The sequence below is a fragment of the Procambarus clarkii genome, chromosome 26 (assembly GCF_040958095.1).
Source record: "Procambarus clarkii isolate CNS0578487 chromosome 26, FALCON_Pclarkii_2.0, whole genome shotgun sequence".
Classification (NCBI taxonomy): Eukaryota; Metazoa; Arthropoda; class Malacostraca; order Decapoda; family Cambaridae; genus Procambarus; species Procambarus clarkii.
In genome coordinates this window covers 32209273-32281361 of record NC_091175.1, presented here as the reverse complement: position 1 = coordinate 32281361, position 72089 = coordinate 32209273, and positions in this window count along the sequence as shown.

Here is a 72089-nt window from a genome sequence, read left to right as displayed (position 1 = left end):
CTATCCCAAGATTACCATCCGAGTGCCGGCGGTGAAGTGGTTCAAAGAGCTTTGGCTATCACTTCCTTATGTCCGGTCGTGATGGTCAAGCAAATAAGGCGTCCTGTAGATACCAGTTGCGTTGCTCCTGGCAGTATGGGTTCGAGTCACTTCTGGGGTGTGAGTTTTCAGTCGCATATAGTCCTGGGGACCATTCAGGCTTGTTCGCATTTGTGTTCCTCACGTGTGCCCGAAAGAATGAGGTGACTTGATAAAATGCTATGCACAAGATTACCATCCGAGTGCCAGTGGGGAAGTGGTTCATATAGCTTCAGCTATCACTTCCGTATGTCCGGTCATGATGGTCAAGCGGATTAAGGCGTCCTGTAGATATCAGTTGCGTTGCTCATGTCAGTATGGTTTCGATTCACTTCTGGGGTGTGAGTTTTCAGTCGCATATAGTCCTGGGGACCATTCAGGCTTGTTCGCATTTGTGTTCCTCACTTGTGCCCCAAAGAATGAGGTGATTTGACAAAATGCAATGCCCTAGATTACCATCCGAGTGCCGGCAGGAAAGTGGTTCAAATAGCTTCGGCTATCACTTCCTTATGTCCGGTCATGATGGTCAATCGGATTAAGGCGTCCTGTGGATACCAGTTGCGTTGCTGCTGGCAGTATGGGTTCGAGTCACTTCTGGGGTGTGAGTTTTCAGTCGCATATAGTCCTGGGGACCATTCAGGCTTGTTCGCATTTGTGTTCCTCACGTGTGCCCAAAAAGAATGAGGTGATTTGATAGAATGCTATGCCCAAGATTACCATCCGGGTGCCGGCGGGGAAGCGGTTCAAATAGCTTCGGCTATCACTTCCTTATGTCCGGTCATGATGGTCAAGCGGATTAAGGCATCTTGTAGATACCATTTGCGTTGATCCTGGCAGTATGGGTTCGAGTCACTTCTGGGGAGTGAGTTTTCAGTCGCATTTAGTACTGGAGAAGCCTGAACGGCTTCCTCGCATTTGTGTTCCTCACGTTTGCCCCAAAGAATGAGGTAATTTGATAAAAAGCCATGCACAAGATTACCATCCGAGCGCCGGCGGGGAAGTGGTTCATATAGCTTCGGCTATCACTTCCGTATGTCCGGTAGTGATGGTCAAGCAGATTAAGGCGTCCTGTAGATACCAATTGCGTTGCTCCTTGGAGTATGGGTTCGAGTCACTTCTGGGGTGTGAGTTTTCAGTCGCATATAGTCCTGGGGACCATTCAGGCTTGTTCGCATTTGTGTTCCTCACGTGTGCCCCAAAGAATGAGGTGATTTGATAAAATGCTATGACCAAGATTACCATCCGAGTGCCAGCGGTGAAGTGGTTCAAAGAGCTTTGGCTATCACTTCCTTATGTCCGGTCGTGATGGTCAAGCAAATAAGGCATCCTGTAGATACCAGTTGTGTTGCTCCTGGCAGTATGGGTTCGATTCACTTCTGGGGAGTGAGTTTTCAGTCGCATATAGTCCTGGGGACCATTCAGGCATGTTTGCATTTGTGTTTCCCACGTGTGCCCCAAAGAATGAGGTGATTTGATAAAATGCTATCCCAAGATTACCATCCGAGTGCCAGCGGTGAAGTGGTTCAAAGAGCTTTGGCTATCACTTCCTTATGTCCGGTCGTGATGGTCAAGCAAATAAGGCGTCCTGTAGATACCAGTTGCGTTGCTCCTGGCAGTATGGGTTCGAGTCACTTCTGGGGTGTGAGTTTTCAGTTGCATATAGTCCTGGGGACCATTCAGGCTTGTTCGCATTTGTGTTCCTCACGTGTGCCCGAAAGAATGAAGTGACTTGATAAAATGCTATGCACAAGATTACCATCCGAGTGCCAGTGGGGAAGTGGTTCATATAGCTTCAGCTATCACTTCTGTATGTCCGGTCATGATGGTCAAGCGGATTAAGGCGTCCTGTAGATACCAGTTGCGTTGCTCATGTTAGTATGGGTTCGAGTCACTTCTGGGGTGTGAGCTTTCAGTCGCATATAGTCCTGGGGACCATTCAGGCTTGTTCGCATTTGTGTTCCTCACGTGTGCCCTAAAAGAATGAGGTGATTTGACAAAATGCTATGCCCAAGATTACCATCCGAGTGCCGGCATGGAAGTGGTTCAAATAGCTTCGGCTATCACTTCCTTATGTCCGGTCGTGATGGTCAATCGGATTAAGGCGTCCTGTAGATTCCAGTTGCGTTGCTGCTGGCAGTATGGGTTCGAGTCACTTCTGGGGTGTGAGTTTTCAGTTGCATATAGTCCTGGGGACCATTCAAGCTTGTTCGCATTTGTGTTCCTCACGTGTGCCCCCAAAGAATAAGGTGATTTGATAAAATGCTTTGCCCAAGATTACCATGCGAGTGCCGGCGATGAAGTGGTTCAAATAGCTTTGGCTATCACTTACTTATGTCCGGTCGTGATGGTCAAGCGATTAAGGCGTCCTGTAGATACCAGTTGCGTTGCTCCTGGCAGTATGGGTTCGAGTCACTTCTGGGGTGTAAGTTTTCAGTCGCATATAGTCCTGGGGACCATTCAGGCTTGTTTGCATTTGTGTTCCTCACGTGTGCCCCAAAGAATGAGGTGATTTCATTAAATGCTATGCCCAAGATTACCATCCGGGTGCCGGCGGGGAAGCGGTTCAAATAGCTTCGGCTATCACTTCCTTATGTCCGGTCATGATGGTCAAGCGGATTAAGGCATCTTGTAGATACCATTTGCGTTGATCCTGGCAGTATGGGTTCGAGTCACTTCTGGGGTGTGAGTTTTCAGTCGCATTTAGTCCTGGGGACCGTTCAGGATTCTTCGCATTTGTGTTCCTCACGTTTGCCCCCATGAATGAGGTAATTTGATAAAAAGCTATGCACAAGATTACCATCCGAGCGCCGGCGGGGAAGTGGTTCATATAGCTTCGGCTATCACTTCCGTATGTCCGGTAGTGATGGTCAAGCGGATTAAGACGTCCTGTAGATACCAATTGCGTTGCTCCTTGGAGTATGGGTTCGAGTCACTTCTGGGGTGAGAGTTTTTAGTCGCATATAATCCTGGGGACCATTCAGGCTTGTTCGCATTTGTGTTCCTCACGTGTGCCCCAAAGAATGAGGTGACTTGATAAAATGCTATGCACAAGATTACCATTCGAGTGCCATCGGGGAAGTGCTTCATATAGCTTTGGCTATCACTTCCGTATGTCCGGTCGTGATGGTCAAGCGGATTAAGGCATCCTGTAGATACCAGATGCGTTGCTCCTGGCAGTATGGGTTCGAGTCACTTCTGGGGTGGTAGTTTTCTGATGCATATAGTCCTGGGGACCATTCAGGCTTGTTCGCATTTGTGTTCCTCACGTGTGCCCCAAAGAATGAGGTGATTTGATAAAATGCTATGACCAAGATTACCATCCGAGTGCCGGCGGTGAAGTGGTTCAAAGAGCTTTGGCTATCACTTCCTTATGTCCGGTCGTGATGGTCAAGCAAATAAGGCATCCTGTAGATACCAGTTGCGTTGCTCCTGGCAGTATGGGTTCGAGTCACTTCTGGGGAGTGAGTTTTCAGTCGCATATAGTCCTAGGGACCATTCAGGCATGTTTGCATTTGTGTTTCCCACGTGTGCCCCAAAGAATGAGGTGATTTGATAAAATGCTATCCCAAGATTACCATCCGAGTCCCGGCGGTGAAGTGGTTCAAAGACCTTTGGCTATCACTTCCTTATGTCCAGTCGTGATGGTCAAGCAAATAAGGCATCCTGTAGATACCAGTTGCGTTGCTCCTGGCAGTATGGGTTCGAGTCACTTCTGGGGTGTGAATTTTCAGTTGCATATAGTCTTGGGGACCATTCAGGCTTGTTCGCATTTGTGTTCCTCATGTGTGCCCCAAAGAATGAGGTGATTTGATAAAATGCTATGACCAAGATTACCATCTGAATGCAGGCAGGGAAGTGGTTCAAATAGTCTCAGCTATCACTTCCTTATGTCCAGTCGTGATGGTCAAGCGGATTAAGGCGTCCTGTAGATATCAGTTGCGTTGCTCATGTCAGTATGGTTTCGATTCACTTCTGGGGTGTGAGTTTTCAGTCGCATATAGTCCTGGGGACCATTCAGGCTTGTTCGCATTTGTGTTCCTCACTTGTGCCCCAAAGAATGAGGTGATTTGACAAAATGCAATGCCCTAGATTACCATCCGAGTGCCGGCAGGAAAGTGGTTCAAATAGCTTCGGCTATCACTTCCTTATGTCCGGTCATGATGGTCAATCGGATTAAGGCGTCCTGTGGATACCAGTTGCGTTGCTGCTGGCAGTATGGGTTCGAGTCACTTCTGGGGTGTGAGTTTTCAGTCGCATATAGTCCTGGGGATCATTCAGGCTTGTTCGCATTTGTGTTCCTCACGTGTGCCCCAAAGAATGAGGTGATTTGATAGAATGCTATGCCCAAGATTACCATCCGGGTGCCAGCGGGGAAGCGGTTCAAATAGCTTCGGCTATCACTTCCTTATGTCCGGTCATGATGGTCAAGCGGATTAAGGCATCTTGTAGATACCATTTGCGTTGATCCTGGCAGTATGGGTTCGAGTCACTTCTGGGGTGTGAGTTTTCAGTCGCATTTAGTACTGGAGAAGCCTGAACGGCTTCCTCGCATTTGTGTTCCTCACGTTTGCCCCAAAGAATGAGGTAATTTGATAAAAAGCCATGCACAAGATTACCATCCGAGCGCCGGCGGGGAAGTGGTTCATATAGCTTCGGCTATCACTTCCGTATGTCCGGTAGTGATGGTCAAGCAGATTAAGGCGTCCTGTAGATACCAATTGCGTTGCTCCTTGGAGTATGGGTTCGAGTCACTTCTGGGGTGTGAGTTTTCAGTCGCATATAGTCCTGGGGACCATTCAGGCTTGTTCGCATTTGTGTTCCTCACGTGTGCCCCAAAGAATGAGGTGATTTGATAAAATGCTATGACCAAGATTACCATCCGAGTGCCAGCGGTGAAGTGGTTCAAAGAGCTTTGGCTATCACTTCCTTATGTCCGGTCGTGATGGTCAAGCAAATAAGGCATCCTGTAGATACCAGTTGTGTTGCTCCTGGCAGTATGGGTTCGATTCACTTCTGGGGAGTGAGTTTTCAGTCGCATATAGTCCTGGGGACCATTCAGGCATGTTTGCATTTGTGTTTCCCACGTGTGCCCCAAAGAATGAGGTGATTTGATAAAATGCTATCCCAAGATTACCATCCGAGTGCCGGCGGTGAAGTGGTTCAAAGAGCTTTGGCTATCACTTCCTTATGTCCGGTCGTGATGGTCAAGCAAATAAGGCGTCCTGTAGATACCAGTTGCGTTGCTCCTGGCAGTATGGGTTCGAGTCACTTCTGGGGTGTGAGTTTTCAGTCGCATATAGTCCTGGGGACCATTCAGGCTTGTTCGCATTTGTGTTCCTCACGTGTGCCCGAAAGAATGAGGTGACTTGATAAAATGCTATGCACAAGATTACCATCCGAGTGCCAGTGGGGAAGTGGTTCATATAGCTTCAGCTATCACTTCCGTATGTCCGGTCATGATGGTCAAGCGGATTAAGGCGTCCTGTAGATACCAGTTGCGTTGCTCATGTTAGTATGGGTTCGAGTCACTTCTGGGGTGTGAGTTTTCAGTCGCATATAGTCCTGGGGACCATTCAGGCTTGTTCGCATTTGTGTTCCTCACGTGGGCCCTAAAAGAATGAGGTGATTTGACAAAATGCTATGCCCAAGATTACCATCCGAGTGCCGGCATGGAAGTGGTTCAAATAGCTTCGGCTATCACTTCCTTATGTCCGGTCGTGATGGTCAATCGGATTAAGGCGTCCTGTAGATTCCAGTTGCGTTGCTGCTGGCAGTATGGGTTCGAGTCACTTCTGGGGTGTGAGTTTTCAGTTGCATATAGTCCTGGGGACCATTCAAGCTTGTTCGCATTTGTGTTCCTCACGTGTGCCCCCAAAGAATAAGGTGATTTGATAAAATGCTTTGCCCAAGATTACCATGCGAGTGCCGGCGATGAAGTGGTTCAAATAGCTTTGGCTATCACTTACTTATGTCCGGTCGTGATGGTCAAGCGATTAAGGCGTCCTGTAGATACCAGTTGCGTTGCTCCTGGCAGTATGGGTTCGAGTCACTTCTGGGGTGTAAGTTTTCAGTCGCATATAGTCCTGGGGACCATTCAGGCTTGTTTGCATTTGTGTTCCTCACGTGTGCCCCAAAGAATGAGGTGATTTCATTAAATGCTATGCCCAAGATTACCATCCGGGTGCCGGCGGGGAAGCGGTTCAAATAGCTTCGGCTATCACTTCCTTATGTCCGGTCATGATGGTCAAGCGGATTAAGGCATCTTGTAGATACCATTTGCGTTGATCCTGGCAGTATGGGTTCGAGTCACTTCTGGGGTGTGAGTTTTCAGTCGCATTTAGTCCTGGGGACCGTTCAGGATTCTTCGCATTTGTGTTCCTCACGTTTGCCCCAAAGAATGAGGTAATTTGATAAAAAGCTATGCACAAGATTACCATCCGAGCGCCGGCGGGGAAGTGGTTCATATAGCTTCGGCTATCACTTCCGTATGTCCGGTAGTGATGGTCAAGCGGATTAAGGCGTCCTGTAGATACCAATTGCGTTGCTCCTTGGAGTATGGGTTCGAGTCACTTCTGGGGTGAGAGTTTTTAGTCGCATATAATCCTGGGAACCATTCAGGCTTGTTCGCATTTGTGTTCCTCACGTGTGCCCCAAAGAATGAGGTGACTTGATAAAATGCTATGCACAAGATTACCATTCGAGTGCCATCGGGGAAGTGCTTCATATAGCTTTGGCTATCACTTCCATATGTCCGGTCGTGATGGTCAAGCGGATTAAGGCATCCTGTAGATACCAGATGCGTTGCTCCTGGCAGTATGGGTTCGAGTCACTTCTGGGGTGGTAGTTTTCTGATGCATATAGTCCTGGGGACCATTCAGGCTTGTTCGCATTTGTGTTCCTCACGTGTGCCCCAAAGAATGAGGTGATTTGATAAAATGCTATGACCAAGATTACCATCCGAGTGCCGGCGGTGAAGTGGTTCAAAGAGCTTTGGCTATCACTTCCTTATGTCCGGTCGTGATGGTCAAGCAAATAAGGCATCCTGTAGATACCAGTTGCGTTGCTCCTGGCAGTATGGGTTCGAGTCACTTCTGGGGAGTGAGTTTTCAGTCGCATATAGTCCTGGGGACCATTCAGGCATGTTTGCATTTGTGTTTCCCACGTGTGCCCCAAAGAATGAGGTGATTTGATAAAATGCTATCCCAAGATTACCATCCGAGTCCCGGCGGTGAAGTGGTTCAAAGACCTTTGGCTATCACTTCCTTATGTCCAGTCGTGATGGTCAAGCAAATAAGGCGTCCTGTAGATACCAGTTGCGTTGCTCCTGGCAGTATGGGTTCGAGTCACTTCTGGGGTGTGAATTTTCAGTTGCATATAGTCTTGGGGACCATTCAGGCTTGTTCGCATTTGTGTTCCTCATGTGTGCCCCAAAGAATGAGGTGATTTGATAAAATGCTATGACCAAGATTACCATCTGAATGCAGGCAGGGAAGTGGTTCAAATAGTCTCAGCTATCACTTCCTTATGTCCAGTCGTGATGGTCAAGCGGATTAAGGCGTCCTGTAGATATCAGTTGCGTTGCTCATGTCAGTATGGTTTCGATTCACTTCTGGGGTGTAAGTTTTCAGTCGCATATAGTCCTGGGGACCATTCAGGCTTGTTCGCATTTGTGTTCCTCACTCGTGCCCCAAAGAATGAGGTGATTTGACAAAATGCAATGCCCTAGATTACCATCCGAGTGCCGGCAGGAAAGTGGTTCAAATAGCTTCGGCTATCACTTCCTTATGTCCGGTCATGATGGTCAATCGGATTAAGGCGTCCTGTGGATACCAGTTGCGTTGCTGCTGGCAGTATGGGTTCGAGTCACTTCTGGGGTGTGAGTTTTCAGTCGCATATAGTCCTGGGGACCATTCAGGCTTGTTCGCATTTGTGTTCCTCACGTGTGCCCCAAAGAATGAGGTGATTTGATAAAATGCTATGACCAAGATTACCATCCGAGTGCCAGCGGTGAAGTGGTTCAAAGAGCTTTGGCTATCACTTCCTTATGTCCGGTCGTGATGGTCAAGCAAATAAGGCATCCTGTAGATACCAGTTGTGTTGCTCCTGGCAGTATGGGTTCGATTCACTTCTGGGGAGTGAGTTTTCAGTCGCATATAGTCCTGGGGACCATTCAGGCATGTTTGCATTTGTGTTTCCCACGTGTGCCCCAAAGAATGAGGTGATTTGATAAAATGCTATCCCAAGATTACCATCCGAGTGCCGGCGGTGAAGTGGTTCAAAGAGCTTTGGCTATCACTTCCTTATGTCCGGTCGTGATGGTCAAGCAAATAAGGCGTCCTGTAGATACCAGTTGCGTTGCTCCTGGCAGTATGGGTTCGAGTCACTTCTGGGGTGTGAGTTTTCAGTCGCATATAGTCCTGGGGACCATTCAGGCTTGTTCGCATTTGTGTTTCTCACGTGTGCCCGAAAGAATGAGGTGATTTGACAAAATGCTATGCCCAAGATTACCATCCGAGTGCCGGCATGGAAGTGGTTCAAATAGCTTCGGCTATCACTTCCTTATGTCCGGTCGTGATGGTCAATCGGTTTAAGGCGTCCTGTAGATTCCAGTTGCGTTGCTGCTGGCAGTATGGGTTCGAGTCACTTCTGGGGTGTGAGTTTTCAGTTGCATATAGTCCTGGGGACCATTCAAGCTTGTTCGCATTTGTGTTCCTCACGTGTGCCCCCAAAGAATAAGGTGATTTGATAAAATGCTTTGCCCAAGATTACCATGCGAGTGCCGGCGATGAAGTGGTTCAAATAGCTTTGGCTATCACTTACTTATGTCCGGTCGTGATGGTCAAGCGATTAAGGCGTCCTGTAGATACCAGTTGCGTTGCTCCTGGCAGTATGGGTTCGAGTCACTTCTGGGGTGTAAGTTTTCAGTCGCATATAGTCCTGGGGACCATTCAGGCTTGTTTGCATTTGTGTTCCTCACGTGTGCCCCAAAGAATGAGGTGATTTCATTAAATGCTATGCCCAAGATTACCATCCGGGTGCCGGCGGGGAAGCGGTTCAAATAGCTTCGGCTATCACTTCCTTATGTCCGGTCATGATGGTCAAGCGGATTAAGGCATCTTGTAGATACCATTTGCGTTGATCCTGGCAGTATGGGTTCGAGTCACTTCTGGGGTGTGAGTTTTCAGTCGCATTTAGTCCTGGGGACCGTTCAGGATTCTTCGCATTTGTGTTCCTCACGTTTGCCCCAAAGAATGAGGTAATTTGATAAAAAGCTATGCACAAGATTACCATCCGAGCGCCGGCGGGGAAGTGGTTCATATAGCTTCGGCTATCACTTCCGTATGTCCGGTAGTGATGGTCAAGCGGATTAAGGCGTCCTGTAGATACCAATTGCGTTGCTCCTTGGAGTATGGGTTCGAGTCACTTCTGGGGTGAGAGTTTTTAGTCGCATATAATCCTGGGGACCATTCAGGCTTGTTCGCATTTGTGTTCCTCACGTGTGCCCCAAAGAATGAGGTGACTTGATAAAATGCTATGCACAAGATTACCATTCGAGTGCCATCGGGGAAGTGCTTCATATAGCTTTGGCTATCACTTCCGTATGTCCGGTCGTGATGGTCAAGCGGATTAAGGCATCCTGTAGATACCAGATGCGTTGCTCCTGGCAGTATGGGTTCGAGTCACTTCTGGGGTGGTAGTTTTCTGATGCATATAGTCCTGGGGACCATTCAGGCTTGTTCGCATTTGTGTTCCTCACGTGTGCCCCAAAGAATGAGGTGATTTGATAAAATGCTATGACCAAGATTACCATCCGAGTGCCGGCGGTGAAGTGGTTCAAAGAGCTTTGGCTATCACTTCCTTATGTCCGGTCGTGATGGTCAAGCAAATAAGGCATCCTGTAGATACCAGTTGCGTTGCTCCTGGCAGTATGGGTTCGAGTCACTTCTGGGGAGTGAGTTTTCAGTCGCATATAGTCCTGGGGACCATTCAGGCATGTTTGCATTTGTGTTTCCCACGTGTGCCCCAAAGAATGAGGTGATTTGATAAAATGCTATCCCAAGATTACCATCCGAGTCCCGGCGGTGAAGTGGTTCAAAGACCTTTGGCTATCACTTCCTTATGTCCAGTCGTGATGGTCAAGCAAATAAGGCGTCCTGTAGATACCAGTTGCGTTGCTCCTGGCAGTATGGGTTCGAGTCACTTCTGGGGTGTGAATTTTCAGTTGCATATAGTCTTGGGGACCATTCAGGCTTGTTCACATTTGTGTTCCTCATGTGTGCCCCAAAGAATGAGGTGATTTGATAAAATGCTATGACCAAGATTACCATCTGAATGCAGGCAGGGAAGTGGTTCAAATAGTCTCAGCTATCACTTCCTTATGTCCAGTTGTGATGGTCAAGCGGATTAAGGCGTCCTGTAGATACCAGTTGCGTTGCTCCTGGCAGTATGGGTTCGAGTCACTTCTGGGGTGTGAGTTTTCAGTCGCATATAATCCTGGGGACCATTCAGGCTTGTTCGCATTTGTGTTCCTCACGTGTGCCCGAAAGAATGAGGTGACTTGATAAAATGCTATGCTCAAGATTACCATCCGAGTGCCAGTGGGGAAGTGGTTCATATAGCTTCAGCTATCACTTCCGTATGTCCGGTCATGATGGTCAAGCGGATTAAGGCGTCCTGTAGATACCAGTTGCGTTGCACATGTCAGTATGGGTTCGAGTCACTTCTGGGGTGTGAGTTTTCAGTTGCATATAGTCCTGGGGACCATTCAAGCTTGTTCACATTTGTGTTCCTCACGTGTGCCCCCAAAGAATAAGGTTATTTTATAAAATGCTTTGCCCAAGATTACCATGCGAGTGCCGGCGGTGAAGTGGTTCAAAGAGCTTTGGCTATCACTTACTTATGTCCGGTCGTGATGGTCAAGCGATTAAGGCGTCCTTTAGATACCAGATGCGTTGCTCCTGGCAGTATGGGTTCGAGTCACTTCTGGGGTGTGAGTTTTCAGTCGCAAATAGTCCTGGGGACCATTCAGGCTTGTTCGCATTTGTGTTCCTCACGTGTGCCCTAAAAGAATGAGGTGATTTGATAAAATTCTATGCACAAGATTACCATCCGAGTGTCGGCGGGGAAGTAGTTCAAATAGCTTCGGCTATCACTTCCTCATGTCCGGTCGTGATGGTCAATCGGATTAAGGCGTCCTGTGGATACCAGTTGCGTTGCTGCTGGCAGTATGGGTTCGAGTCACTTCTGGGGTGTGAGTTTTCAGTCGCATATAGTCCTGGGGACCATTCAGGCTTGTTCGCATTTGTGTTCCTCACGTGTGCCCTAAAAGAATGAGGTGATTTGACAAAATGCTATGCCCAAGATTACCATCCGAGTGCCGGCATGGAAGTGGTTCAAATAGCTTCGGCTATCACTTCCTTATGTCCGGTCGTGATGGTCAATCGGTTTAAGGCGTCCTGTAGATTCCAGTTGCGTTGCTGCTGGCAGTATGGGTTCGAGTCACTTCTGGGGTGTGAGTTTTCAGTTGCATATAGTCCTGGGGACCATTCAAGCTTGTTCGCATTTGTGTTCCTCACGTGTGCCCCCAAAGAATAAGGTGATTTGATAAAATGCTTTGCCCAAGATTACCATGCGAGTGCCGGCGATGAAGTGGTTCAAATAGCTTTGGCTATCACTTACTTATGTCCGGTCGTGATGGTCAAGCGATTAAGGCGTCCTGTAGATACCAGTTGCGTTGCTCCTGGCAGTATGGGTTCGAGTCACTTCTGGGGTGTAAGTTTTCAGTCGCATATAGTCCTGGGGACCATTCAGGCTTGTTTGCATTTGTGTTCCTCACGTGTGCCCCAAAGAATGAGGTGATTTCATTAAATGCTATGCCCAAGATTACCATCCGGGTGCCGGCGGGGAAGCGGTTCAAATAGCTTCGGCTATCACTTCCTTATGTCCGGTCATGATGGTCAAGCGGATTAAGGCATCTTGTAGATACCATTTGCGTTGATCCTGGCAGTATGGGTTCGAGTCACTTCTGGGGTGTGAGTTTTCAGTCGCATTTAGTCCTGGGGACCGTTCAGGATTCTTCGCATTTGTGTTCCTCACGTTTGCCCCAAAGAATGAGGTAATTTGATAAAAAGCTATGCACAAGATTACCATCCGAGCGCCGGCGGGGAAGTGGTTCATATAGCTTCGGCTATCACTTCCGTATGTCCGGTAGTGATGGTCAAGCGGATTAAGGCGTCCTGTAGATACCAATTGCGTTGCTCCTTGGAGTATGGGTTCGAGTCACTTCTGGGGTGAGAGTTTTTAGTCGCATATAATCCTGGGGACCATTCAGGCTTGTTCGCATTTGTGTTCCTCACGTGTGCCCCAAAGAATGAGGTGACTTGATAAAATGCTATGCACAAGATTACCATTCGAGTGCCATCGGGGAAGTGCTTCATATAGCTTTGGCTATCACTTCCGTATGTCCGGTCGTGATGGTCAAGCGGATTAAGGCATCCTGTAGATACCAGATGCGTTGCTCCTGGCAGTATGGGTTCGAGTCACTTCTGGGGTGGTAGTTTTCTGATGCATATAGTCCTGGGGACCATTCAGGCTTGTTCGCATTTGTGTTCCTCACGTGTGCCCCAAAGAATGAGGTGATTTGATAAAATGCTATGACCAAGATTACCATCCGAGTGCCGGCGGTGAAGTGGTTCAAAGAGCTTTGGCTATCACTTCCTTATGTCCGGTCGTGATGGTCAAGCAAATAAGGCATCCTGTAGATACCAGTTGCGTTGCTCCTGGCAGTATGGGTTCGAGTCACTTCTGGGGAGTGAGTTTTCAGTCGCATATAGTCCTGGGGACCATTCAGGCATGTTTGCATTTGTGTTTCCCACGTGTGCCCCAAAGAATGAGGTGATTTGATAAAATGCTATCCCAAGATTACCATCCGAGTCCCGGCGGTGAAGTGGTTCAAAGACCTTTGGCTATCACTTCCTTATGTCCAGTCGTGATGGTCAAGCAAATAAGGCGTCCTGTAGATACCAGTTGCGTTGCTCCTGGCAGTATGGGTTCGAGTCACTTCTGGGGTGTGAATTTTCAGTTGCATATAGTCTTGGGGACCATTCAGGCTTGTTCACATTTGTGTTCCTCATGTGTGCCCCAAAGAATGAGGTGATTTGATAAAATGCTATGACCAAGATTACCATCTGAATGCAGGCAGGGAAGTGGTTCAAATAGTCTCAGCTATCACTTCCTTATGTCCAGTTGTGATGGTCAAGCGGATTAAGGCGTCCTGTAGATACCAGTTGCGTTGCTCCTGGCAGTATGGGTTCGAGTCACTTCTGGGGTGTGAGTTTTCAGTCGCATATAATCCTGGGGACCATTCAGGCTTGTTCGCATTTGTGTTCCTCACGTGTGCCCGAAAGAATGAGGTGACTTGATAAAATGCTATGCTCAAGATTACCATCCGAGTGCCAGTGGGGAAGTGGTTCATATAGCTTCAGCTATCACTTCCGTATGTCCGGTCATGATGGTCAAGCGGATTAAGGCGTCCTGTAGATACCAGTTGCGTTGCTCATGTCAGTATGGGTTCGAGTCACTTCTGGGGTGTGAGTTTTCAGTTGCATATAGTCCTGGGGACCATTCAAGCTTGTTCACATTTGTGTTCCTCACGTGTGCCCCCAAAGAATAAGGTTATTTTATAAAATGCTTTGCCCAAGATTACCATGCGAGTGCCGGCGGTGAAGTGGTTCAAAGAGCTTTGGCTATCACTTACTTATGTCCGGTCGTGATGGTCAAGCGATTAAGGCGTCCTTTAGATACCAGATGCGTTGCTCCTGGCAGTATGGGTTCGAGTCACTTCTGGGGTGTGAGTTTTCAGTCGCAAATAGTCCTGGGGACCATTCAGGCTTGTTCGCATTTGTGTTCCTCACGTGTGCCCTAAAAGAATGAGGTGATTTGATAAAATTCTATGCACAAGATTACCATCCGAGTGTCGGCGGGGAAGTAGTTCAAATAGCTTCGGCTATCACTTCCTCATGTCCGGTCGTGATGGTCAATCGGATTAAGGCGTCCTGTGGATACCAGTTGCGTTGCTGCTGGCAGTATGGGTTCGAGTCACTTCTGGGGTGTGAGTTTTCAGTCGCATATAGTCCTGGGGACCATTCAGGCTTGTTCGCATTTGTGTTCCTCACGTGTGCCCCAAAGAATGAGGTGATTTGATAGAATGCTATGCCCAAGATTACCATCCGGGTGCCGGCGGGGAAGCGGTTCAAATAGCTTCGGCTATCACTTCCTTATGTCTGGTCATGATGGTCAAGCGGATTAAGGCATCTTGTAGATACCATTTGCGTTGATCCTGGCAGTATGGGTTCGAGTCACTTCTGGGGTGTGAGTTTTCAGTCGCATTTAGTACTGGAGAAGCCTGAACGGCTTCCTCGCATTTGTGTTCCTCACGTTTGCCCCAAAGAATGAGGTAATTTGATAAAAAGCCATGCACAAGATTACCATCCGAGCGCCGGCGGGGAAGTGGTTCATATAGCTTCGGCTATCACTTCCGTATGTCCGGTAGTGATGGTCAAGCAGATTAAGGCGTCCTGTAGATACCAATTGCGTTGCTCCTTGGAGTATGGGTTCGAGTCACTTCTGGGGTGTGAGTTTTCAGTCGCATATAGTCCTGGGGACCATTCAGGCTTGTTCGCATTTGTGTTCCTCACGTGTGCCCCAAAGAATGAGGTGATTTGATAAAATGCTATGACCAAGATTACCATCCGAGTGCCAGCGGTGAAGTGGTTCAAAGAGCTTTGGCTATCACTTCCTTATGTCCGGTCGTGATGGTCAAGCAAATAAGGCATCCTGTAGATACCAGTTGTGTTGCTCCTGGCAGTATGGGTTCGATTCACCTCTGGGGAGTGAGTTTTCAGTCGCATATAGTCCTGGGGACCATTCAGGCATGTTTGCATTTGTGTTTCCCACGTGTGCCCCAAAGAATGAGGTGATTTGATAAAATGCTATCCCAAGATTACCATCCGAGTGCCGGCGGTGAAGTGGTTCAAAGAGCTTTGGCTATCACTTCCTTATGTCCGGTCGTGATGGTCAAGCAAATAAGGCGTCCTGTAGATACCAGTTGCGTTGCTCCTGGCAGTATGGGTTCGAGTCACTTCTGGGGTGTGAGTTTTCAGTCCCATATAGTCCCGGGGACCATTCAGGCTTGTTCGCATTTGTGTTCCTCACGTGTGCCCGAAAGAATGAGGTGACTTGATAAAATGCTATGCACAAGATTACCATCCGAGTGCCAGTGGGGAAGTGGTTCATATAGCTTCAGCTATCTTTTCCGTATGTCCGGTCATGATGGTCAAGCGGATTAAGGCGTCCTGTAGATACCAGTTGCGTTGCTCATGTTAGTATGGGTTCGAGTCACTTCTGGGGTGTGAGTTTTCAGTCGCATATAGTCCTGGGGACCATTCAGGCTTGTTCGCATTTGTGTTCCTCACGTGTGCCCTAAAAGAATGAGGTGATTTGACAAAATGCTATGCCCAAGATTACCATCCGAGTGCCGGCATGGAAGTGGTTCAAATAGCTTCGGCTATCACTTCCTTATGTCCGGTCGTGATGGTCAATCGGATTAAGGCGTCCTGTAGATTCCAGTTGCGTTGCTGCTGGCAGTATGGGTTCGAGTCACTTCTGGGGTGTGAGTTTTCAGTTGCATATAGTCCTGGGGACCATTCAAGCTTGTTCGCATTTGTGTTCCTCACGTGTGCCCCCAAAGAATAAGGTGATTTGATAAAATGCTTTGCCCAAGATTACCATGCGAGTGCCGGCGATGAAGTGGTTCAAATAGCTTTGGCTATCACTTACTTATGTCCGGTCGTGATGGTCAAGCGATTAAGGCGTCCTGTAGATACCAGTTGCGTTGCTCCTGGCAGTATGGGTTCGAGTCACTTCTGGGGTGTAAGTTTTCAGTCGCATATAGTCCTGGGGACCATTCAGGCTTGTTTGCATTTGTGTTCCTCACGTGTGCCCCAAAGAATGAGGTGATTTCATTAAATGCTATGCCCAAGATTACCATCCGGGTGCCGGCGGGGAAGCGGTTCAAATAGCTTCGGCTATCACTTCCTTATGTCCGGTCATGATGGTCAAGCGGATTAAGGCATCTTGTAGATACCATTTGCGTTGATCCTGGCAGTATGGGTTCGAGTCACTTCTGGGGTGTGAGTTTTCAGTCGCATTTAGTCCTGGGGACCGTTCAGGATTCTTCGCATTTGTGTTCCTCACGTGTGCCCCAAAGAATGAGGTGACTTGATAAAATGCTATGCACAAGATTACCATTCGAGTGCCATCGGGGAAGTGCTTCATATAGCTTTGGCTATCACTTCCGTATGTCCGGTCGTGATGGTCAAGCGGATTAAGGCATCCTGTAGATACCAGATGCGTTGCTCCTGGCAGTATGGGTTCGAGTCACTTCTGGGGTGGTAGTTTTCTGATGCATATAGTCCTGGGGACCATTCAGGCTTGTTCGCATTTGTGTTCCTCACGTGTGCCCCAAAGAATGAGGTGATTTGATAAAATGCTATGACCAAGATTACCATCCGAGTGCCGGCGGTGAAGTGGTTCAAAGAGCTTTGGCTATCACTTCCTTATGTCCGGTCGTGATGGTCAAGCAAATAAGGCATCCTGTAGATACCAGTTGCGTTGCTCCTGGCAGTATGGGTTCGAGTCACTTCTGGGGAGTGAGTTTTCAGTCGCATATAGTCCTGGGGACCATTCAGGCATGTTTGCATTTGTGTTTCCCACGTGTGCCCCAAAGAATGAGGTGATTTGATAAAATGCTATCCCAAGATTACCATCCGAGTCCCGGCGGTGAAGTGGTTCAAAGACCTTTGGCTATCACTTCCTTATGTCCAGTCGTGATGGTCAAGCAAATAAGGCGTCCTGTAGATACCAGTTGCGTTGCTCCTGGCAGTATGGGTTCGAGTCACTTCTGGGGTGTGAATTTTCAGTTGCATATAGTCTTGGGGACCATTCAGGCTTGTTCACATTTGTGTTCCTCATGTGTGCCCCAAAGAATGAGGTGATTTGATAAAATGCTATGACCAAGATTACCATCTGAATGCAGGCAGGGAAGTGGTTCAAATAGTCTCAGCTATCACTTCCTTATGTCCAGTTGTGATGGTCAAGCGGATTAAGGCGTCCTGTAGATACCAGTTGCGTTGCTCCTGGCAGTATGGGTTCGAGTCACTTCTGGGGTGTGAGTTTTCAGTCGCATATAATCCTGGGGACCATTCAGGCTTGTTCGCATTTGTGTTCCTCACGTGTGCCCGAAAGAATGAGGTGACTTGATAAAATGCTATGCTCAAGATTACCATCCGAGTGCCAGTGGGGAAGTGGTTCATATAGCTTCAGCTATCACTTCCGTATGTCCGGTCATGATGGTCAAGCGGATTAAGGCGTCCTGTAGATACCAGTTGCGTTGCTCATGTCAGTATGGGTTCGAGTCACTTCTGGGGTGTGAGTTTTCAGTTGCATATAGTCCTGGGGACCATTCAAGCTTGTTCACATTTGTGTTCCTCACGTGTGCCCCCAAAGAATAAGGTTATTTTATAAAATGCTTTGCCCAAGATTACCATGCGAGTGCCGGCGGTGAAGTGGTTCAAAGAGCTTTGGCTATCACTTACTTATGTCCGGTCGTGATGGTCAAGCGATTAAGGCGTCCTTTAGATACCAGATGCGTTGCTCCTGGCAGTATGGGTTCGAGTCACTTCTGGGGTGTGAGTTTTCAGTCGCAAATAGTCCTGGGGACCATTCAGGCTTGTTCGCATTTGTGTTCCTCACGTGTGCCCTAAAAGAATGAGGTGATTTGATAAAATTCTATGCACAAGATTACCATCCGAGTGTCGGCGGGGAAGTAGTTCAAATAGCTTCGGCTATCACTTCCTCATGTCCGGTCGTGATGGTCAATCGGATTAAGGCGTCCTGTGGATACCAGTTGCGTTGCTGCTGGCAGTATGGGTTCGAGTCACTTCTGGGGTGTGAGTTTTCAGTCGCATATAGTCCTGGGGACCATTCAGGCTTGTTCGCATTTGTGTTCCTCACGTGTGCCCCAAAGAATGAGGTGATTTGATAGAATGCTATGCCCAAGATTACCATCCGGGTGCCGGCGGGGAAGCGGTTCAAATAGCTTCGGCTATCACTTCCTTATGTCTGGTCATGATGGTCAAGCGGATTAAGGCATCTTGTAGATACCATTTGCGTTGATCCTGGCAGTATGGGTTCGAGTCACTTCTGGGGTGTGAGTTTTCAGTCGCATTTAGTACTGGAGAAGCCTGAACGGCTTCCTCGCATTTGTGTTCCTCACGTTTGCCCCAAAGAATGAGGTAATTTGATAAAAAGCCATGCACAAGATTACCATCCGAGCGCCGGCGGGGAAGTGGTTCATATAGCTTCGGCTATCACTTCCGTATGTCCGGTAGTGATGGTCAAGCAGATTAAGGCGTCCTGTAGATACCAATTGCGTTGCTCCTTGGAGTATGGGTTCGAGTCACTTCTGGGGTGTGAGTTTTCAGTCGCATATAGTCCTGGGGACCATTCAGGCTTGTTCGCATTTGTGTTCCTCACGTGTGCCCCAAAGAATGAGGTGATTTGATAAAATGCTATGACCAAGATTACCATCCGAGTGCCAGCGGTGAAGTGGTTCAAAGAGCTTTGGCTATCACTTCCTTATGTCCGGTCGTGATGGTCAAGCAAATAAGGCATCCTGTAGATACCAGTTGTGTTGCTCCTGGCAGTATGGGTTCGATTCACCTCTGGGGAGTGAGTTTTCAGTCGCATATAGTCCTGGGGACCATTCAGGCATGTTTGCATTTGTGTTTCCCACGTGTGCCCCAAAGAATGAGGTGATTTGATAAAATGCTATCCCAAGATTACCATCCGAGTGCCGGCGGTGAAGTGGTTCAAAGAGCTTTGGCTATCACTTCCTTATGTCCGGTCGTGATGGTCAAGCAAATAAGGCGTCCTGTAGATACCAGTTGCGTTGCTCCTGGCAGTATGGGTTCGAGTCACTTCTGGGGTGTGAGTTTTCAGTCCCATATAGTCCCGGGGACCATTCAGGCTTGTTCGCATTTGTGTTCCTCACGTGTGCCCGAAAGAATGAGGTGACTTGATAAAATGCTATGCACAAGATTACCATCCGAGTGCCAGTGGGGAAGTGGTTCATATAGCTTCAGCTATCTTTTCCGTATGTCCGGTCATGATGGTCAAGCGGATTAAGGCGTCCTGTAGATACCAGTTGCGTTGCTCATGTTAGTATGGGTTCGAGTCACTTCTGGGGTGTGAGTTTTCAGTCGCATATAGTCCTGGGGACCATTCAGGCTTGTTCGCATTTGTGTTCCTCACGTGTGCCCTAAAAGAATGAGGTGATTTGACAAAATGCTATGCCCAAGATTACCATCCGAGTGCCGGCATGGAAGTGGTTCAAATAGCTTCGGCTATCACTTCCTTATGTCCGGTCGTGATGGTCAATCGGATTAAGGCGTCCTGTAGATTCCAGTTGCGTTGCTGCTGGCAGTATGGGTTCGAGTCACTTCTGGGGTGTGAGTTTTCAGTTGCATATAGTCCTGGGGACCATTCAAGCTTGTTCGCATTTGTGTTCCTCACGTGTGCCCCCAAAGAATAAGGTGATTTGATAAAATGCTTTGCCCAAGATTACCATGCGAGTGCCGGCGATGAAGTGGTTCAAATAGCTTTGGCTATCACTTACTTATGTCCGGTCGTGATGGTCAAGCGATTAAGGCGTCCTGTAGATACCAGTTGCGTTGCTCCTGGCAGTATGGGTTCGAGTCACTTCTGGGGTGTAAGTTTTCAGTCGCATATAGTCCTGGGGACCATTCAGGCTTGTTTGCATTTGTGTTCCTCACGTGTGCCCCAAAGAATGAGGTGATTTCATTAAATGCTATGCCCAAGATTACCATCCGGGTGCCGGCGGGGAAGCGGTTCAAATAGCTTCGGCTATCACTTCCTTATGTCCGGTCATGATGGTCAAGCGGATTAAGGCATCTTGTAGATACCATTTGCGTTGATCCTGGCAGTATGGGTTCGAGTCACTTCTGGGGTGTGAGTTTTCAGTCGCATTTAGTCCTGGGGACCGTTCAGGATTCTTCGCATTTGTGTTCCTCACGTGTGCCCCAAAGAATGAGGTGACTTGATAAAATGCTATGCACAAGATTACCATTCGAGTGCCATCGGGGAAGTGCTTCATATAGCTTTGGCTATCACTTCCGTATGTCCGGTCGTGATGGTCAAGCGGATTAAGGCATCCTGTAGATACCAGATGCGTTGCTCCTGGCAGTATGGGTTCGAGTCACTTCTGGGGTGGTAGTTTTCTGATGCATATAGTCCTGGGGACCATTCAGGCTTGTTCGCATTTGTGTTCCTCACGTGTGCCCCAAAGAATGAGGTGATTTGATAAAATGCTATGACCAAGATTACCATCCGAGTGCCGGCGGTGAAGTGGTTCAAAGAGCTTTGGCTATCACTTCCTTATGTCCGGTCGTGATGGTCAAGCAAATAAGGCATCCTGTAGATACCAGTTGCGTTGCTCCTGGCAGTATGGGTTCGAGTCACTTCTGGGGAGTGAGTTTTCAGTCGCATATAGTCCTGGGGACCATTCAGGCTTGTTCGCATTTGTGTTCCTCACGTGTGCCCGAAAGAATGAGGTGACTTGATAAAATGATATGCACAAGATTACCATCTGAGTTCCAGTGGGGAAGTGGTTCGTATAGCTTCAGCTATCACTTCCGTATGTCCGGTCATGATGGTCAAGCGGATTAAGACGTCCTGTAGATACCAGTTGCGTTGCTCATGTCAGTATGGGTTCGATTCACTTCTGGGGTGTGAGTTTTCAGTCGCATATAGTCCTGGGGACCATTCAGGCTTGTTCGCATTTTTGTTCCTCACTTGTGCCCCAAAGAATGAGGTGATTTGACAAAATGCTATGCCCTAGATTACCATCCGAGTGCCGGCAGGGAAGTGGTTCAAATAGCTTCAGCTATCACTTCCTTACGTCCGGTCATGATGGTCAATCGGATTAAGGCGTCCTGTAGATACCAGTTGCGTTGCTGCTGGCAGTATGGGTTCGAGTCACTTCTGGGGTGTGAGTTTTCAGTTGCATATAGTCCTGGGGACCATTCAGGCATGTTTGCATTTGTGTTTCCCACGTGTGCCCCAAAGAATGAGGTGATTTGATAAAATGCTATCCCAAGATTACCATCCGAGTGCCGGCAGTGAAGTGGTTCAAAGAGCTTTGGCTATCACTTCCTTATGTCCGGTCGTGATGGTCAAGCAAATAAGGCGTCCTGTAGATACCAGTTGCGTTGCTCCTGGCAGTATGGGTTCGAGTCACTTCTGGGGTGTGAGTTTTCAGTCGCATATAGTCCTGGGGACCATTCAGGCTTGTTCGCATTTGTGTTCCTCACGTGTGCCCTAAAAGAATGAGGTGATTTGACAAAATGCTATGCCCAAGATTACCATCCGAGTGCCGGCATGGAAGTGGTTCAAATAGCTTCGGCTATCACTTCCTTATGTCCGGTCGTGATGGTCAATCGGATTAAGGCGTCCTGTAGATTCCAGTTGCGTTGCTGCTGGCAGTATGGGTTCGAGTCACTTCTGGGGTGTGAGTTTTCAGTTGCATATAGTCCTGGGGACCATTCAAGCTTGTTCGCATTTGTGTTCCTCACGTGTGCCCCCAAAGAATAAGGTGATTTGATAAAATGCTTTGCCCAAGATTACCATGCGAGTGCCGGCGATGAAGTGGTTCAAATAGCTTTGGCTATCACTTACTTATGTCCGGTCGTGATGGTCAAGCGATTAAGGCGTCCTGTAGATACCAGTTGCGTTGCTCCTGGCAGTATGGGTTCGAGTCACTTCTGGGGTGTAAGTTTTCAGTCGCATATAGTCCTGGGGACCATTCAGGCTTGTTTGCATTTGTGTTCCTCACGTGTGCCCCAAAGAATGAGGTGATTTCATTAAATGCTATGCCCAAGATTACCATCCGGGTGCCGGCGGGGAAGCGGTTCAAATAGCTTCGGCTATCACTTCCTTATGTCCGGTCATGATGGTCAAGCGGATTAAGGCATCTTGTAGATACCATTTGCGTTGATCCTGACAGTATGGGTTCGAGTCACTTCTGGGGTGTGAGTTTTCAGTCGCATTTAGTCCTGGGGACCGTTCAGGATTCTTCGCATTTGTGTTCCTCACGTTTGCCTCAAAGAATGAGGTAATTTGATAAAAAGCTATGCACAAGATTACCATCCGAGCGCCGGCGGGGAAGTGGTTCATATAGCTTCGGCTATCACTTCCGTATGTCCGGTAGTGATGGTCAAGCGGATTAAGGCGTCCTGTAGATACCAATTGCATTGCTCCTTGGAGTATGGGTTCGAGTCACTTCTGGGGTGAGAGTTTTTAGTCGCATATAATCCTGGGGACCATTCAGGCTTGTTCGCATTTGTGTTCCTCACGTGTGCCCCAAAGAATGAGGTGACTTGATAAAATGCTATGCACAAGATTACCATTCGAGTGCCATCGGGGAAGTGCTTCATATAGCTTTGGCTATCACTTCCGTATGTCCGGTCGTGATGGTCAAGCGGATTAAGGCATCCTGTAGATACCAGATGCGTTGCTCCTGGCAGTATGGGTTCGAGTCACTTCTGGGGTGGTAGTTTTCTGATGCATATAGTCCTGGGGACCATTCAGGCTTGTTCGCATTTGTGTTCCTCACGTGTGCCCCAAAGAATGAGGTGATTTGATAAAATGCTATGACCAAGATTACCATCCGAGTGCCGGCGGTGAAGTGGTTCAAAGAGCTTTGGCTATCACTTCCTTATGTCATGTCGTGATGGTCAAGCAAATAAGGCATCTTGTAGATACCAGTTGCGTTGCTCCTGGCAGTATGGGTTCGAGTCACTTCTGGGGAGTGAGTTTTCAGTCGCATATAGTCCTGGGGACCATTCAGGCATGTTTGCATTTGTGTTTCCCACGTGTGCCCGAAAGAATGAGGTGACTTGATAAAATGCTATGCACAAGATTACCATCCGAGTGCCAGTAGGGAAGTGGTTCATATAGCTTCAGCTATCACTTCCGTATGTCCGGTCATGATGGTCAAGCGGATTAAGGCGTCCTGTAGATATCAGTTGCGTTGCTCATGTCAGTATGGTTTCGATTCACTTCTGGGGTGTGAGTTTTCAGTCGCATATAGTCCTGGGGACCATTCAGGCTTGTTCGCATTTGTGTTCCTCACGTGTGCCCCAAAGAATGAGGTGATTTGATAGAATGCTATGCCCAAGATTACCATCCGGGTGCCGGCGGAGAAGCGGTTCAAATAGTTTCGGCTATCACTTCCTTATGTCCGGTCATGATGGTCAAGCGGATTAAGGCATCTTGTAGATACCATTTGCGTTGATCCTGGCAGTATGGGTTCGAGTCACTTCTGGGGTGTGAGTTTTCAGTCGCATTTAGTACTGGAGAAGCCTGAACGGCTTCTTCGCATTTGTGTTCCTCACGTTTGCCCCAAAGAATGAGGTAATTTGATAAAAAGCCATGCACAAGATTACCATCCGAGCGCCGGCGGGGAAGTGGTTCATATAGCTTCGGCTATCACTTCCGTATGTCCAGGAGTGATGGTCAAGCAGATTAAGGCGTCCTGTAGATACCAATTGCGTTGCTCCTTGGAGTATGGGTTCGAGTCACTTCTGGGGTGTGAGTTTTCAGTCGCATATAGTCCTGGGGACCATTCAGGCTTGTTCGCATTTGTGTTCCTCACGTGTGCCCCAAAGAATGAGGTGACTTGATAAAATGCTATGCACAAGATTACCATTCGAGTGCCGTCGGGGAAGTGGTTCATATAGCTTCGGCTATCACTTCCGTATGTCCGGTCGTTATGGTCAAGCGGATTAAGGCGTCCTGTAGATACCAGTTGCGTTGCTCCTGGCAGTATGGGTTTGAGTCACTTCTGGGGTGTGGGTTTTCAGTCGCATATAGTCCTGGGGACCATTCAGGCTTGTTCACATTTGTGTTCCTCACGTGTGCCCCAAAGAATGAGGTGATTTGATAAAATGCTATGACCAAGATTACCATCCGAGTGCCAGCGGTGAAGTGGTTCAAAGAGCTTTGGCTATCACTTCCTTATGTCCGGTCGTGATGGTCAAGCAAATAAGGCATCCTGTAGATACCAGTTGTGTTGCTCCTGGCAGTATGGGTTCGATTCACTTCTGGGGAGTGAGTTTTCAGTCGCATATAGTCCTGGGGACCATTCAGGCATGTTTGCATTTGTGTTTCCCACGTTTGCCCCAAAGAATGAGGTGATTTGATAAAATGCTATCCCAAGATTACCATCCGAGTGCCCGCGGTGAAGTGGTTCAAAGAGCTTTGGCTATCACTTCCTTATGTCCGGTCGTGATGGTCAAGCAAATAAGGCGTCCTGTAGATACCAGTTGCGTTGCTCCTGGCAGTATGGGTTCGAGTCACTTCTGGTGTGTGAGTTTTCAGTCGCATATAGTCCTGGGGACCATTCAGGCTTGTTCGCATTTGTGTTCCTCACGTGTGCCCGAAAGAATGAGGTGACTTGATAAAATGCTATGCACAAGATTACCATCCGAGTGCCAGTGGGGAAGTGGTTCATATAGCTTCAGCTATCACTTCCGTATGTCCGGTCATGATGGTCAAGCGGATTAAGGCGTCCTGTAGATACCAGTTGCGTTGCTCATGTCAGTATGGTTTCGATTCACTTCTGGGGTGTGAGTTTTCAGTCGCATATAGTCCTGGGGACCATTCAGGCTTGTTCGCATTTGTGTTCCTCACTTGTGCCCCAAAGAATGAGGTGATTTGACAAAATGCTATGCTCTAGATTACCATCCGATTGCCGGCAGGGAAGTGGTTCAAATAGCTTCGGCTATCACTTCCTTATGTCCGGTCGTGATGGTCAATCGGATTAAGGCGTCCTGTGGATACCAGTTGCGTTGCTGCTGGCAGTATGGGTTCGAGTCACTTCTGGGGTGTGTGTTTTCAGTTGCATATAGTCCTGGGGACCATTCAAGCTTGTTCGCATTTGTGTTCCTCACGTGTGCCTCCAAAGAATAAGGTGATTTGATAAAATGCTTGGCCCAAGATTACCATGCAAGTGCCAGCGGTGAAGTGGTTCAAAGAGCTTTTGCTATCACTTACTTATGTCCGGTCGTGATGGTCAAGCGATTAAGGCGTCCTGTAGATACCAGTTGCGTTGCTCCTGGCAGTATGGGTTCGAGTCACTTCTGGGGTGTGAGTTTTCAGTCGCATATAGTCCTGGGGACCATTCAGGCTTGTTCGCATTTGTGTTCCTCACGTGTGCCCTAAAAGAATAAGGTGATTTGATAGAATGCTATGCCCAAGATTACCATCCAGGTGCCGGCGGGGAAGTGGATCAAATAGCTTCGGCTATCACTTCCTTATGTCCGGTCATGATGGTCAAGCGGATTAAGGCATCTTGTAGATACCATTTGCGTTGATCCTGGCAGTATGGGTCCGAGTCACTTCTGGGGTGTGAGTTTTCAGTCGCATTTAGTCCTGGGGACCGTTCAGGCTTCTTCGCATTTGTGTTCCTCACGTTTGCCCCAAAGAATGAGGTAATTTGATAAAAAGCTATGCACAAGATTACCCTCCGAGCGCCGGCGGGGAAGTGGTTCATATAGCTTCGGCTATCACTTCTATATGTCCGGTAGTGATGGTCAAGCGGATTAAGGCGTCCGGTAGATAACAATTGCGTTGCTCCTTGGAGTATGGATTCGAATCACTTCTGGGGTGTGAGTTTTCAGTCGCATTTAGTCCTGGGGATCATTCAGGCTTGTTCGCATTTGTGTTCCTCACGTGTGCCCCAAAGAATGTGGTGATTTGACAAAATGCTATGCACAAGATTACCATCCGAGTGCCGGCGGGGAAGTGGTTCATATAGCTTCGGCTATCACTTCCGTATGTCCGGTTGTGATGGTCAAGCGGATTAAGGCGTCCTGTAGATACCAGATGCGTTGCTCCTGGCAGTATGGGTTCGAGTCGCTTCTGGGGTGGTAGTTTTCAGTTGCATATAGTCCTGGGGACCATTCAAGCTTGTTTGCATTTGTGTTCCTCACGTGTGCCCCAAAGAATGAGGTGATTTGATAAAATGCTATGCCCAAGATTACCATCCGAGTGCCGGCGGTGAAGTGGATCAAAGAGCTTTGGCTATCACTTCCTTATGTCCGGTTGTAATGGTCAAGCGATTAAGGCGTCCTATAGATACCAGTTGCGTTGCTCCTGGCAGTATGGGTTTGAGTCACTTCTGGGGTGTGGGTTTTCAGTCACATATAGTCCTGGGGACCATTCAGGCTTGTTGACATTTGTGTTCCTCACGTGTGCCCCAAAGAATGAGGTGATTGGATAAAATGCTATGACCAAGATTACCATCCGAGTGCCGCCGGTGAAGTGATTCAAAGAGCTTTGGCTATCACTTCCTTATGTCCGGTCGTGATGGTCAAGCAAATAAGGCATCCTGTAGATACCAGTTGCGTTGCTCCTGGCAGTATGGGTTCGAGTCACTTCTGGGGAGTGAGTTTTCAGTCGCATATAGTCCTGGGGACCATTCAGGCTTGTTCGCATTTGTGTTCCTCACGTGTGCCCGAAAGAATGAGGTGACTTGATAAAATGATATGCACAAGATTACCATCCGAGTGCCAGTGGGGAAGTGGTTCGTATAGCTTCAGCTATCACTTCCGTATGTCTGGTCATGATGGTCAAGCGGATTAAGGCGTCCTGTAGATACCAGTTGCATTGCTCATGTCAGTATGGGTTCGATTCACTTCTGGGGTGTGAGTTTTCAGTCGCATATAGTCCTGGGGACCATTCAGGCTTGTTCGCATTTGTGTTCCTCACTTGTGCCCCAAAGAATGAGGTGATTTGACAAAATGCTATGCCCTAGATTACCATCCGAGTGCCGGCAGGGAAGTGGTTCAAATAGCTTCAGCTATCACTTCCTTACGTCCGGTCATGATGGTCAATCGGATTAAGGCGTCCTGTAGATACCAGTTGCGTTGCTTCTGGCAGTATGGGTTCGAGTCACTTCTGGGGTGTGAGTTTTCAGTTGCATATAGTCCTGGGGACCATTCAAGCTTGTTCGCATTTGTGTTCCTCACGTGTGCCTCCAAAGAATAAGATGATTTGATAAAATGTTTTGGCCAAGATTACCATGGGAGTGCCGGCGGTGAAGTGGTTCAAAGAGCTTTGGCTATCACTTATTTATGTCCGGTCGTGATGGTCAAGCGATTAAGGCGTCCTTTAGATACCAGTTGCGTTGCTCCTGGCAGTATGGGTTCGAGTCACTTCTGGGGTGTGAGTTTTCAGTCGCATATTGTCCTGGGGACCATTCAGGCTTGTTCGCATTTGTGTTCCTCACGTGTGCCCTAAAAGAATGAGGTGATTTGATAAAATGCTATGCACAAGATTACCATCCGAGTGTCGGCGGGGAAGTGGTTCAAATAGCTTCGGCTATTACTTCCTCATGTCCAGTCGTGATGGTCAAGCGGATTAAGGCGTCCTGTAGATACCAGTTGAGTTACTCCTGGCAGAATGGGTTCGAGTCACTTTTGGGGTGTGAGTTTTCAGTCGCATATAGTCCTGGGGACCATTCAGGCTTGTTCGCATTTGTGTTTCTCACGTGTGCCCCAAAGAATGAGGTGATTTGATAGAATGCTATGCCCAAGATTACCATCCGGGTGCCGGCGGGGAAGCGGTTCAAATTGCTTTGGCTATCACTTTCTTATGACCGGTCATGATGGTCAAGCGGATTAAGGCATCTTGTAGATACCATTTGCGTTGATCCTGGCAGTATGGGTCCGAGTCACTTCTGGGGTGTGAGTTTTCAGTCGCATTTAGTCCTGGGGACCGTTCAGGCTTCTTCGCGTTTGTGTTCCTCACGTTTACCCCAAAGAATGAGGTAATTTGATAAAAAGCTATGCACAACATTACCATCTGAGCGCCGGCGGGGAAGTGGTTCATATAGCTTCGGCTATCACTACCGTATGTCCGGTAGTGATGGTCAAGCGGATTAAGGCGTCCTGTAGATACCAATTGCGTTGCTCCTTGGAGTATGGATTCGAATCACTTCTGGGGTGTGAGTTTTCAGTCGCATTTAGTCCTGGAGATCATTCAGGCTTGTTCGCATTTGTGTTCCTCACGTGTGCCCCAAAGAATGAGGTGATTTGACAAAATGCTATGCACAAGATTACCATCCGAGTGCCGGCGAGGAAGTGGTTCATATAGCTTCGGCTATCACTTCTGTATGTCCGGTCGTGATCGTCAAGCGGTTTAAGGCGTCCTGTAGATACCAGGTGCGTTGCTCCTGGCAGTATGGGTTCGAGTCACTTCTGGGGTGTGAGTTTCAGTATATATATATATATATATATATATATATATATATATATATATATATATATATATATATATATATGTCGTACCTAGTAGCCAGAACGCACTTCTCAGCCTACTATGCAAGGCCCGATTTGCCTAATAAGCCAAGTTTTCATGAATTAATTGTTTTTCGGTTACCTAACCTACCTAACCTAACCTAACTTAACTTTTTCGGCTACCTAACCTAACCTAACCTATAAAGATAGGTTAGGTTAGGTTAGGTAGGGTTGGTTAGGTTCTGTCATATATCTACGTTAATTTTAACTCCAATAAAAAAAAATTGACCTCATACATAATGAAATGGATAGCTTTTTCATTTCATAAGAAGAAAATTTGAGAAAATACATTAATTCAGGATAACTCGGCTTATTAGGCAAATCGGGCCTTGCATAGTAGGCTGAGAAGTGCATTCTGGCTACTAGGTACGACATATATATATATATATATATATATATATATATATATATATATATATATATATATATATATATATATATATATATATATATATATATATATATATATATATATATGTCGTACCTAATAGCCAGAACGCACTTCTATGCCTACTATTCAAGGCCCGATTTGCCTAATAAGCCAAGTTTTCATGAATTAATATATTTTCTCTAATTTTTTTCTTATGAAATGATAAAGCTACCCATTTCATTATGTATGAGGTCAATTTTTTTTTATTGGAGTTAAAAATAACGTAGATATATGACCGAACCTAACCAACCCTACCTAACCTAACCTAACCTATCTTTATAGGTTAGGTTAGGTTAGGTAGCCGAAAAAGTTAGGTTAGGTTAGGTTAGGTAGGTTAGGTAGTCGAAAAACAATTAATTCATGAAAACTTGGCTTATTAGGCAAATCGGGCCTTGAATAGTAGGCATAGAAGTGCGTTCTGGCTATTAGGTACGACATATATATATATATATATATATATATATATATATATATATATATATATATATATATATATATATATATATATATATATATATATATGTCGTACCTAGTAGCCAGAACGCACTTCTCGGCCTACTATTCAAGGCCCGATTTGCCTAATAAGCCAAGTTTTCCTGAATTAATATATTTTCTCTAATTTTTTTCTTATGAAATGATAAAGCTACCCATTTCATTATGTGTGAGGGCAATTTTTTTTTATTGGAGTTAAAATTAACGTAGATATATGACCGAACCTAACCAACCCTACCTAACCTAACCTAACCTATCGTTATAGGTTAGGTTAGGTTAGGTAGCAGAAAAAGTTAGGTTAGGTTAGGTTAGGTAGGTTAGGTTGCCGAAAAAAAATTACTTCATGAAAACTTGGCTTATTAGGCAAATCAGGCCTTGCATAGTAGGCTGAGAAGTGCGTTCTGGCTACTAGGTACGACATATATATATATATATGTCGTACCTAATAGCCAGAACGCACTTCTCAGCCAACTATGCATGGCCCAATTTGCCTAATAAGCCAAGTTTTCATGAATTAATGTTTTTTCGACTACCTAACCTACCTAACCCAACCTAACCAAACTTTTTCTGCTACCTAACCTAACCTAACCGATAGAGATAGGTTAGGTTAGGTTAGGTAGTGTTGGTTAGGTTCGGTCATATATCTACGTTAATTTTAACTCCAATAAAAAAAAATTGACCTCATACATAATGAAATGGGTAGCTTTATCATTTCATAAGAAAAAAATTAGGAAAAATATATTAATTCAGGAAAACTTGGCTTATTAGGCAAATCGGGCTTTGCATAGTAGGCTGAGAAGTGCGTTCTGGCTATTAGGTACGACATATATATATATATATATATATATATATATATATATATATATATATATATATATATATATATATATATATATATATATATATATATATATATATATATATATATATATGCGAACAAGCCTGAATGGTCCCCAGGACTATATGCGAATGAAAACTCACACCCCAGAAGTGACTCGAACCCATACTCCCAGAAGCAACGCAACTGGTAACTACAGGGCGCCTTAATCCGCTTGACCATCACGGCCGTCAAAAGGAAGTGATAGCCGAGGCTATTTGCGCCACTTCCCCGACGGCAACTCGGATGGTAATCTTGGGCAATAGCATTTCACCAAATCACCTCATTCTTTGGGGCACACGTGAGGAACACAAATGCGAACAAGCCTGAATGGTCCCCAGGACTATATGCGAATGAAAACTCACACCCCAGAAGTGACTCGAACCCATACTCCCAGAAGCAACGCAACTGGTAACTACAGGGCGCCTTAATCCGCTTGACCATCACGGCCGTCAAAAGGAAGTGATAGCCGAGGCTATTTGAGCCACTTCCCCGACGGCAACTCGGATGGTAATCTTGGGCATAGCATTTCACCAAATCACCTCATTCTTTGGGGCACACGTGAGGAACACAAATGCGAACAAGCCTGAATGGTCCCCAGGACTATATGCGAATGAAAACTCACACCCCAGAAGTGACTCGAACCCATACTCCCAGAAGCAACGCAACTGGTAACTACAGGGCGCCTTAATCCGTGATGGTCAAGCGGATTAAGGCGCCCTGTAGTTACCAGTTGCGTTGCTTCTGGGAGTATGGGTTCGAGTCACTTCTGGGGTGTGAGTTTTCATTCGCATATAGTCCTGGGGACCATTCAGGCTTGTTCGCATTTGTGTTCCTCACGTGTGCCCCAAAGAATGAGGTGATTTGGTGAAATGCTATGCCCAAGATTACCATCCGAGTTGCCGTCGGGGAAGTGGCTCAAATAGCCTCGGCTATCACTTCCTTTTGACGGCCGTGATGGTCAAGCGGATTAAGGCGCCCTGTAGTTACCAGTTGCGTTGCTTCTGGGAGTATGGGTTCGAGTCACTTCTGGGGTGTGAGTTTTCATTCGCATATAGTCCTGGGGACCATTCAGGCTTGTTCGCATTTGTGTTCCTCACGTGTGCCCCAAAGAATGAGGTGATTTGGTGAAATGCTATGCCCAAGATTACCATCCGAGTTGCCGTCGGGGAAGTGGCTCAAATAGCCTCGGCTATCACTTCCTTTTGACGGCCGTTATGGTCAAGCGGATTAAGGCGCCCTGTAGTTACCAGTTGCGTTGCTTCTGGGAGTATGGGTTCGAGTCACTTCTGGGGTGTGAGTTTTCATTATTCATATATATATATATATGTATGTTTTACTTAGTAGCCTGAACGCAGTACTCGGCCTACTATTTAAGGCCCGACTTGCCTAATAAGCAAGTTTTCCTGAATTTATATGTTTTTCACATTTTTTTCTGATGAAATGCTAAAGCTATCCATTTCATGATGTATGAGTTAATTTTTTTCAAATTTGAGTTAAAACTAATGTAGATATATGACCGAACCTAACCAACCCTACCTCCCCTAACTTAACCTATCTTAACCTAACCTAAACTAACCCAACTAATCAATAATTTATGTTCTTAATATAATAAAATATTAGTAATTCAAATAAACTAATAGGACACAATTTATTGAAAATAAAGAAAATCACTCGGTCTATTAGGCAAATCGGGACTTGCATAGTAGGCCGAGAAGTGCGTCCTGGCTACTAGGTACGACATATATATTGTCGGGGTTTCGCGTAAGTAACAGTACTTAATATCCTGGCAATGTCGGGGTTACTCTAAATGTCGTCACCACCAAGTAGTAGTAGCGACAACTGTTACTTACTGTAGCCCTGCGGGTCTTCACTCCATCCTCAAGGTGCCACTGTTTACCTGGAGAGTCTCCCAGTCTACCTCCGGCCGGCCTTATAGCCTGAAGGCGAGTGGGAACACCATCCTCTTGATCATGTGCCCGCCTCAACAAAGGGCTCTACTGCTAACTGAAAGGTTGCCAACTGGTGTTCTCCGTGTCCAGTAACACGTCAGTGGTATCGTGGAATTGTGTTAGTAGTGGCAGAGAGCACACTAAATAAATCTGGTAACAGGCAGGTATATATCTCAGTCACTCTCTCTCTTTCAATGGACTCAATAATCTCAATAGCAACAAGTAATTGAGATATAATGCAAACACGAAGGTGGCTTTGTATTTTACTTAAAATATTAAAGTATTATCGCTCTGGATCAACAACAAGGCAACGAAGTACATGGCAGTAAATCACTCCCTCTTCATAATCTGGAACACTACACTATGGCAATACTCCCCCTCCGCCGAACATGTATACTCGCTCTGTACTTGTTGTCCTGGCGTTAAGCGCCTATTTCATCAAATTCACAGTAAACACAATACTGGCAATCAACACAGTAAATTACTACAATGGTAGTAAACACAATAAATCACTGTACTGGCCTTAAGCACAGTAAATTACTTCCATGGCAATAAATACAGTAACTCACTGTAATGGCATTAAACACAATAGATCACAATAATGGCAAATAAACACAGTAAATTACTTCGATGGCAATAAACACAGTAAATCACTGTACACATGAAAATACTATTTAATACTCCAGCATATATATATAGATCATTTCATCAATATTAACAATAATGAGTCAATACGGGGCACACAGCCTTAGCCTTATACCAATAAATGGTACATATATATATATATATATATATATATATATATATATATATATATATATATATATATATATATATATATATATATATATATATATATATATATATATATATATATATATATATATATATATCGTACCTAGTAGCCAGAACGCACTTCTCAGCCTACTATGTAAGGCCCGATTTGCCTAATAAGCCAAGTTTTCACGAATTAATGTTTTTTCGACTACCTAACCTACCTAACCTAACCTAACCTAACTTTTTCGGCTACCTAACCTAACCTAACCTATAAAGATAGTTAGGTTAGGTTAGGTAGGGTTGGTTAGGTTCGGTCATATATCTACGTTAATTTTAACTCCAAAAAAAAAATTGACCTCATACATAATGAAATAGGAAGCTTTATCATTTCATAAGAAAAAAATTAGAGAAAATATATTAATTCATGAAAACTTGGCTTATTATATATATATATATATATATATATATATATATATATATATATATATATATATATATATATATATATATTAGTATATTTTGGTAGCAGTCTTTCCTGTAGACATATATTATTAAATATGACCGAAAAAGTAAGATTAATAATTCTAACACGAATTTTATCAATCTTTCGTACATTTCTTTTCACTGTTGGAGGTAAATCAAAAATCAATTCTCCAAAATTCATTTTTATTTCTAGTCTGACGCGACACGAGCGTGTTTCGTAAAACTTATTACATTTTCAAAGACTTTAGTTTACAAATACACAACTGAATAGAACTTACGCATCTCCGATTTTATATCTACATTTGAGTGAGGTGGATGGGGTGAGGTGGCATTAATAGGGTATTAAACAAATGTCAAGCCGCCTGCTATCGCTGTATCTATCGATAGATACAGCGATAGCAGGCGGCTTGACGTTTGCGAGGCACTACACATCAAGAAGTCAACACCAGCAATCAACAGCCAATTAATGCACAACTATATTCTACCCACCTCAAGACTCCACTCCAATATAGAAGCATCAAGAAATATGGACTAATAGGCTTTCTACAAACACTTCTATTCAATACCCATTGTTTCGTGTTCTGTCTTGTGTTGATGAAATTAATACCCTATTAATGCCACCTCTTGTTCTGTCTTGTGTTGATGAAATTAATACCCTATTAATGCCACCTCACCCCATCCACCTCACTCAAATGTAGATATAAAATCGGAGATGCGTAAGTTCTATTCAGTTGTGTATCTGTAAAGTAAAGTCTTTGAAAATTAAATAAATTTTACGAAACGAGCTCGTGTCGCGTCAGACTAGAAATAAAAATGAATTTTGGAGAATTGATTTTTGATTTACCTCCAACAGTGAAAAGAAATGTACGAAAGATTGAGAAAATTCGTGTTAGAATTATTAATCTTACTTTTTCGGTCATATTTAATAATATATATATATATATATATATATATATATATATATATATATATATATATATATATATATATATATATATATATATATATGTATATATATATATATATATATATATATATATATATATATATATATATATATATATATATATTCTGACACAAACTTATAATATTAATGTCATGTGAATGTAAATTTGCTCGACACAGCAAACTCTTCAATAAATCACAGGTGTACTCACACACCACATATATTTCGTGAGAGCTCTCTACAGCACCTCTCTGCACAACTGTGCCTTTCTATGACATAGACATTGTTGAGCCCTGCTCACGACATAGAAGATACTCTGGCTAAATAGCTGACTAAAGGGGAATGGGGAGGGAAAACTGAATTACCTACTTCCACCTCAATGATGTGGACTTGCTCTCTGTTGAGAGTTGAATTGAAGCTCCTGGTCCCGGCTCTCGACTCGTTGTAGGGAACGCCCCCACACACCCTGATGCTCTCTCCAGGAACCTCGTCAACACCCAAAAACGCATCGTCACCGTGCTCTATCCTCTGCAAGCCCGTGCTCCTCAACAACTTCTTGAAGGGTTGGTGTCGGTCTCCTGGCCGTCGACTTCTCCTCACAACTACGTCTGCAGTCCTTTCTCTCGGCTGCAGTCGTCCTGATTCCCAGCTAGTTTCGTTCTTCTTCTGCCTCTCGGTGGATTGGCCCAGCCGCTACGTCGTCACCTAAACTGGTGAAACTGCACAGTCGTCCCAGACGTCACTGCTCAGACTTCACTTCTTGCAACACACCTGTCACTGGAGAACTTGCTGCTCATTTCTCGTCAATTCCTTTTTCGGTCCGACACATGGAATATAGGAAAACCTCACAGGGTGCTTGCAGACTACTGGGTGACGCGTAAATCCACCGGAACGGGGCAAAACTGTCAGACTGACAGGACCCCCTATTGCACGTCCGACCTCGACATGTCGTGTCAAACTCCTGGGCGCCACCGCCCGCGCCGTCTGGACCTCCCTGCACTCGTGACGTCATACTTGCCAGGGGCGTTTCTCATTGGCTCCCTGTGCCACTTCACTGTTCTTGACCAATCTGGTGCCACTGATGTCACAACGTCTTGGCGGGAAAACGTAGGGCCCGGCGCCATCTTGGCGTCCTAAAGGGTCTAAACCACTTGCCAAAACACTCTTCTTTTGCGAATTTCTCGCCAACGCGAGAACACCTAATGCTCCCACATATGTCAAATTGTTCCCCGGAACGTAGAGAACGTTCGGGTAAAGTGGATATGACTCTTACAGCTGGCGTGGGAGAAATATAAGGGGGAGGAACACCGTCACATACCCCTCCCCTTAAAATAAGAGTCATATCGGTTTAGTGTACTCGTGACAGGGCATCCGCTATCACGTTGTCCTTCCCTCTGATGTGCTTGATTTCCAACCAGTATTCCTGCAGTAGTAATGCCCACCTCGTCAGCCTCTGGTTGGAGTTCCTCATCTTGTACAGGAAGGTCAGGGGGTTGTGATCTGTAAAGACAAGAACAGGTCTCACCCATCCTCCCACGTACACGTCGAAGTGCTTTAGGGTCATTACTAAAGCCAAAGCCTCCTTCTAGACGGTACTATAGGCACGCTGGTACTTCACTTTCTTGGAGTAAAAGGCGACAGGCCTATGTACCTCGCTCCTTTCCTGGGCCAACATGGCTCCTATCCCAACATCTCTGGCATCTACGTACAGAATGAATCTGGCTGAAAAATCTGGGGGATATCAATACTGGGGCCTCTGTCATGTCAACAGGTTCTTCGTCTTCTCAAAAGACTCCTGACAGGCCACTCCCCACTTCCATCGTACATTCTTAGAGAGTAATTCGGTCAGGGGATGCGCTACCGTGGAAAAGTTCTTGCAGAAACCACGATAGTATCCGATCATCCCAAGATATCTCAGCAGTTCCTTACGTGTCCTGGGCACTGGGTACTCCCTAATGGCTGAACCTTTATGGTCCACAGGGGTAACCTCTCCTTGGCCGATGACGAAGCCTAGGTACTCCAAATAGCCCTTCCCAAACTCACTCTTGGCTAGGTTCACGGTCAGGTTAACATCTTCCAGCCTCCTGAATAGCTCTCTGAGTCGCTCTAGGTGCGACTCCCAATCGTCGGAGTACACTACTATGTCATCAATGCACACCGTGCAGCCTTCAGCTCCCCTCAGCAACTCGTTCATCATGCGTTGGAAACAACTACCGCTGTTCTTCATGCCGATGGGTAACACTTTGTACTGATACAGCCCGTCCGGTGTTACGAAAGCCGATATCTTTCGGGCCTCGGGAGTCGACGAGATCTGGTAGTACCCCTTGAGCAGGTCGACCTTGGACACGTACCGGGCACTACCCACCTGATCGGTGCAATCACTCACCCTAGGCATGGGGTGGGAATCTGCCACAGTGATGGAGTTCACCTTTCTGTAGTCTGTACAAAAGCGGAATGTACCATCGCTTTTCTTTACTAACAAGCACGGGGAACTCCACTCACTGTTGCTAGGCTCTGCAAGGTCGTTCTCAAGAAGGTACTCTACCTCCTTCCTCATCAATCTCGCTTCTCAGGGCTGACCCTATAAGCACTCTGCTTAATGGGCTTGGCATCCCTCACCTCTACCTCGTGCGTCACACTCTTGTGGCATCGGGGCACGTCGGTAAAGAGAGAGGCATTCTCTCTCAACAGGTCCGTCAGGTCCGCCCTCTCTCGTCCTTCCAGGTGTTGTAACTTGTCTTCCATATTCGCCATACTCTCCGAATTGGAGAGATGGGTGCCGTCCGCCCTAGACCACTTTCCTTCCTCCGCTGGAAGTTCTTGATCCACCTGCATGCACAAGTCCACTCTCTGCTGGGGATCTCGAGTCATCGCTCCGTCCTGCACGGCGGCTCCTGCTTCCTCAGGGAAGAAAGGCTTCAGGCGGTCAATATGACACACCTGTGTCTTGCGGGGTCTGTCCGGCTTGTTGATTTCATAGTTCACTGGGCCCAACCGTCGTAGCACCTTGTATGGTCCCTCGAATCGTAACTCGGTTACACGGCTCTTCCCTGGCAGCAACACCATAACCTGGGACCCAACCTGGAACTCTCTTGGCGTAGCCTTCTTGTCATACCACTCCGACATCTTGCGCTGTGCCTCCTTCAAATGTTTTCCTACTAGTTCCTTTGCCAAAGCGAGACGTTCCTTAAACTTCTGAACATACTCGTTGACCATTCCTACGGTCACTCCGGGTGCCCATTGCTCTTTCAGCATGGACAGAGGACTCCGTACCTCATGTCCAAATACCAGCTGGAACGGTGAGAAACCTAACGACTCTACCATAGCGTTTCGTATGGCAAACAACGCAAGGTACACTGCCTCATCCCACTCAGCTCTTTGTTCAGCACAGAACACTCTCAGAATAGTTTTCAGAGTGGAGTGAAACCTTTCGATCGCCCCTTGCGACTGCGGTCGGTAGGGCGACGACCGAATCTGAGTCACTCCCCAATTTGTCACGTTCTGTCTGAGCCATTTGGACTGGAACACACTCCCACAGTCCGTGAGAATTTCCCTGGGCATTCCCACCCAAGAGAAAAATCGTTGCAACTGCCTAGCTACACCTTTCGACGTCAAACGTCGCATCGGAACAGCTTCCGGGAACCTCGTTGCCGCACACATGATGGTCATCAGGTAGATATTTCCCTTCCTCGTCCGTGGCAACGGTCCTACCCCGTCGACCAACAGACGCTCAAACGCAGGCCCAAATGCAGGAACAGGGACTAACGGGGTCCCTTGTTATCGCGGGTTGGCTCTTCCCTGCCCTCTGACAAGGTAAGCAAGTCTTACCGTGACGCCTTACGTCGGCGTCCATACCCGGCCAGTAAAAATGGTCCCTGATCTTGCGCAAAGTCTTGGTCACCCCCAGGTGACCCGCAGAATCCACAGAGTGCGACAGATCCAGCACTGCCGCTCTGCACTGGGCCGGCAACACTACCTGGTGCCTCCTACCTAGTGATTCTTCCCCGGCCTCCATTGTCTCATCAGCATTCCGTCCTGCAAATAAAAATGAGTGGCCCTCTCGGGACCAACACGACCTCCTTTGGCCTCCTGAATCAAATCTAAGAACTCCACCTGCTGCAACTCCCCCAGACGAGTGCGGTCCACTCCAAGAGAACTGGAGAGGGTCATCTGTAGCTCACCATCCGGGTTGCCATCGCCCTCCACTTGTTCTCCGGGTTCCACGAAGCGGTGATCGACTCCTAGGCTGTCAGACGTCTCTTCTTCAGCCCCATCAGATCCACTTACTTCGTGTTCATTGTACCGTCTTGGGATCACAGCACACACAGGGAACGCCACTTCGGCGATTTCCTTCACGTTCCCACTGGCATCCAATACTCCGCCTTTCTCTTTGTAGTGCTCCAAGCACTCTTCGCTCTTCATGAGGTTAGGGAGGACACCTCCTCCACAGGCGTCATTCCCAAGGATGACTTGCGCCTCCATCTTGGGCATCGAGGAACAGACCCCTACCACTAGGGTCTGGCAGCCATAATCAGAATCTAAAGTCACCTCGTGCAGGGGCATCCTCACTGGGCCTCCCACAGTGGTCACAATTGTCACCCCCCACACTGGTACTCTCATAACCCTCGGGGAACAGGGTTCTACTCACCAGGGTAAAATCAGCCCCAGTGTCTCTCAATATCTTCATAGGAATGGGGTCTCCCTCCCCCATCCTTATTGTCCCCTCACACACAAACGGGTGAACTCTTTTCTCCCCACTTGGTACGGGCTCATCCCGCACCCTCTCGGCCATCTGGTCCTCCACCCGAACGAAAGCAACGTTTCCCCGCTGCTTAGAGCGTCTGAATTCCCGCGAGAAGTGTCCAAATCCTCCACAGTTGCAGCAGCAGACTCTCGTTGGCGGTGACCTTCCACCACCGCTCGCCCTGGCAACGCCTCCAGAGGCTGCCGCTCCGTGGGTCTTCCTCGCGCCTTCCGTCGTCTCCTTCGCAGCGTCTCTCGTCACAGCAACAACTCCTGCACTCTCAGCTAGGGGCTTCTTGGCCGGTTCCACAGAACTCTTCGATCCGCTACCGTCTCCACTCGAGAGGTGGGACTTGGGAGAACTCGTTCCTGTCCTCCATCCGTCCGTCTTCCTGAAACTTCCCACATATCCGGAGTATACTGGCGGTCGGTGCGGTCCCTCTCTGCGTGGTCGCAAGGCTTCCTCCAACATGTCAGCTCTGTCAGCAGCAGCCCTCAGGTCCTTTATGTCCGCCTCCTTGACTCTAATCCTGATCTCAGGAGAGAGCACGGACATAACTTTCTCCATGACCATGAGCCGTTTGACATCCTCAGCTGACTTAGCCCCTTCAGATTCCAACCACTTCAGGAATTTTCTCTCCATGTCCCTCGCTGTCTCTGCATAAGATTTTCCTGGTGAACGGGTACATTCTCTGAATCTTTTCCTATAGCATTCTGGTGTCAGCTTGAAAGAGTGGAGCACTGCTCTCTTCACAACATCATAATTGGTGCATTCCCTGAGGTCAAACATGTTATAGGCCTCGCGAGCTTCGCCGGTGAGCCTACCCTGGACCAGCTCTGCCCACTCTGCTCTTGGTCACTCCTTCAAGGTAGCGACCCTTTCGAAGTGGTCAAAGAAGCCCTCAGCTTCATTAGGCACAAAGACCGGTAAATTTCGTTCACGCACCCGGCGGTCTTCTTGCTGTGGGGGAGCAGGTGGGGCTAGCCCTAGCTCAGCCCGCTTCAGCTCAACCTCTTTGTTAGCTTCAATTTCTTGCGGCTTCAGCTTGGCTTCCAGCTCGCGCTCCTCCCGTTTCAGCTGTGCTTCTTCACGCCGCAGCTGTGTTTCTCGTTCTTCCTGCTTCAGCTGTGCTTCTGCTTCTTCACGCTTCAGCTGTACTTCGTGCTCACGCTCTTCCCGTCTCAGCTGTGCCTCTCGTTCTTCACGCTTCAGCTGTGCTTCTTCACGCTTCAGCTGTGCCTCCAGTTGCAGCTTCATTATCTCCAGCTTGACGCTGCGCCTGCTGCCGCTGGACCCCCTACTGCTTCCACCAATGCTCAAGTTCTCCCCTGCACTGGCAGGTGTCTGTGGTCGTTCCTCCCTCAAAGCCTCATCTTGGGCCCTGAGCTGTGCCACAATCTCGAACCTCCTCTCTCCCACTTTGGAGGATCTCAACTTTATCCCAAAGTGGTCAGCTATCGACTGCAGCTGAGTCTTGGTGCAATCCTCCAGCACCTGCTCATCCCTAGTATCAATAAACTTTGCCACCTTATACTTGTGCTATGAGTGAATATGTAACTTGTACCTGATACCTCTGGCCACTATTAAATACCACAATCTTAATCGTTATCCTTGATCGTTATCCTGGCAAGGTCCCCAATGTCGGGGTTTTGCGTAAGTAACAGTACTTACTATCCTGGCAATGTCGGGGTTACTCTAAATCTCAACAGTCACTACCAAGTAGTAGTAGCGACAACTGTTACTTACTGTAGCCCTGCGGGTCTTCACTCCATCCTCAAGATGCCACTGTTCACTTGGAGCGTCTCCCAGTCTACCTCCGGCCGGCCTTATAGCCTGAAGGCGAGTGGGAACACCATCTACTCTCTGGATCGTGTGACCGCTATCACGGGGCCTGTGTCTTACTGATGTTATCGGCAGTGATACTTTTTGTTGTCATAGAGAGCTAGTGAGAATTTGGTGGTGGTGGTCCTTACAATGTTGTCTAGGGAGTATGAGGAGTAAGAGAAACATCCTAGTACACAAGTTACAAATTTATACGTACAAGTCACACAGGATTACATTTAACAAGGCGTTTTCCTTACAACATAAGATCACTATGTATTGTAAACTCAAGTGGCTCTCACCACCCCATGGCTCACTGTCCCATTCCTGGTGTCATGCACCCAGCCACAAACCGCTATCATCCAACGACATATATTTTTGCCTCTAGGAAACCTGGACTGTTATAAAACCTCTCCAACTTCTGTAATATTACTCTACTCAATCTTGCAACCCTGGATATAGACAAGGATAGGATTATCTGACTGAAAGGCCGGAGAAAACCCCTCAAACAGCAGGAACGGTCGGCAGCGATAGACCTCCCCCTTCAGTCAAGTTGGCGTCCACCTGTCTTGCCTCATCGCCCCTTAATACTCTACTCTTTACATATGCTATCAAACACATTCATGATTTTATTTACTATATTCCCCCATGCATACTTTTTTATAGAGTCCATTTTTCCCTTACATAGTAAAGCTATTCAAGTTCACATTATTTCTGATGATCTCCAGCTGAGAAGGCACTACTTTACTGGGCGGAGTAATAATGGTGACTCGCGGCCTCTCTGATCTCAGCTGGGGATTTATACTAATATACACTCTCCCTGTGTTCACCAACATTTTACAACCGAAACCAACCTCCACAGGGTGTAAGGTTCGTAACACCCGCCACGACAAAGGACTCTACTGCTAACTGAAAGGTTGCCAAATGGTGTTCTCCGTGTCCAGTAACACGTCAGTGGTATCGTGGAATTGTGTTAGTAGTGGCAGAGAGCACACTAAATAAATCTGGTAACAGGCAGGTATATATCTCAGTCACTCTCTCTCTTTCAATGGACTCAATAATCTCAATAGCAACAAGTAATTGAGATATAATGCAAACACGAAGGTGGCTTTATATTTTACTTAAAATATTAAAGTATTATCGCTCTGGATCAACAACAAGGCAACGAAGTACATGGCAGTAAATCACTCCCTCTTCATAATCTGGAACACTACACTATGGCAATACTCCCCCTCCGCCGAACATGTATACTCGCTCTGTACTTGTTGTCCTGGCGTTAAGCGCCTATTTCATCAAATTCACAGTAAACACAATACTGGCAATCAACACAGTAAATTACTACAATGGTAGTAAACACAATAAATCACTGTACTGGCCTTAAGCACAGTAAATTACTTCCATGGCAATAAATACAGTAACTCACTGTAATGGCATTAAACACAATAGATCACAATAATGGCAAATAAACACAGTAAATTACTTCGATGGCAATAAACACAGTAAATCACTGTACACATGAAAATATTATTCAATACTCCAGCATATATATATATATAGATCATTTCATCAATATTAATAATAATGAGTCAATACGGGGCACACAGCCTTAGCCTTATACCAATAAATGGTACACACACACATATATATATATATATATATATATATATATATATATATATATATATATATATATATATATATATATATACAACTTTAGAACACTTTCCCACCAGGAGACTCGAACCCTAGCCAGCACAGAAGCCTTCCAGCAACTGGCATAACAGGTACGCCTTAACCCTCTCCACCACCTGCTCAGACCCTTAAAAGAGATGGTAATTTCGGAGTATTTAAATACACCAAAGATCAACACCTCCCAAGAGCACTAGAGCAAGTGAGGGGTCATTTAGACGTTAATTTCATCAAGTCCCTGTTAATATGGGAAGACAGTGTCTATGCTTAAGGCACAACTCTCCTAAACACGAGAGTGAAGTATACAACTTTAGAACACTTTCCCACCAGGAGACTCGAACCCTAGCCAGCACAGAAGCCTTCCAGCAACTGGCATAACAGGTACGCCTTAACCCTCTCCACCACCTGCTCAGACCCTTAAAAGAGATGGTAATTTCGGAGTATTTAAATACACCAAAGATCAACACCTCCCAAGAGCACTAGAGCAAGTGAGGGGTCATTTAGACGTTAATTTCATCAAGTCCCTGTTAATATGGGAAGACACAGTGTCTATGCTTAAGGCACAACTCTCCTAAACACGAGAGTGAAGTATACAACTTTAGAACACTTTCCCACCAGGAGACTCGAACCCTAGCCAGCACAGAAGCCTTCCAGCAACTGGCATAACAGGTACGCCTTAACCCTCTCCACCACCTGCTCAGACCCTTAAAAGAGATGGTAATTTCGGAGTATTTAAATACACCAAAGATCAACACCTCCCAAGAGCACTAGAGCAAGTGAGGGGTCATTTAGACGTTAATTTCATCAAGTCCCTGTTAATATGGGAAGACACAGTGTCTATGCTTAAGGCACAACTCTCCTAAACACGAGAGTGAAGTATACAACTTTAGAACACTTTCCCACCAGGAGACTCGAACCCTAGCCAGCACAGAAGCCTTCCAGCAACTGGCATAACAGGTACGCCTTAACCCTCTCCACCACCTGCTCAGACCCTTAAAAGAGATGGTAATTTCGGAGTATTTAAATACACCAAAGATCAACACCTCCCAAGAGCACTAGAGCAAGTGAGGGGTCATTTAGACGTTAATTTCATCAAGTCCCTGTTAATATGGGAAGACACAGTGTCTATGCTTAAGGCACAACTCTCCTAAACACGAGAGTGAAGTATACAACTTTAGAACACTTTCCCACCAGGAGACTCGAACCCTAGCCAGCACAGAAGCCTTCCAGCAACTGGCATAACAGGTACGCCTTAACCCTCTCCACCACCTGCTCAGACCCTTAAAAGAGATGGTAATTTCGGAGTATTTAAATACACCAAAGATCAACACCTCCCAAGAGCACTAGAGCAAGTGAGGGGTCATTTAGACGTTAATTTCATCAAGTCCCTGTTAATATGGGAAGACACAGTGTCTATGCTTAAGGCACAACTCTCCTAAACACGAGAGTGAAGTATACAACTTTAGAACACTTTCCCACCAGGTGTTGATCTTTGGTGTATTTAAATTACTCCGAAATTACCATCTCTTTTAAGGGTCTGAGCAGGTGGTGGAGAGGGTTAAGGCGTACCTGTTATGCCAGTTGCTGGAAGGCTTCTGTGCTGGCTAGGGTTCGAGTCTCCTGGTGGGAAAGTGTTCTAAAGTTGTATACTTCACTCTCGTGTTTAGGAGAGTTGTGCCTTAAGCATAGACACTGTGTCTTCCCATATTAACAGGGACTTGATGAAATTAACGTCTAAATGACCCCTCACTTGCTCTAGTGCTCTTGGGAGGTGTTGATCTTTGGTGTATTTAAATACTCCGAAATTACCATCTCTTTTAAGGGTCTGAGCAGGTGGTGGAGAGGGTTAAGGCGTACCTGTTATGCCAGTTGCTGGAAGGCTTCTGTGCTGGCTAGGGTTCGAGTCTCCTGGTGGGAAAGTGTTCTAAAGTTGTATACTTCACTCTCGTGTTTAGGAGAGTTGTGCCTTAAGCATAGACACTGTGTCTTCCCATATTAACAGGGACTTGATGAAATTAACGTCTAAATGACCCCTCACTTGCTCTAGTGCTCTTGGGAGGTGTTGATCTTTGGTGTATTTAAATACTCCGAAATTACCATCTCTTTTAAGGGTCTGAGCAGGTGGTGGAGAGGGTTAAGGCGTACCTGTTATGCCAGTTGCTGGAAGGCTTCTGTGCTGGCTAGGGTTCGAGTCTCCTGGTGGGAAAGTGTTCTAAAGTTGTATACTTCACTCTCGTGTTTAGGAGAGTTGTGCCTTATATATATATATATATATATATATATATATATATATATATATATATATATATATATATATATATATATATATATATATATATATATATATATATATATATATTTATTTTGGTAGCAGTCTTTCCTGTAGACATATATTATTAAATATGACCGAAAAAGAAAGATTAATAATTCTAACACGAATTTTCTCGATCTTTATTATGTTTGTTTTCACTGTTGATGGTAATTGAAAAATCAATTCTCCAAAATTCATTTTTATTTCTAGTCTGACGCAACACTTGAGCGCGTTTCATAAAACTTATTACATTTTCAAAGACTTTAGTCTTTGAAAATGAAGACACACAACTGAACTATAACTGAATAGAGCTTAAACATCTTCGATTTTTTATACCTGCATTTGGGTGAGGTGATATGTTACAACAGTTTTGGATGAGGTGAAAACTAACTTTCAACACAAGACAGAACACGAAATAATGGGTATTGAAGGTAAGAATGGAAGTAATTGCAGAGGGCCTATTGGCCCATATTTCTTGATGCTTCTATATTGGAGCGGAGTCTTGAAGTGGGTAGAATATAGTTGTGCATTAATTGGCTGTTGATTGCTGGTGTTGACTTCTTGATGTGTAGTGCCTAGCAGATGTCAAGCCGCCTGCTATCGCTGTATCTATCGATGATTTCTGTGTTGTTTGCTAAGATTTCTCTGGCGATGGTTTGGTTGTGGGAAGAGATTATATGTTCCAACATATAATCTTATAATCATATCACAGCAACCTTCCTCTGTTTCCCAGTCCTCCCCATCACTTCCCCCTCCCACGTCCCCTCGTCCCAACTATTCCCAAATCCTCCATCCCCTTGTCCTCCTCTCCATTACCCCCTCCCCTGTACTATAGACTACTCCTGTCCCATCATCCATCCATTCTCCCCTCCCCCTCTTTCCTTGGCCTCCCCACCATCACCCCCCTCCCTCATCCCCCTTGTCTGATGCATTCCCAAATGATCTGATGTTCCCATCAGAAAATTGGGAACATCAAATCATCATATGTTCCCATCACTGAAATATAAGAAAAACAATTAAAAAACTAAATTAACAAAAATTTAAAAAATACAAAAATAAACTATACTCACGAAATGAACAGAATGGTAAACAACACATCTCAATACCAACGCAATGTCACGCAAAATAATGAAATCAAAATGAAAATAAATTAAAATCTATGAAAATTCTATTTGTCAGTGCAATTGGACATATTCAAATGGAATCGTAACATACATAAAATAGCATGTGTTGCCCCTATGTGCGACAGATGGCGCTGTTACTTAAAAAAAATAATTACCTGTCACAATTGTGGCATCTGTTAAGTCCCTTGACCTCTGGGTATGGTTCCTCTGTTGCAGAGGTTAGAAAATATAAGATAATACGGCCTTGACTACTTACCCGTCTAGGGGAAATAAATGAAGCCACTGCTTATTTAACAAAGCAATATACTTAAAGTAAGGATAGCAAGAACATACACATATATAAATGGAAATACAGGCAGCCAGAAATATTAATGCATCAGAATACAACACAATATCCTTATACAAACACAGATCAATATATTACAACTTAAATGGATAGATGGGTAAAGCACATAATGGTCTAACCAGAAAATCAACTATTGTTACTGAACAATAACAGGGACACGGACTTAACTCCACAAAATCTCCACACCAGCCAGTTCCACCAAGGCGACTGCGTTGCTCGAGCATGCACGGCGTGGCGTCTACAAGTTACCAACTAAAAAACCCACATGAACCTCTAGAATACTCTGCTAACAGAGAGTAATACTAAAGAACATAATTATAACTAATATGTATATAACATTGCTAATGTGTAAATAAGAAATTAAGTACAACCAATAAGCAGGAATAATTACAAGGGTGAATCAGTGACACTAGCTGGATACACTGCATGCTTTCCTGGAACATCCCAAATATGGTCATCCCCCCATGAGACGCCACTGTCTCCCCCCAACCGGAATGAACATGCAATAGCATTAACAAATATTCAATACAGGCACACTACAGCATGCTACATTTAAATCAAACTTATATATATACTGGGACATAACTGGATACAATGTTTATTTAATTTACTGAGGAAAGAAAATAATTGACATACATATTTATCAACTGAATGTTAAAGTCAAATATATGGATTCGTAACATCATCTATTCTTATATTTACGAAATTAACCGTATGGTAAACAAAACAGTTCACTTCTATCGTAATGTCACACAAAATAATTCAATCAAAATGAAAACAAAGCGAAATCTATGAAAATTCAATTTATCACTTCAATTGGAAACATTGAAATTTCATCATAACGTATTTAGAGTAGCTTGTGTGTGTGTTGCTATTACGTGCAACATATGGTGCTGTTTCTTAAAAAAAAAGACAATTTTACTGTGTGGTACACAACACAGCTCAATTCTAATGCAATGTCATACAAAATAATTAAATGGAAATGAATATAAATCAAAATCTATGAAATTTAAATTTGTCAATGCAATTGGAAACATTGAAATGGAATCATAACGTATTTAGTATAGCTTATATGTGTGTTGCTATTACGTGCAAAAGATGGCTCTGTTTTAAAAAAAATATATGTTTTTACCAGTCACAGGTATGGCATCTATATAGTAGGTATACAAAAACCACATAAACACGTGCGTATTCGAATGGAACGTTGTGTCAAAATTTTAAAGCACTTGGTGAAGAAGTTTCGGAGATTAGAGCAAGTGTTGCTCTTACGTCCAACAGATAGTGCTGTTTAAAAACAAAACATGTTTTTTTCCTGTCACAGGTGAGGTGTGGATGTAGTAAGTATATAAAAACACGCTTCTATTCGAATGCAACGTTCTGTCAAAATTTCAAAGCAATAGGTACAACGGTTTCAAAGATTTCCATCACATGAAAACAGAATTTTTCCAAAAAACGTGTTTTTTTTTACCGACATAGACGTGGCGACTTTAAATATGTATATAAAAACCTGCTCGAATGTGAGCGGAACATTGTGTGAAAATTTCAAAGCAATCGGTGAAGAACTTTCGGAGATTAGCGTTACTGAACAAACATTTACATTTTTATTTATATACCAGCTGTACCCGGCCACGCGTTGCTGAGCCACAGCAACCTTTCCCTGGCAACCTTCCCCTGTCCCCCAGTCCTTCCCACCATTCCCCTATCCTCAGTCCCCTCGTCCTCCCAACTATTCCCCATTCCCCCATCCCCTCGTCCTCCAAACCATTTTCCACTCATCCATCCCCTCGTCCTCCCCAAAATTTTCCCCTCCCCCGTCCCCTTGTCTTCTGCACCATGCCCTACTCCATCGTCCCATCATCCTCCCCACCATTCCCCACGCCACCATCTCCCACTCCCCCATCCCATTGTTCTTCTTACTATTATCCTCTCCCCTGTCCCCTCATCCTCCTCACCATCCCCCCAATCCCCTGTCCCCTTTTCCTCCACACAATTTTCCATTGCCCCGTCCCATCATCCCCACCATTCCCAACTTCCCCGTCCCCTCATCCTCCTCAACCATTCCCAACTCCCTCGTCTGATGCATTCCCAAATGATCTGATGTTCCCATAAGAAAATAGGGATCATCAAATTATCTGATGTTCCCATCACTGAAAAATAAAAACAGTTAAAAAACCTAAGGAAAAACACTGAAAAAATAAACAATACTCACAAAATGAACGGTATGGTAAACAACACAGCTCAATTCCAACGCAATGTCACCAACATAATTAAATAAAAATGAAAATAATTCGATATCTATGAAAATTCTATTGATCAATGCAATCGGAAACATTTAAATGGAATTGTTATATATTTAGTATTGCGTGTGTGTTGCTCTTTCATGCAATAGATGACGCTGTTTTTCATCAAAACATGTTTTAACCTGTCACAGGTGTGGCATCTATATAGTAGGTATCTAAAAACATGCACGTATTCAAATGGAATGTTGTGTTAAAATTTCAAAGCAATTGGTGAAGAACGTATGAAGATTACAGCGTATGTTGCTATTTCATACAGCGCCATCTGTTGTCCAACAGATGGCGCTGTTTTTAAAAAAAAATGCATGTTTTTTCCTTACAGGTAAGGCATTCATATAGTAGGTATATAAAAGCATGCGCCTATTCGAATGCAACAATGTGTCAAAATTTTAAAGCAATCGGTAAAGAGGTTTCGAAGATCTCCCTCTCATGAAAAACATATGAAAAACACAGTTTTTCAAAAAACCTATGTTTTATCGTCACAGATGTAACATCTATATAATATGTACATAAAAACCCGCTCGGAAGTGAATGGAACGTTGTGTGAAAATTTCAAAGCAATCGGTGAAGAATTTTCGGAGATTAGCGATTTTGAACAAACGAACATTTCCAATTTTATTTATTTATATATATATATATATATATATATATATATATATATATATATATATATATATATATATATATATATATATATATGTATATATATATATATATATATATATATATATATATATATATATATATATATATATATATATATATATATATATGTATATATATATGTATATATATATATATATATATATATATATATATATATATATATATATATATATATATATATATATATATATATATATATACATATATATATATACATATATATATATATATATATATATATATATATATATATATATATATATATATATATATATATATATATATATATTATTAAATATGACCGAAAAAGTAAGATTAATAATTCTAACACGAATTTTATCAATCTTTCGTACATTACGCTTCACTGTTGGAGGTAAATCAAAAATTAATTCTCCAAAATTCATTTTGTTGACCTTTGCTTCGAAACTGATCGAAACTGTGAACGCCAAGAAATCCGGACTCCACCTGCCAAAGATCATTGGGGAATATAAACCTGGATATGCGTATGGAAATGTCAAGACGCACAAGCCTGGAAACCCACTTCGGCCAATCATTAGCCAGATACCCACACCCACGTACAGACTGGCGAAGCGACTCAACGGCCTGCTGACTCCTTATGTTCCTTGCGCCTTCAGCCTGAAGTCTCCAAAGGAATTTGTTGACTTACTGCGGGGCACACGGGCCACAGGGATAAGAGCCTCGTTGGACGTAGAATCGCTGTTTACCAACGTACCTGTGGGCGAGACAATCGGAATGATAGCCGACAGAGTGTATCGTGATCCAGCCTGTACTCCTCTTGACATACCAGAAAATATTCTGAGGAAACTACTCCAAGCTTGTACTAAAGAGGCACCCTTCTTGAGCCCGGATGGGCACATGTATAAGCAAGTAGATGGGGTCGCCATGGGTTCTCCCCTAGGTGTCCTGTTTGCAAACTTCTATATGGGTACCATCGAGCAAAAAGTCTTAGTAGACATGAACTTGAAACCGGCCATATACTGCAGGTATGTTGACGACATTTTTACACAGGTACCTGATGTCAGACATCTGCAGGAGCTGAAGGAGGCATTTGAGCAGAGTTCCGTGCTGCGTTTCACTTACGAGATGGAAAAGGATGGGAAGCTGCCCTTTCTAGATGTAACAGTCATGGAAAAGGGCGGAGGTTTCCACACTGCAGTCTACACTAAGGAAACAAACATAGGAATGTGCCTAAATGCCAACAGCGACTGCCCTGACAGGTACAAGAGGAGTGTTGTTAACGCATATGTCGACCGTGCTCTCAGCCACAGCTCAGAATGGAAGCAAGTCGACGAAGAACTCTGTAGGGTAAGGCAGGTCCTACTCAATAACGGCTTCTCCAATGGTTTCGTCGAAGACATCATAAGAAGGAAAGTGAAAAGCCATGCAACCTCTGAAGAGACAACTAACACAACACCTATACCCCCTATTAGACTATTTTACAGGAACTTCTTTTCCACAGCTCATAAAACGGAGGAAAGGGTCCTGAAAGATATTGTTAATAGAAACGTTATCCCTACAGACAAAAATCAGAGGATACAACTGACGATTTACTATAAAACCAGAAAAACGGCCAGCCTACTCATGAGAAACTCTCCAGACACAAAACAGAACGCTTTAAAAGAGACTAACGTTGTTTATGCCTTCAAATGCCCACTTGGGGACTGTAAGCTCCAAAAAACCCAGTATATAGGCAAGACAACAACATCTCTTTCTAGGCGTTTAACGATGCATAAGCAACAGGGCTCCATTAAGGAACATATAATCTCTTCCCACAACCAAACCATCGCCAGAGAAATCCTAGTAAACAACACAGAAATCATCGATAGATACAGCGATAGCAGGCGGCTTGACGTTTGCGAGGCACTACACATCAAGAAGTCAACACCAGCAATCAACAGCCAATTATTGCACAACTATATTCTACCCACCTCAAGACTCCGCTCCAATATAGAAGCATCAAGAAATATGGACCAATAGGCTTTCTACAAACACTTCTATTCAATACCCATTGTTTGTGTTCTGTCTTGTGTTGATACTTTTAATACCCTATTAATATCCCCTCTTGTTCTGTCTTGTGTTAATGCCACATCACCCCTCCCACCTCACTCAAATGTAGATATAAAATCGGAGATACGTAAGTTCTATTCAGTTGTGTATTTGTGAACTAAAGTCTTTGAAAATGTAATAAGTTTTTCGAAACGCGCCCGTGTCGCGTCAGACTAGAAATAAAAATGAATTTTGGAGAATTAATTTTTTATTTACCTCCAACAGTGAAGTGTAATGTACGAAAGATTGAGAAAATTCGTGTTAGAATTATTAATCTTACTTTTTCGGTCATATTTAATAATATATGTCTACAGGAAAGACTGCTACCAAAATATACTAATATATATATATATATATATATATATATATATATATATATATATATATATATATATATATATATATATATATATATATATATATGTATATATATATATATATGTATATATCATCCTCGGTTCCTGCCCGGCGTTTGAGGAGTTCGAGGAAATCTACAGCCTCTAGGAAGCGAACTTTTCTTGTGTCTTCTCAATGTTCATTTTTTGTATAAAATCAGATATGTAACTGTATAGCCTTGCATAATAAAGTGTCCACCATAAAAAAGGGGGTGGTTGGAGAAGTGAACACTCCTACGTATTCACAGTGAAATGGCAAGTTTTTCTCTGAATGCTCTGTTTTCCCTTCTTTGAGGCTGTGGGTCCCTATAATTGTTCCAGAGGTTCCAAGTTCCAAGTAGCACAGGCTATGGTGAGCCCGTATATATATATAGTCTCCCATTACCCACTAGCCTAACTACCATCAACACTACGCTTGACTGACCTCTGGGCTTGGGTTCCAGAGGTGGTACCCCCCTATATATATATACATATATATATATATATATGTTGTTGAATATGAACGAAAAGGTAAGATTAATAATTCTAACACGAATCTACTCAATATATCTTATTCTTATGTTTTTCTTCACTGTCGGTGGTAATAAAAAATAACAATTCTCTGAAATTCATTTTTTTAATTGTCTGATGCCTGAACGCGTTTCGTAATTCGTATTACATTTTCAAAGACTTAATTTACACACAAATTCTTCGTACTTATACTCTATTGGATGAGGTGATATGGTACAAAAGTTTTGGGTGAGGTGACAAACACAAGACAGAACACGGAACAATGGGTATAAATTGGATAAGTGAACATATGAATGGAAGTAACTGCAGAAGGTCTATTGGCCCATACTTCCTCTTGCTGCTTCCATATTGGTTCCGGGTCTTGAAGTAGGTAAAATATAGTTGTGCATTAATTGGCTGTTGATTGCTGGTGGTGACTTTTTGATGTGTAGTGCCTTACTTATGTCAAGCCGCCTACTATCGCCGTATCTATCGATGATTTCTATGTTGTTTGTTAAGATATCTCTTGTGATATATATATATATATATATATATATATATATATATATATATATATATATATATATATATATATATATATATATATATATATATATATATATATATATATATATATATATACATATATATATTTATTATATATGTATAAGTTTGCAAACTTCTACATGGGTACCATCGAGCAAAAAGTCTTAGTCGACATGAACTTGAAACCGGCCATATACTGCAGGTATGTTGACGACATTTTTACACAGGTACCTGATGTCAGACATCTGCAGGAGCTGAAGGAGGCGTTTGAGCAGAGTTCCGTGCTACGTTTCACTTTCGAGATGGAAAAGGATGGGAAGCTGCCCTTTCTAGATGTAAGAGTCATGGAAAAGAGCGGAGGTTTCCACACTGCAGTCTACACTAAGGAAACGAACATAGGAATGTGCCTAAATGCCAACAGCGACTGCCCAGACAGGTACAAGAGGAGTGTTGTTAACGCATATGTCGACCGTGCTCTCAGCCACAGCTCAGAATGGAAGCAAGTCGACGAAGAACTCTATAGGGTAAGGCAGGTCCTAGTCAACAACGGCTTCTCCAATGGTTTCGTCGAAGACATCATAAGAAGGAAAGTGAAACGCCATGCAACCTCTGAAGAGACAACTAACACAACACCTATACCCCCTATTAGACTATTTTACAGGAACTTCTTTTCCACAGCTCATAAAACGGAGGAAAGGGTCCTGAAAGATATTGTTAATAGAAACGTTATCCCTACAGACAAAAATCAGAGGATACAACTGACGATTTACTATAAAACCAGAAAAACGGCCAGCCTACTCATGAGAAACTCTCCAGACACAAAGCAGAACGGTTTAAAAGAGACCAACGTCGTCTATGCCTTCAAATGCCCTCTTGGGGACTGTAAGCTCCAAAAAACCCAGTATATAGGCAAGACAACAACATCTCTTTCTAGGCGTTTAACGATGCATAAGCAACAGGGCTCCATTAAGGAACATATAATTTCTTCCCACAACCAAACCATCGCCAGAGAAATCCTAGTAAACAACACAGAAATAATCGGTAGATACAGCTATAGCAGGCGGCTTGACGTTTGCGAGGCACTACACATTAAAAAGTCAACACCAGCAATCAACAGCCAATTAATGCACAACTATATTCTACCCACCTCAAGACTCCGATCTAATATAGAAGCATCAAGAAATATGGACCAATAGGCTTTCTACAATCACTTCCATTCAATACCCATTGTTTCGTGTTCTGTCTTGTGTTGATGAAATTAATACCCTATTAATGCCACCTCACCCCATCCACTTCACTCAAATGTAGATATAAACAAATCGGAGATGTGTAAGTTCTATTCAGTTTTGTATGTGTAAACTAAAGTCTTTGAAAATGTAATAAGTTTTACGAAACGCGCTCAAGTGTCGCATCAGACTAGAAATAAAAATGAATTTTGGAGAATTGATTTTTGAATTACCATCAACAGTGAAAAGAAATGTACGAAAGATCGAGAAAATTCGTGTTAGAATTATTAATTTTACTTTTTCGGTCATATTTAATATGTGTCTACAGGAAAGACTGCTACCAAAATATACTAATATATATATATATATATATATATATATATATATATATATATATATATATATATATATATATATATATATATATATATATATATATATATATACATATATATATACATATATATATATATATATATATATATATATATATATATATATATATATATATATATATATATATATATATATATATATTGTTGGCGTTTCAGTCCCAGTAAGTAATCGTACTTAGAATCCTGGCAAGGTCGCCAATGTCGGGGTTTCCTTACCTCTCACCAGCCACTACCAAGTACTAGTAATGGTAACTGTTACTTACTGTAGCCCTGCAGGTCTTCACTCCATCCTCGAGGTGCCACTGTTCACCTGGAGAGTTTCCCATGCAAACTCCAGCTGGCCTTCTATCCAAAGAGGAGTGAGAACACAATCTACTCTCTCGATCGTGTGCCCGCCCCGACAGAGGGCTCTACTGCTAACTGAAAAGCCGCCAACTGGTGTTTCCCGTGTCCAGTAACACGTCAGTGGTATCGTGGGATTGTGGCAATAGTGTCAAGAATGCACACAAAATAAATCTGGTATCAGGCAGGTATGTATCTCTTTCACTCTCACTCTTTCTATGGTCTCTGTAGCAACAAGCAAATGGAGGGATAATGCAAACGCGAAGGTAGTTTTGTATTTTACTTAAAACATTAAAGTATTATATCTCTATATCCGCAAAAAAGCGAAGAAATACATGACAGGAGAATACTCCCTCTTCATAAACTGGAGCGCAATCAGACAGCAACACTCCCCTTTCCTGTCATTCACAGCCACCACGCCCCCTCGCTGTGTGATCTCTCTCTGTACTTGTTTCTCTGGCGTTAAGCGCCTATTTCTTTAAATTCACAGTAAACACAATGCTGGCAATCAACACAATAACTTGCTATAATGGCGATAAACTCTATGATCACTGTACTTGCCTTAATGCTCAATAAATCATTTCAATGGCGATTAACACAGTAACTCACAGTAAAGGCATTGAACACCATATATCACAGTAATTGTAATAAATGCAATTAAGTCACTGTACTGTCCTTAAGCACCGTAAGTTACTTCAATGGCAATGAAACAGCAAATCACCGAACACATGAATATGTTTTTCAATACTCCAGCATATATATAGATCACTTCATCAATATGAGCAATAATGAATCAATACAGGGCACACAGCCTTACACTAATAAATGGTACATTTATATATATAAATTCTTTGACACAAACTTATCATAATAATATCACATGAGTATAAATGTCCTTGACACAGCAAACTCTTCAATAAATCACTGGTGCACTCACACACCACCCATATATTTAGTGAGAGCTCTCTACAGCCTCACTCTGCACAACTGTGCCTTACTATGACATAGACATTGGTGAGCCCTGCCTACGACATAGAAGATACCCTGGCTAAAATAGCTGACTAAAGGGGAATGGGAGGGAAAACTAAATTACATACTTCCACCTCACTGATGTGGACTCGCCCTCTGTTTAGAGTTGAACTGAAGCTCCTGGTCCCGGCTCTCGACTCGTTGTAGGTAACGCCCCCACACACAAACTGATGCTCTCTCCAGGAACCTCTTCAACACCTCAAAAAACACGTTTTCACCGTGCTCTATCCTCTGCAAGCCCGTGCTCCTCCACAACTTCCTGAAGGGTTGGAGTCGGTCTCTTGGCCGTCGACTTCTCCTCACAACTACGGCTGCAGACCTTTCTCTCGGCTGCAGTCGTCCTGATTCCCAGCTAGTTTCGTTCCTCTCCTGACTCTTGGTGGATTGGCCCAGCCGCTACGTCGTCACTAAACGGGTGAACCTGCTCAGACGTTCCGTACGTTACTGCAGACTTCACTTCTTGCAAAGCGCCTGTCACTGGAGCACTTGCTGCTCAATTCTCGTCGATTCCTTCTTCGGTCCAACACATGGAATGAAGGAAGACCCCACAGGGTGCTTTCAGATTACTGGGTGACGCGTAAAATCCACCAGAATGGGGTAAACTGTCAAATTGACAGGACCTCCTCTCACACGTCCGACCACCTCGACGTGTCGTGTCAAACTGCTGGCGCCACCGGGGCGCGATGTCCGGACCCTCTTGCTCTCGTGACGTCATACTTGTCAGGGACGTTTCTTATTGGCTCCCTGTGCCACGTCACTGTTCCTGACCAATCTGGTGCCACTGACGTCTTACCGTTTTGGTGGCAAAACGGAGGGACCGGCGCCATATTGGCGTCCTAAAGGGCCTATACCACTAGCCAAAATACTATTCTTTCGCGAATTTCTCGGCAACGCGAGAACACTCCACGCTCCCACTCATGTCAAACTGTTCCCCGTGACATAGAGAACGTTCCGGAAACGTGGATATGACTCTTACAGCTGGCGTTGGAGAAATATAAGGATATAAGGGGGAGAACACCGTCACAATATATATATATAAATATATATATATATATATATATATATATATATATATATATATATATATATACATATATATATATATATATATATATATATATATATATATATATATATACATATATATATATATATATATATATATATATATATATATATATATATATATATATATATATATATATATTTATATATATATATATATATATATACATATATATATATATATATATATATATATATATATATATATATATATATATATATATATATAAATATATATATATATATATATATATATATATATATATATATATATATATATATATATATATATATATATATACACCTCTCTCTTGATGACCTTCAGTGGAAACAAGCCTCTCTTCCCGTAAGACTTGGGGGCCTCGGAGTTCGAACAGCAACGCAAATCGCTGTTCCAGCCTTCCTGTCCTCCCAATCAGCATCCGACGACCTTGTGAAGGAAATTCTACCTGCCCACTTACATCAGCTGGCAGGTGTACATGATCCCAATTTTGCACACTGTGCCACAGAGTGGGCCTCTCGTGCAGGCCCATCGCCTCAACCACCATCCCCAAAAGCCCACAAGCAATCCGGCTGGGATGGCCCCATTGTAGATCAAGTTGCTGCAGAGTGCCTGGGTGCTGCACAACACAAAACGACATTGCTCGCCTCACAGCAGTAGCAGCCCCACATGCAGGGGATTTCCTGTTAGCAACCCCAATGTCGGCAACTGGCACGCGTCTCACACCACACGCCCTCCGAATTCCTGTGGCCCTCCGCCTTGGTGCCCCAATCCACACCAGATATAGGTGTATTTGCGGCGAGGTGGTGGCTGACAGGCACGGCCACCATGGCCTACTCTGCCAAAGCACAGGGGGATGGCACTCGTGGTACAGTGAAGTTAACTACATCATCAAGAGGAGCCTCGCCACAGCTGGATGCCCAGCTGAAAGAGAGCCCCGTTACCTAACGCCCTGTAACTCTGATGCCCTTATTGGTCGCCCAGATGGTATCACAGTGAACCCCTGGAAGAATGGCAAGCAGTTGGTATGGGACTACACATGCGTATCAACCCTAACTAACACCTACATTGACCTCAGTGTTGCAAAACCAGGTGGTGCTGCCACCCACAGGGAAGCAGCCAAATCCTGTAAGTATAGAGAACTGGATCACCACTACAATTTTGTGCCCATTGCTTCTGAGACACTCGGCGCCTGGGGTAAAAGTGCTACCAGTTTTTTTAAGGAATGGGGTTCTAGGCTCATTGAAACAACAAGGGACCCTAGAGCTGCCAGCTTTCTTTTCCAGCGCCTCAGCGTGGTGATACAGAGGGGAAATGCGCACTGCATCCAGGGTTCCTGCCTGCCATCTGAGGAGCTGGAGGAACTCGACAACCTATGATAACCATCTTTGTAACCTATATGTAACTCCTTTTTTGTAACAAAGTTCAAATAAAGCAAATATATATGTGTACATACAAAAGAATGGGGGTGGTAGAAGATAATATTAGTGTTCAGTGAGAGACCACAAGGTCCCCTCTGAATACTTTTTATTTTCTTCTCCGAGGCTATGGGTCCCCACATTGGCACCAGAGGTGGTACCCTCACAAACTTTATATATATATATATATATATATATATATATATATATATATATATATATATATATATATATATATATATATATATATATATATATATATATATATATATATATATATATATATATATATATATATATATATATATTAGTATATTTTGGTAGCAGTCTTTCCTGTAGACATATATTATTAAATATGACCGAAAAAGTAAGATTAATAATTCTAACACGAATTTTCTCAATCTTTCGTACATTTCTTTTCACTGTTGGAGGTAAATAAAAAATCAATTCTCCAAAATTCATTTTTATTTCTAGTCTGACGCGACACGAGCGCGTTTCGTAAAACTTATTACATTTTCAAAGACTTTTAGTTTACAAATACACAACTGAATAGAACTTACACATCTCCTGGTTTCGTTTATATCTGCATTTGAGTGACGTGGATGGGGTGAGGTGGCATTAATAGGGTATTAATTTCATCAACACAAGACAGAACAAGAGGTGGTATTAATAGGGTATTAATTTCATCAACACAAGATAGAACAAGAGGTGGCATTAATAGGGTATTAATTTCATCAACACAAGACAGAACACGAAATAATGGGTATTGAAATGGAAGTGATTGTAGAAAGCCTATTGGTCCATATTTCTTGATGCTTCTATATTGGAGCGGAGTCTTGAGGTAGGTAGAATGTAGTTGTGCATTATTTGGCTATTGATTGCTGGTGTTGACTTCTTAATGTGTAGTGCCTCGCAAACGTCAAGCCGCCTGCTATCGCTGTATCTATCGATGATTTCTGTGTTGTTTACTAGGATTTCTCTGGCGATGGTTTGGTTGTGGGAAGAGATTATATGTTCCTTAATGGAGCCCAGTTGTTTATGCATCGTTAAACGCCTAGAAAGAGATGTTGTTGTCTTGCCTATATACTGGGTTTTTTGGAGCTTACAGTAACCAAGTGGGCATTTGAAGACATAGACGACGTTGGTCTCTTTTAAAGCGTTCTGCTTTGTGTCTGGAGAGTTTCTCATGAGTAGGCTGGCCGTTTTTCTGGTTTTATAGTAAATCGTCAGTTGTATCCTCTGATTTTTGTCTTTAGGGATAATGTTTCTATTAACAATATCTTTCAGGACCCTTTCCTCTGTTTTATGAGCTGTGGAAAAGAAGTTCCTGTAAAATAGTCTAATAGGGGGTATAGGTGTTGTGTTAGTTGTCTCTTCAGAGGTTGCATGGCGTTTCACTTTCCTTCTTATGATGTCTTCGACGAAACCATTGGAGAAGCCATTGTTGACTAGGACCTGCCTTACCCTACAGAGTTCTTCGTCGACTTGCTTCCATTCTGAGCTGTGGCTTAGAGCACGGTCAGAGAAATCATCGATAGATACAGCGATAGCAGGCGGCTTGACGTTTGCGAGGCACTACACATTAAGAAGTCAACACCAGCAATCAACAGCCAATTAATGCACAACTACATTCTACCCACCTCAAGACTCCGCTCCAATATAGAAGCATCAAGAAATATGGACCAATAGGCTTTCTACAATCACTTCCATTTCAATACCCATTATTTCGTGTTCTGTCTTGTGTTGATGAAATTAATACCCTATTAATGCCACCTCTTGTTCTGTCTTGTGTTGATGAAATTAATACCCTATTAATACCACCTCTTGTTCTGTCTTGTGTTGATGAAATTAATACCCTATTAATGCCACCTCACCCCATCCACGTCACTCAAATGTAGATATAAACGAAACCAGGAGATGTGTAAGTTCTATTCAGTTGTGTATTTGTAAACTAAAAGTCTTTGAAAATGTAATAAGTTTTACGAAACGCGCTCGTGTCGTGTCAGACTAGAAATAAAAATGAATTTTGGAGAATTGATTTTTGATATACCTCGAACAGTGAAAAGAAATGTACGAAAGATTGGGAAAATTCGTGTTAGAATTATTAATCTTACTTTTTCGGTCATATTTAATAATATATATATTATATATAAATATATAAATATATATATATATATACATATATATATATATATATATATATATATATATATATATATATATATATATATATATATATATATATATATATATATATATATATATATATGCGAACAAGCCTGAATGGTCCCCAGGACAATATGCAACTGAAAACTCACACCCCAGAAGTGACTCGAACCCATACTCCCAGAAGCAACGCAACTGGTATGTACAAGACGCCTTAATCCACTTGACCATCACGACCGGACATAATGAGGTGATAGCCGAGGCTATTTGAACCACCCCACCGCCGGCACTCGGATAGTAATCTTGGGCATAGCATTTTACCAAATCACCTCATTCTTTGGGGCACACGTGAGGAACACAAATGCGAACAAGCCTGAATGGTCCCCAGGACAATATGCAACTGAAAACTCACACCCCAGAAGTGACTCGAACCCATACTCCCAGAAGCAACGCAACTGGTATGTACAAGACGCCTTAATCCACTTGACCATCACGACCGGACATAATGAGGTGATAGCCGAGGCTATTTGAACCACCCCACCGCCGGCACTCGGATAGTAATCTTGGGCATAGCATTTTACCAAATCACCTCATTCTTTGGGGTGATTTGTCCTGGGGACCATTCAGGCTTGTTCGCATTTGTGTTCCTCACGTGTGCCCCAAAGAATGAGGTGATTTGGTAAAATGCTATGCCCAAGATTACTATCCGAGTGCCGGCGGTGGGGTGGTTCAAATAGCCTCGGCTATCACCTCATTATGTCCGGTCGTGATGGTCAAGTGGATTAAGGCGTCTTGTACATACCAGTTGCGTTGCTTCTGGGAGTATGGGTTCGAGTCACTTCTGGGGTGTGAGTTTTCAGTTGCATATTGTCCTGGGGACCATTCAGGCTTGTTCGCATTTGTGTTCCTCACGTGTGCCCCAAAGAATGAGGTGATTTGGTAAAATGCTATGCCCAAGATTACTATCCGAGTGCCGGCGGTGGGGTGGTTCAAATAGCCTCGGCTATCACCTCATTATGTCCGGTCGTGATGGTCAAGTGGATTAAGGCGTCTTGTACATACCAGTTGCGTTGCTTCTGGGAGTATGGGTTCGAGTCACTTCTGGGGTGTGAGTTTTCAGTTGCATATTGTCCTGGCGACCATTCAGGCTTGTTCGCATTTGTGTTCCTCACGTGTGCCCCAAAGAATGAGGTGATTTGGTAAAATGCTATGCCCAAGATTACTATCCGAGTGCCGGCGGTGGGGTGGTTCAAATAGCCTCGGCTATCACCTCATTATGTCCGGTCGTGATGGTCAAGTGGATTAAGGCGTCTTGTACATACCAGTTGCATTGCTTCTGGGAGTATGGGTTCGAGTCACTTCTGGGGTGTGAGTTTTCAGTTGCATATTGTCCTGGCGACCATTCAGGCTTGTTCGCATTTGTGTTCCTCACGTGTGCCCCAAAGAATGAGGTGATTTGGTAAAATGCTATGCTTAAGATTACTATCCGAGTGCCGGCGGTGGGGTGGTTCAAATAGCCTCGGCTATCACCTCATTATGTCCGGTCGTGATGGTCAAGTGGATTAAGGCGTCATGTACATACTAGTTGCGTTGCTTCTGGGAGTATGGGTTCGAGTCACTTCTGGGGTGTGAGTTTTCAGTTGCATATTGTCCTGGGGACCATTCAGGCTTGTTCGCATTTGTGTTCCTCACGTGTGCCCCAAAGAATGAGGTGATTTGGTAAAATGCTATGCCCAAGATTACTATCCGAGTGCCGGCGGTGGGGTGGTTCAAATAGCCTCGGCTATCACCTCATTATGTCCGGTCGTGATGGTCAAGTGGATTAAGGCGTCTTGTACATACCAGTTGCGTTGCTTCTGGGAGTATGGGTTCGAGTCACTTCTGAGGTGTGAGTTTTCAGTTGCATATTGTCCTGGCGACCATTCAGGCTTGTTCGCATTTGTGTTCCTCACGTGTGCCCCAAAGAATGAGGTGATTTGGTAAAATGCTATGCCCAAGATTACTATCCGAGTGCCGGCGGTGGGGTGGTTCAAATAGCCTCGGCTATCACCTCATTATGTCCGGTCGTGATGGTCAAGTGGATTAAGGCGTCTTGTACATACCAGTTGCGTTGCTTCTGGGAGTATGGGTTCGAGTCACTTCTGGGGTGTGAGTTTTCAGTTGCATATTGTCCTGGGGACCATTCAGGCTTGTTCGCATTTGTGTTCCTCACGTGTGCCCCAAAGAATGAGGTGATTTGGTAAAATGCTATGCCCAAGATTACTATCCGAGTGCCGGCGGTGGGGTGGTTCAAATAGCCTCGGCTATCACCTCATTATGTCCGGTCGTGATGGTCAAGTGGATTAAGGCGTCTTGTACATACCAGTTGCGTTGCTTCTGGGAGTATGGGTTCGAGTCACTTCTGGGGTGTGAGTTTTCAGTTGCATATTGTCCTGGGGACCATTCAGGCTTGTTCGCATTTGTGTTCCTCACGTGTGCCCCAAAGAATGAGGTGATTTGGTAAAATGCTATGCCCAAGATTACTATCCGAGTGCCGGCGGTGGGGTGGTTCAAATAGCCTCGGCTATCACCTCATTATGTCCGGTCGTGATGGTCAAGTGGATTAAGGCGTCTTGTACATACCAGTTGCGTTGCTTCTGGGAGTATGGGTTCGAGTCACTTCTGGGGTGTGAGTTTTCAGTTGCATATTGTCCTGGGGACCATTCAGGCTTGTTCGCATTTGTGTTCCTCACGTGTGCCCCAAAGAATGAGGTGATTTGGTAAAATGCTATGCCCAAGATTACTATCCGAGTGCCGGCGGTGGGGTGGTTCAAATAGCCTCGGCTATCTCCTCATTATGTCCGGTCGTGATGGTCAAGTGGATTAAGGCGTCTTGTACATACCAGTTGCGTTGCTTCTGGGAGTATGGGTTCGAGTCACTTCTGGGGTGTGAGTTTTCAGTTATATATATATATATATACATATATATATATATATTTATTGTGACGGTAACGCGTTGGTGTTCGGCTGTTCAAAAGCTAGGGGTATGGCCTCGTCACATATAGAAAAAAAAATAGAAAATCTGGAACTTCGTCTGTGGTAAGGTAAGGAGAAGACACACAAAACACAAGTAAATTTTAACAATGAAATTTTAATTACGTTAAAGAAAGCAAAACATAAATAAAATGGACACACAAATTCGTATAATAAAAGCAATCAAAGTAATAAGAATAATTAAATGGTAAAATGAAAAGTTACGTTAAGACAAATGAACAAATAACAAGAGTATGGCAAACAATGGAAATAGGTGCCGGAATATTGGCTTCAAGCTATCACTTCTCTTAGTACACGTAAGCCTGGGGCTTTAGTCTACCAACGAGACGTGTTAACCTGTCGAAAGCACGGGATATTCTGAAGACTGAGGTCGTGGCGGCCCCAGACATCAAGTAGTATGGTGGGTAGAGTGCAGTTGCAGCTGGACCGGCCGCCAATCAGCGATGAGCCGGCGACAAGACAGGTAGTTTGGCGGTTTGAGGTGGAGCAGGTGTTCCTGGCTGCATACGTTTTGCGCTCTGGCAAACCTTGCTGGTGTTGTCGTTGTTGGATTTTTCTTCCATACTTGTTTTATATAGATGTTTATATCGACGTCTTTTGGAGGGAAGAGCAGGCTCAATCTCTTGAAGGAGATTATCGTCACAACTCTCCCCCGAAGCCTGCGGTTCTGGAAGAAGTACGTCGTTATGTGGTGGAGTAATAGATGGAGTTGCTTCTACTTCATAAACTCTGGAGAGATCATCGGCTAAGATGTTGTCGGAATCTTGATACAGTGTGTCTCCAGGTTGAATTTCTGCAGTTAGCAAGCCCATAGTAGAAGACGTTGAGATGAGAAGTGGGCGTGCTGCAGGAGGTGTAGGGTGGTGTGGTCCGTGTTGATGGTGGACCGAGCACTTTTCAGGTGTGGAGTGAAGTGCTGGAGCTTCAGGATGATGAAGAGTAGCTCCTTGCCAATTGTTCCGTAGTTCCTTGTAGCAGTAGTCGCTGACAGGTGTATTCTCCTCGCCTAGTTGTTGCATCACGACACCACCAACGTCGGTACCACTGGCGTCGACATGGAGGATGAAGGGCTTATCTGACGAGGTGAGAGTGGAATTAGAATATGGCAAAGGAGCACGATTATTATCCTGAAAGTATTTGGGAAGATCATTAAGGATTTCGGAATTAGAAAGCGCCGACTCCTTGTCAGTGCTTTCGGGAGGAGAAGCTGGGAAGGTCTCACTGTGGATGTAGGGTTCTGTGAAGGTAGAACAGTTAATCAGGACAGTGGGAGGAGTACCATTATATTGCTTCAGGAGGTTGACGTGGCACAGCTGGGTCTTCCGCCGCCTATCTGGAGTCTCTATGACGGAGTTGTTGTTATTTCTGCACTCTTTGACGCGGTAGGATCCTGAAAACCTGTTTTGTAAAGGTGAACCTGGGATAGGGAAGTATGCTAGAATGAAGTCTCCTGGCTTAAATTTTCGTACTTTGCTGATCTGGTCGTAATGAGTCTTCATCCTCTCCTGGGCTTTCAATAGATTATCATGGGCAAAACGGTGGACTCTCTCTAGAATGTGTTGAAGGTTTTGAAGAAACTGGGGCACATTCTGATGCTCACTGAAGGTGGCATCTTGGAGAGAGTCTTTCAAAGCCTTAAGGGGAGTACGGCACTTACGGCCGTAGAGCATCTCATAAGGAGATACTCCTAGGGACTCATTGGGAAGACTTCTGTAAATACACATTATAAGGTCGATTTGCTTATCCCAATCCTTAGAGGTTTCACTACAAAACTTTTTCAAGAGTGCTTTGATAGTCTGATGACTACGTTCAAGAGAACCCTGTGAAGCAGGATGATAGGGGCTGGACAATACCTGTTTGATGTCGAACTCCTCCAGTGTCCTTTTGAAGAGATCACTGGTGAAGTTGGTACCACAGTCGCTCTGAATCTCCCTGGGAAATCCGTATTGAGTGAAGATCTTCAATAGATGTTTTACAACCGTAGCAGCCGTGATGTTCTTCACTGGAACTGCTATGGGAAATCTGGTGGTAGGACACAGGATGGTTAAGATATAGGCGTTACCCGAACTGGTCCGAGGTAAAGGACCAACACAGTCTATTATGAGTCTGTGGAAAGGTTCCGCAGGCACCTGTATGGGAATCAGTGGCGCTCTGGGAATGGAGATGTTCGGTTTGCCTGCCATCCGACATGTATGACACTGTTTTACGTACTGTTTGACGCTATTTACCATACCTGGCCAGTAGTAGTCTTGACGAATTCCATGGTAAGTCTTGTTGAAGCCGTAGTGGGAGAGTGCTCCGTGGGCCAGGTGTAGAATAGTGGGCCGCAGGCTGGTAGGAATCACAAGTTGTTCGATGTTGGCCCAATCGTCCTCCTCCTTCAGTTTACTGGGTCTATATCTGCGGTAGAGCAAGTCGTTCTCTAGGAAGAACCCAGGAATACTGTCGGGTTGAGTCTCAGCCTGGAAAAACAATGGTGTTAAAGTAAACTTTACGGAAGTTACGTAAAATTACGGAACTCCAACTTGGTCAGATGCGGGGGTAGTTTCTGAGGGTCTTGAGGGACAGCGGTAGCAGTAGAGTCAGCTGGCTGTGGACGTGCGGCTTGTGCACGGGTGGTCACGAGAACCGGAGGAGAAACTTCATCACTCTCTTGAACCTCTGCTGGAACATACGCTAGAATAGGGTTACTTGGCACAGAGTTACACACCTGGGGTTTGTCCATGACGATCAGGTTGGTCGGTTGCAGGTCTTCTGCCAAGTCGTTGCCTAGGAGAAGTTGCACTCCAGGCATAGGAAAAGGCTTTTCCCTGACGGCGACTTGGACTTCTCCGTTCACGTAGGGACAATCCAGGTGGACTCTGGCGAGAGGGTATGGAGTGGTAGCAGTGAGGTCAGTGATGAAGACAGTTTCTCCGGTGTAGGCGAGGTTGGGCACAGCCGACTTCAAGATGATCGATTGAAGAGCCGCTGTGTCCCTCAAGATCTTCAATTTGAAACGTCCCTCCGGATTTGAACCGTTGGCAGAGACAGTTCCAGTATACAGGTGGTTACTGAAAAGAGAAAGATCATTAACATTAACACCAACATTCATCACAGGCTTACCGGACTTAGGAGGAGTTGGTTTGGGTTTCTGTGGGTCAGTGGTTCCCTTGTATTGAGACTTACCACACTTGTCTATGGTATGTCCATAGAGTCTACAATATTTGCAGTACAATTGCGAGCCAGCTTGATCGGTGCTCGCTTTCTCGTAACTGTACCACGACTTCTTACTGGAGGATGGTTCTGGTGTCAGCCGGTGGATGAGGCTGTAAGTATCAGCCGACTTAGCACACTTCAGGTAGTCGGTTTCTTCTTTATCTGCTAAGTAGAGACGGACAGGAGGCGGCACACGCCTCAAGAATTCTTCAACTAGCATCAGGTTGACGAGTTCTCTAAAAGTAGAGACATGTGCTGCTTCCAGCCATTTCATGAAATACCTCCGTTTTGTGTTAGCGAACTCGAGGAAGGTAGTGGTACTTGCCTTCAGGTGGTCACGGAATTTCCTTCTATAACTTTCTGTGGAAAGGAGGTAGGCGTCCAACACTGCTTGTTTCAGAGTCTGGTAGTCATTCTCAGACGCCAGAGTACTGAGTGTGACTGCAGCTCTACCTGTAAGATGGACTCTGAGAAGTGTGGCCCATTGGTCGACAGGCCAACTGAGTTGATTAGCAAGGGTTTCAAAGGTGGTGAAAAACACATCAACTTCTGCTTCTACAAAGGATGGCATTAACTTACTTGCATGTGATATATTAAAACTGACGGGAAGATTGGCAGTAGCTTGCTGGCGTTGAGCGAGGTGTGAAGTTTCCAACGTGTATTCTCGTTGACGACACTCTAGAGCCAGAGTCGCTTGTTGCTTGTCATGTTCGCGTTGCATCTCCAACTCGCGTTGTTTGGTTTCAAGCTGTACGCGTTCCCGCTCCTGGAGTGTTTCAAGCTGTACGCGTTCCCGCTCCTGGAGCATTGCAACCTCACGTTCTTGTTCTTCTCTCCTCAAGGCAGCTTCACGTTCTTTGAGGGCGATTTCTTCCCTTCTTAAGGCAGTTTCACGTTCCCTGAGGGCGATTTCTCGTTCGTGCTCTTCCCTCCTCAAAGCAGCTTCGCGTTCGTGTTCTTCCCTTCGTATGGCAGCTGCTCGTTCTTGTTGTTCGATGGCTTCCCTTTGCTGCTCGCGTTCAATCTTGGCAAGCTCTAGTTTGAGTTTCATCGTCGCCAAATCAGTTTTATCTGCACTATAGTAAGTTTCATGAGTTTCAGAGTCTATCTTACCTTGCTCTAAGAAATGATCCAGCAACAGGTTGTGTATTTCACTCTTGTTGGCTTGGTAGGGAACTTTTAGTTGATACTCATGTGCAAGAGTTTGTAATTCAGTCTTCTTGGCATGACTTAAAGTCCCTATTGCACCTGCTGGATCTGCACGGAAAGCTTGGAGACAAAACATGGTGAAATTAGCAAATAAAGGTACAACGAATATTCAGTTATAGTGAATGTCAGAAACAGGACAACGTGGCAACTGGTACCTATCCTGTGGGATCTTTAACAATTAAAGTTAAGTACAAGGTGTTAAATGATTAATTTAAATCAAGGGGGCAGGAAATCTTGTACCCGGTACTCATGTAAGAGGATAAGGGCAAGAAAATCCTACTAACAAATGAAACAGAGTTTCGAAAACAAATGAAACAGTTAATTGCCTCAAAAGTAAAATTGGTAGTCCAAGGATGTAGGCATACCTTGCCGAGTCTCTATAGGACATAAAGCAAGTTTTTCCTACTGAATTTAATATGATACTTACAGAATTAGCGAACTTTTGTGCTCTGAAAAAGTAAGCTAATTCCCTACCGTTGTATGTATCATCATCTCTGACTGACGTGTAGGGGTGCGAGGTGTCAACTGGTGACGAGAACTGCTGCTGAGGTCTCAATTCAGCAACTAAAGTTCGAGCTAGAGGAACTATGGCCCTCTTTGTCCTCCTACAGTCAGATTGCAGAAGATTGGGTGCACTTGACCCGGGGCAGACCACAGTACCAGGGTACCAATATGATGATCTGTCAAAAATGAGAAATATCCAAGGGACAAAGATGGTAAACACGAGTAATAACACGGAGGGAGAGATGACCAATTAAGAGTATGACTGCGGCCTACAGTCACCACGTAATCCAAAGTTGTCTCACCTTCACCATATGTTACTCTCGTAATGCACAATACACCGCACCATATAAAAATAAAGTTGAATATGAAAAATAGTAAAAGCTACGTTAACAAAGTTAAATACGCTTACCATTAATTACCACTTGGCACCAGTACCTGAGTGAAGCTCCTAGGACAGGCCCCCATATAATATGTGACGGTAACGCGTTGGTGTTCGGCTGTTCAAAAGCTAGGGGTATGGCCTCGTCACATATAGAAAAAAAAATAGAAAATCTGGATCTTCGTCTGTGGTAAGGTAAGGAGAAGACACACAAAACACAAGTAAATTTTAACAATGAAATTTTAATTACGTTAAAGAAAGCAAAACATAAATAAAATGGACACACAAATTCGTATAATAAAAGCAATCAAAGTAATAAGAATAATTAAATGGTAAAATGAAAAGTTACGTTAAGACAAATGAACAAATAACAAGAGTATGGCAAACAATGGAAATAGGTGCCAGAATATTGGCTTCAAGCTATCACTTCTCTTAGTACACGTAAGCCTGGGGCTTTAGTCTACCAACGAGACGTGTTAACCTATCGAAAGCACGGGATATTCTGAAGACTGAGGTCGTGGCGGCCCCAGACATCAAGTAGTATGGTGGGTAGAGTGCAGTTGCAGCTGGACCGGCCGCCAATCAGCGATGAGCCGGCGACAAGACAGGTAGTTTGGCAGTTTGAGGTGGAGCAGGTGTTCCTGGCTGCATACGTTTTGCGCTCTGGCAAACCTTGCTGGTGTTGTCGTTGTTGGATTTTTCTTCCATACTTGTTTTATATAGATGTTTATATCGACGTCTTTTGGAGCGAAGAGCAGGCTCAATCTCTTGAAGGAGATTATCGTCACAATATATATATATATATATATATATATATATATATATATATATATATATATATATATATATATATATATATATATATATATATATATATATATATATATATATATATATATATATATATGTTTCATTGAATATGACCGCATATTCTGTATTTATTGTTTTCTGGTTTAGGGCTTCTATCCCTCTAACTATTTTCTTAGCATCAGGGCTTAATTGGAATAGGAGTTCTCCAAAACTCATTTTCGTACTTTTAAGGTGAAGAAAAGAAGTGATTTACTATAGAGTGTATTACACTTATTTGTATAATTTGCACGACGTTTCGAACCTCCATGGTTCATTCTCAAGTGAACAGATCTTACAATACTAGTTGATTTTATACCCGCATTAGGTCAGGTGATAATACAATGAAGGTGAAAAACATGGGGGGATACATAAGGGATAAACATAGGGGCTGCAGAAGGCGTATTGGCCCATACGAGGCATCTCCTATCTAAACACAAAGATTAATCCAGTGTAATTGGCCTGTTATGTTGGACATTGTCTTCTGTGTTGGCATCGATATGTTCTTGTCTTGTCCTTACTCTCATGGTGGGTAGAGTAAATAGTTCCGTGATTTGGGTGTTCATGGTAGGTCGCTCTATTCTTATGTGAATTGCCTCAAGAATTTGTAATCTTCTTGAATCTTGGGTTTTGTCTATTATGCAAGTATTCTTGTTCAACATTTCTCTTGTTAGAGTAATGTCATGGGCTTGTCTCATGTGATTCCTAGGGGCACCAGATTGAAGATGGCATGTCAAACGCCTCGTCAGCTTGGTCGACGTCATACCTATGTACTTACATTGAAGGTTACATCCTTCGTGGGGGCAAGTGTACATGTATACAACGCTTGACTGCTGCAGAGGGTTCTCCGTCGGCTTCGGGCTGTTTTTGATAAGGAGTTCGGAAGTCTTCTTGGTTTTGTAGAATATTATCAGGTTTATGTTTTGGTTAGGAGTAGTGCTTTTTACTCCTTTACGGATTATTTCTTTCATTATTCTTTCCTCTTTTATATGTTCACTGTGCATGGTAGATTTGTAATATAATTTTATTGGGGGTGTTGTGGTTTCTGTTCTAGGTTCTGAATTATACCAACGGTCCAAGTGTCTTCTTATAGCAGCGTTTATTTCCGCGTTGCTATATCCGTTGTTCACCAATACCTGAGTTACTCTTTCAAACTCTCTACTCACGTTGCTCCATTCAGAGCAGTGGGTAAGCGCTCGACGAATATAAGCATTGAGAACACTGGCTTTGTATCTTTGGGGGCACTCACTTCTACCGTTATGCCTGAATGGATTCAGTTCAGGATTATGCCTGAACGGTAGAAGTGAGTGCCCCCAAAGATACAAAGCCAGTGTTCTCAATGCTTATATTCGTCGAGCGCTTACCCACTGCTCTGAATGGAGCAACGTGAGTAGAGAGTTTGAAAGAGTAACTCAGGTATTGGTGAACAACGGATATAGCAACGCGGAAATAAACGCTGCTATAAGAAGACACTTGGACCGTTGGTATAATTCAGAACCTAGAACAGAAACCACAACACCCCCAATAAAATTATATTACAAATCTACCATGCACAGTGAACATATAAAAGAGGAAAGAATAATGAAAGAAATAATCCGTAAAGGAGTAAAAAGCACTACTCCTAACCAAAACATAAACCTGATAATATTCTACAAAACCAAGAAGACTTCCGAACTCCTTATCAAAAACAGCCCGAAGCCGACGGAGAACCCTCTGCAGCAGTCAAGCGTTGTATACATGTACACTTGCCCCCACGAAGGATGTAACCTTCAATGTAAGTACATAGGTATGACGTCGACCAAGCTGACGAGGCGTTTGACATGCCATCTTCAATCTGGTGCCCCTAGGAATCACATGAGACAAGCCCATGACATTACTCTAACAAGAGAAATGTTGAACAAGAATACTTGCATAATAGACAAAACCCAAGATTCAAGAAGATTACAAATTCTTGAGGCAATTCACATAAGAATAGAGCGACCTACCATGAACACCCAAATCACGGAACTATTTACTCTACCCACCATGAGAGTAAGGACAAGACAAGAACATATCGATGCCAACACAGAAGACAATGTCCAACATAACAGGCCAATTACACTGGATTAATCTTTGTGTTTAGATAGGAGATGCCTCGTATGGGCCAATACGCCTTCTGCAGCCCCTATGTTTATCCCTTATGTATCCCCCCATGTTTTTCACCTTCATTGTATTATCACCTGACCTAATGCGGGTATAAAATCAACTAGTAT